Source organism: Stegostoma tigrinum, chromosome 12 (assembly GCF_030684315.1).
Source record: "Stegostoma tigrinum isolate sSteTig4 chromosome 12, sSteTig4.hap1, whole genome shotgun sequence".
Classification (NCBI taxonomy): Eukaryota; Metazoa; Chordata; class Chondrichthyes; order Orectolobiformes; family Stegostomatidae; genus Stegostoma; species Stegostoma tigrinum.
Window position 1 is genome coordinate 40,823,243 of NC_081365.1, and position 52,813 is coordinate 40,876,055.

At 40.1% G+C, this 52,813-nt stretch overlaps 1 protein-coding gene across 3 annotated transcripts; it reads right to left on the bottom strand.

Annotated features, from left to right (window-relative positions):
- Positions 1-461: 461 nt before the first annotated feature.
- Positions 462-37,873, bottom strand: LOC125456728 (calsequestrin-2). 3 transcript variants are annotated; one of them, XM_059650302.1, is made up of 13 exons: positions 37,191-37,310; positions 36,994-37,107; positions 36,535-36,724; positions 36,241-36,325; positions 27,296-27,396; positions 22,958-23,069; positions 17,358-17,431; positions 10,838-10,968; positions 9,869-9,914; positions 9,070-9,124; positions 5,629-5,729; positions 5,469-5,543; positions 462-896 (listed from the first exon to the last, which is right to left on the bottom strand). In XM_059650302.1, the coding sequence occupies exons 3-13, from the start codon at positions 36,655-36,657 to the stop codon at positions 642-644; spliced, it is 1,158 nt and encodes a 385-aa protein (XP_059506285.1). In that variant the 5' UTR covers positions 36,658-36,724; positions 36,994-37,107; positions 37,191-37,310; the 3' UTR covers positions 462-641. The 3 variants fall into 3 exon arrangements, with proteins under 3 accessions (XP_059506285.1, XP_048396051.2, XP_048396050.2); XM_048540094.2 differs by lacking the exon at positions 37,191-37,310 and adding an exon at positions 37,713-37,873 and having other exon boundaries at positions 36,535-37,107; XM_048540093.2 differs by having other exon boundaries at positions 36,535-37,107.
- Positions 37,874-52,813: the final 14,940 nt, after the last annotated feature.

A 52,813-nucleotide genomic window follows, 5' to 3' on the forward strand; every position in this document is an offset into this window, starting at 1 on the left:
TCCTTTTTCAGCTGAAGGAGATTATTTGAAGAATAATTTAAGGTGGTAGCACCATTTACTCTGGGATTGAATGTTCAATTTCTACTTCAGACAGATGAGCATCTAATTTCAAAGCAGTATTGAGGGAGTGCTACATTGCTGGAAGAGATGTTAAATCCAAAACCCATTTGCTGTTTCAAGTGGATAGAAATGAATGTCAAGAAATAGATTATCTGTCAATTTGTCATTGCTGTTTTGGGAACTTTTCTGCGTCAAAATTATTGCTACATTTTCTCACTTTAAAACAGGGACTACACTTAAAAGGTATTTCATTCACTGTAAGATGTTTTCAGTTGTTGAGGCAGTGAAGGGCTCTGTATGAATGCAAGCTCTTTTCTCATAAATACAGAAATGTGGAAACGTGAATGAGGAAAATATAGGTTAATGAAATAAACAGACAGGAAGTTATATATATCAGGTACTTTTCATTTCAAGTATCTGGGATTTTATCCCAGGGCTTTATTTTCACACTGTGGGAATTAGTATTCATTTTCAAATAAACATCTTAAATTACAAATATATCAATTTCAGAATACCTTTAAACATGTAGAATTCGCAGATTTGTTGTTCACAGTATAGATAATTAATCTTAAACTGAACAGTTAATCATCATCATCGTTATCATTGTCATCGTCATCATCATTATCATCATCGTCATCGTCATCATCACTGTCATCATCATTATCATTGTCATCATCATCGTTATTGTCGTCGTCGTCGTCGTCGTCATCATCATCATCATCATCATCGTCTTCTGTATTGACTTTTCCTGAGAGAACATCATGGAGCCATTCTTCTAGTTCATCAGTTGATGGTAGATCATCATCATCTTTTATATCCATCCAGACGCTGTCAGCCTGTAAGATATTAGATGTGAAAATCAGTGCTAAAGCACAATCAATTATACATCAATCAGGAAAATTGTTAACCTCAGGAATATGCATATAAATACAAATATTGTCTTATATGTACGTGAAAATGCTACATGAAATCCTACAATCATACCTACATTGATTATGACTGGAAATGAAATAAATCCATCAGGAAATCTCATTAGCAGAAAATAGAATAATCTTCAAATAAATCAGAAAAAGTTATTCATCAGAAAGAGATCGGTTCCAATTAGGAAAACAGAATTCTAAAATTTACAGGAAATATTGAGGCTTTGGGCCAGATTTTCCAGAGAGTGGCAATTCCACACAGATTAGCCCTCCAGTTAATTTTTTTTACAAAAGAAGAGAGCTCTGTAGTTCAGAGAGGAGATTCTGCACAGGGTTCTTAATTCCATTCTGGCAGTCCTTTTGTAATGCAGAACTATAAGAGGAAGGCAAACCATGTCACCTTTCACAGCAGTCAGACACTGTAATTTGAAATTTAAAAGCCTTGGCAGACACTTTGACAAATGTTATGGCGCTAAGAGGGCTGGATGCCAGATTGGTGGTGAATACGGTGCCTGGCAAGTGCAGTGCTAAGGGGGTTGGTGCCAAGAAAGTAAGGTGTCTGCTAGGCACGGGTAGGGTACTGGGTGATAGGATGCCAGACGGAGTGCAGGGAAGGTGTCAGGGTGCCTGGTGATAAAGGGGCTAATAAATATTCAGGATAGGTCAGGTTGGGCTGGTCCCATGGGGCATGGAGAGGGTAGGTGTTATGTCTGGGTGTGAGTGGTCTGAGGGTTGTAGATGGTGTAAGTATGGAATCAGTTTAATATTTACTTAGGGATTAGCCTGTGTATTTAATAATATATACTTTCCCAATTAAATATTTCACTTAATTTCATCTGAACCATCCAAATTCTCCAATTTTAATGGAAACTTTTGTACGGTTCCAAATGTAGTGGAATTGTCCAGTGGAAGGTTTAATTTCTTGGACGATTCCTTCACAGAGTACTCCAATGGCATTCTACAGAGTTCCCATCCTCAACTCCATCTACGTCCATATAACAACTGACTGGCCTACAGTAAATGTGCCCCCATGTTCTATTGATGTATTAGGTGCAAGTCCTTTTCTGACCTGCAGGGCACTGGCTGGAGCTTTTGATGATGTAACTATATGGTGTGGTTGTCTATCCGACAACAACTCAATGGATTTCACTACTGGTACCCAATTGTTTTGCTTCCTTTCACTGCATTGGACTTTTACGCAGGGATTAGAAAAGTGGGGATTATTCGAGAGCACGTTCACCTGAAGAGAAATTAGGTTTTTTTCAGTTATTCATGGAACATGGATTTTGCTGGCAAGACCAACATTTATTGCTATCCCTAAGTGCTCTTGTGAAGGTGGTCAAATAGCACCTTTTTAAGGCATTTAATCCATGGGGTGAAAGTACTCCCACATGACAGTTAGATAAGGTGGCCCAGTAATTTGATGAGGCAATGCTAAAGGAATTGCAATATAATTCCACATCAAGACTCCATGCGACTAGAAGGGGACTTGGAAGTGGTGATATTCCCTTTTGCTTTTGCTCTTGTTCCTTTGGCCAGTGGAGATATGCATTTGGGAAATGGTTTTGTGAACTGCAGTGAGTAAAGAGATATACATTACAGCTACATTGCAGCAATGTTGGAGACAAGAAATGTTTCTAAGATAATGGAGAGGTGCCAGTCAAGTGGCCTTCTTTGTCCTAACTGGGATTGAGATTTTTGAGTGCTATAGCAGCTGCACTCATCCAGCTAAGTGAAGTCTATCACATCACACTCCTGATTTGTGCTTTACACATGAAACAGCTTTGGGGAGTCAGGAGGTGAGCCAATCCCCACAGAATACCAAACTGTCATTGTAGAATTGATGTAGCTGATCCAGTTAAGTTTGTGGTCAATGTTGAGCCCTAAGTGCTAACGTGTGTTGATGATGGGGATTTGGCAATGGTATTGCCGATGAATATCATGGGAAAGTGGTTAGACTCTTTTAGAAGCAGTCATTGCCTGACACTTATGTGACATGATTTTTACTTGTCGTTTATCAGTCCAAAATGTAATCCTTGCCTTCTATGGACACAGACTGCTTCTTTACATGAGGAATTGTGAACAGAACTGAACAAAGTGAAAACATCAGCAAATATCTCCACTTTTGATTTTATGATGGACTGAAAGTCATTAATGAATCAGTTTAACATGGTTGATCCAAAGACACTGCCCTAAGGAATTCCTGCAGTATTGACATAGAGCAGATGTGATTAGGCTCCAACTGCCAAAACCATCTTCCTTTCTGTTAGGTATGTCTCAAGCTTGTGTAGAGGTCTTGTCTTTAACTCTGACTGACTTCAACTCTACCAGGGTTCCTTGATGCCACATTTGGTCAAATACTGCTTGTTATTAGTATAAGGCAGTCATTCTTACCTTACCCATGCAGATCACCTCTTCCATTCATGTTTGGACCAAGGCTGTCATAAGACCAGGTACTGAAAGGTCTTCGTGAAGCCCAACTTCAGCATCAGGTTTTTAGTGAATAAGAGAAGGATGATATAATAATAATGTCCATGGTCTCGTAATTTAGGATTCCTGGGCACAAGGGTTCACATCCCACTATGGCAGATGATGAATATTAAATGCCATTTTTACAAAAGATAGAATTAAGAACAGAGTCTAGCCCAAAAGTGAGCATTTAATTGCCATTAATTGTAAAAGAACACAATTGGTTCACTAAGATAACAAGGTGTAGAGCTGGATGAACACAGCAGGCCAAGCAGCAGCAGAGGAGCAGGAAAGCTGGCGTTTTGGGCCTAGACCCTTCTTCAGAAATTAATTATGAATTAATTTAAAAATTTGCCATTTGATAGCACTGTCAATGTCCCTCACATCATTTTTCTGATAATTGAGATAAGACAAATTGCTGTAATTAACCAGAATGGATTTGGCCTGATTCTTGTGGGCAAGTTTCCAGTTTGGTGGCTATGTGTCAGTGTATAGCTTTACTGGAAGTAAAGCTAGTTGTACAGCTAGTTACAAAGTTTTCAGCACGGCATCTAGGATGTTATTCTCTTCATTATATCCAGTGTACTTAAGTGCTTCTTCATATCACTTAAAATGAGGTGAATTGGCTGAAGACTGGTTTCTGTGCTGAAGACCTCAGGAGCAGGATCCACTGTTGATCATCAACGCTACACCCTGGCTGGTTGAAAATGCTTCAGCGTTATCTTTGCCCACAAATGCTAGTCTCAACCATCTATCCGCATGGAACCTCCTCTTTTCATTGTTTAATCATATATCATTATTCATGACCAGATAGCTCAGGATTTGATCTGTTGGTTGTAAGTGTAGTCTATAGAAAGCTACTCTGCAGGTTACTGGGCATGTGCTGTACCTTAATGTGGTTGCCACCAGGTACATCTGGTATAGTTCTTGACATGTTTTACAATGCTCCTCACTCATCAGGTAACGAATGAGTGAAGGAGTTTCTGGATCAAGAGATTACAGATTGTGGCGAGATACAATTTTGCTGCAGTGATTGACCCTCGGCACATCACGGGTACGCAGTTTTGAGATTTCTTCTAAATTGAACCCTTTTATCAAGATGGTAGTGCCACACAAAATGCGTTCAATGTAAAGATGATTTCACTTTCACAAGGCCGTGTAGTGGCCAATTCCACAAGTACTATTATGGTTAGGTGCAGCTGTGAAAAGAAAACTGCTAAGGATCGGGTCAAGAAGGCATCTCCCTTGTTGTGCTTCTCAGCACCTACCACAGGCCAAGACCAGGAGCTATTCCTTCAAGACCCAGCCAATCTGATTAGTCCCGATTCAGTATACATAATAGGCTGAATGGTCAATCTCCTTTTGAGCGATATTCTTCCAGTAGTAGCTTTAGGAAGTGATCAACAAATAAAAATGAATCCTGGTCTTTTTTTTGCATTCATCGTCAAAAGTCACCAATGCCTTTCCTCCAAAATATCTCCCACTACTAATACAGTGATTTTATAACGTGTTTAATTGGCTATAACATGATTGATGAATAGTGGACACTGTTGGGATAATGCAAACTTTCTGCTGTACAGGTATAGTCATTTCCCTATAATGTTATTTTCTATAGCACAAGGTCACTCAAGAACACAATTATTGCATTATACAAGAAATACCTGCAGCTGTACTTTCATTTAAAACACATAACTTGCATTCATCTAAAGGTTTAAGTATGTACACACATTTTCTTGCAAATCTATATGTTGCACAGTATCTAATCCCAGCAGTTCACACACAAGTTTACGTGAATAGTGAAATTGAAAAACACTATCACTCTCTTACATAAAGTTGTAAAGAAATAGATGTTGAGTAAGTATGTTGTGATATCCATCTACAGTCACAAATGGTATACAAAATCACAATTAAAACAGAACATGCACTCTGACAGTATTGTAGATCATGGTAAAATATATTCACATGGAGAAGAATATAAGAACACCAGACCAATGACTGGATTTTGTTGATACTACTTACATCAGTGACATTAACTATTCCAATCTGAGGCTTGTGAAGGTCAATCTTGAAAGTTTTTTCCCAGTAAGTAAACAGCTGAAATAGACACAAAAGGAATGTAAGATTAAATTACTGCAATATAATTCCTACCTACTTGTTACTTTGTAATATGTGCACTCACCAGTGGGAAGTCATCTGGGTCAATCCACACAATGCTTAGATCTGGATTATTAGTGTTTTCTTTTGCTACCTCTTTTAAAATTGACAAAAATTCATAACCATCTGTAGAGAAATAGAAATTCCTTAGTTACCTCCATGCATGGGACCCAGATGAACAAATATTCCAGAGATATCAATGCACTTCTAGCCACCTATGAAATACATTTTTGGTGGATTCAGCATCAACTTTGTGGGATAGATACTATACCTTGAAATAACACCACTAATATTAGTGAATAGACATTTAATACATTTACATGGTCTTCTGCAATTTGAATCCCAAAGTACATGAATGAGCACTCAAAATGTCATACCATTCAAGGCTAATGGCCAAGTGTGAAATGGAGGATTAGTCAGACTTGATGGGCTGAAGGTCTTCTTCTATGCTGCATGACTCTAACACAGGAACAGCAGAAATCTATCCAATCTCTTGAGCCCGTTCAGTCATTCAATTTAATCAAGGCTGATCTATTTAGCCGCATTTCATCTATACTCCTTGATACTCTTCTCCAATAAATATCTGATATTTTTTGTCTTAAAAGTTTCAAATTCCACAAAATTCACTTGAAGTAGATGCTTTTCAATGCCATTATTAAGTACATTATCAATATTATTCCATTGCTGAATATATTCAAGGCTACAACAAAAATTTTTATAGGATGATTATGCTAAGCCTGCTATCTACATTCTGTTGTTACAGACAGCAATTTCTAGTCTAATTTGAATAAAAGCTCCAGATTTGCTAGAGAAACACAGGTATATCTGGGTGAAAAGCTTGCAATGCTTAAACGAAAGGGATCTGCTGCAGTGTAGGGAATACTTGGCAACATATCTCTCAGTTATACCTTTTCTCATCTCATGTTAGTATTATTTGTGCAATTTAAGCTTCCCCCTTTTTTGTTAAAGCACTTACTTGTCAGTTCACATCTGCGAATGTGTTTTTCCTAATTTGTTTTTAAATGTTGTATATTTTTTGACAAAAGGTCTGTGGTCAACTTTCCTGTACTCTTTCACAGATGCTGTCTGACCCAATGAATGGTCCAGCACTTTTTCTCACGATTTCAGTCTTTCAGAATCAACATTTTTATTTTATGTCTACATTAGTGTCAGCTGTCCCACAAAAAAGTTTTAATAATAACTGAGTGTTTATTCAACAACATGGAGGACTTCCTTTGAAAAGTGAGGTTGGAAAATTGTAAGCTGATCCTTTGCAAAAATGTTTATATTTTCAAGTTTCAAATGTAAGGTAATTGCCATATAAAGTTTCACTCACGTTCCTCAATAATGAAACATAACTCAGAGATATGAACAGAAAAAGAAATCTTTCTACAAGAATTGGTCAGAGCAAAGCAACATTGCCAAAAAAAATACATAGCGATGCATATAAAAAATTAGAAAACGATATTCAATTGGCAAAATACAAGAAAAACAAACACTCAAGTATCACATTTCGCCATTAGTTTTCAGGAATCTCATAGATGGAGTTTATTTGCTTGTGAGAATGCTTGCCACAACATTTGCAGGGTGTGACCTCTGCCAGCCTCTGGAGCTCATCACTTTTCAGCTTTGGATTTCAAATATCTGCAGGCAGGGCAGGGCACAGCAGCTGAAGAATACATTCTATTTTTAAATTTACTGCGTAAAGGGAAATTAATTGATTGCCCTTCGTTCAAGAGGTGAGGTAATAAAATTTCCAAACTTCCCGCAAAGCTGTACGTCATTAACTCATTTGTGTTCCTTGTGTCTGGTGTTGCTATAGCACTGATGGCAGAAAATAGATGGGATTACATAATGTCATCATCAGTGCATCATCTGAATGTACATTCTCTCCTTGGCTTTCATGTCTGGCAGAAAATCCCACAAGTAGGATGATGCTGCAAGAAGACAGCTGAAGAGCCAGAAATCCTGCTTCCTGCCTAGCCTACATCTTCTCAAAATCACGTAAATGTGACGAATGATTTAAAAAGAATGGAATTATTTTTAAAATGTATCAACTATTGTTCTTTAAACAGATATCTTAAATTTGAACCTTGAAAATATAAACCCTTATAATTTTCCAACCTCACTGCTCAAAGGAAGTCCTCATGTTATTGAATAAACACTCAGTTGTTATTAAAACCTTTTTTCTTGTTGGACAGCTGCACTAATGTAGACATAAAATAAAAATGTTGATTCTGAAAGTCTGAAACTGCAAGAAAAAGTGCTGGATGATTCATTGAGTCAGACAGCATCAGTGAAAGAGTACAGGAAAGTTAACCAGCAGACCTTACGTCAAAAAAATCATCAGTTCTTTCAAATATACAACATTTAACAAGTTCAACTGTATTTAGATATTCACTTGGACTGAGGGAGTCTGTTCCCATGCTATATGACTCTATCGCTCTATGACTTGCATTGCCACAGCTTCCAGGGCTATGGGTCAAAATGGGAAACAGATTAGTGTTGTCACATCTTTGCTGACTGGTGTGGACACACAATGGGCCTCCTTTTGAGCTGTAAACAATTATGAGTCTCAGTCAGCATGGTAATGTCAAATAACCACAGTCAACATGACAAGTCATTGGACTTCAAAGTGATTCACTAGGCTGAATTTTACCATAAATTGGTTAAGGGTCAATCTTGGGCAGTTTCATGCAAGGTCTTACCACAAAAGCCTAACAAATTTCTCACATTATCTTCCCAACTCCATCTCTTTAGTAGTTATCCTCCATGACCTTAGGGCACCTTGCCTTTCACATTCTCTCACTTGCCACTGTAGAGTATCCCTGAATTCCTGGCACCAATGTCAGATTTACAAGGTAGTTGTAAGCTGGGTGAATTGCTGACAGTCTGGAGCTGCGCTGCACAGTTTGAGTCATCTGCCCTGGACATGTTAGATAAAAGAGAATCAGTGCCCTGCTTTGAGGAGAGGGACCAGAAGGCCCTGGTGAATGAGGTGGTGCACAGAAGGGCCATTCTCTTCCTGCAGGACCAACAAAGGAGACCACACCACCGGGCCTGGGCTTGCATGGTCCAAGGCTACCACTCAAGTCAGTGAAGTGTTGACAGTTTAGAGAAACACCTAGTAGTGCAGGAAGATTAATATTAAATAAATCTTAATCAAAAGAAGGTCAATGACTTTCTCTGCTCCTTGATGGTAAATGCCATGATCATCTATCTTCTACCTCACAGTTGCTCTGTCTTTGCTACTGTACCCACCTCCAACATACTTTATCATTCTTCTCCAACCCACTCTCATCCCCCAAACCCCATTGTTTCTTAATCCTGCAACCCCTCTGCATTGCCTACACACCCACACAGGTTTGTGAAGTTAAATTAATAGTTTAGATATGTGAGAAAAATAAGTGATATGCCAAATGGCTTTTTTCTGTGTTATAACAGGATCAGCTTTAATATAATTTACCAGGGTCTTCTTCTTCAGCAAAAGCAACAATCTGGATCCCATCCATATCATCCTCCTATGTAAAAGAATTACAAATTTGTTACTTTGTGAGGGATTTGTGAATGTTCCTGAATGTTAAAAGAAAGAACTTGCATATACATAGTTGCTTTTATATCTTTAGTACATCTCAAAATGACTTACATGCAACATATTTTTCTAAAGTGGAGTCTTTGTTGCTAGATTGATAACTGCAACACCAATTTGCATACAAGATCCCATAAACAACACAGAGATAAATGACTAGTTAATCTGCTTTTGTGGAGGAATAAGTTTTCACTTTGCTTTTTGCATTGTGTAGTATGGTGGGATCTTTTGAATCAGCATAGGGAGTCAGGACTTTATGTTAAATTTCAGATACAAGATGGTAATTGCAAAAAGGCAGTACTCCCTCAATACTGAAATGGTGTCAGCAAGGATTAAACACCCAAGTTATACAGAATGGCATGAACACTTCTAACATGATTTAGAGACAACTATGCCACTACTGATCCATGTTAAAATTATATTTTCTGATACCTTTGAGTACATGTTGAGCCTGAATCTTTCCAAGAAAGGGACCACACTCTTGAGTATCTAGTTCTTCTAATCTGTGGCTTCTAATGTGTTCAGCCTAGTCACCCTCCTCCTTTGCTGTCTTACGTATTAATGACACCTCTTTATTTACCACCTTTCTCATTGAGAAAATAAGCAAAATTTATTTAAATTTAACAGTTTCTCATCCCTGCTAATTACACGAAATGTGATTTCAGGTTTGTCTTACCCAGGTCTCAAACACATCCTCTGGACGCAGTTTCCTGAGGGTTGATCTAAAAACAGAACAAAAAGCAGCTTTAGACAACAAGGTGTGAAGCTGGATGAATACAGCAGGCCAAGAAGCATCAGAGGAGTAGGAAAGCTTGACGTTTTGGGTTGGGACCCTTCTTCAGAAATACAGCCTTAACTTAGTTACTACGTTCCACTGTTAAAGATTTTCCAACCTGCCCCTCTTTGCTTGTATTCGTAAAAGACTGACCTTACTGTGGATCATATCTTGTACATTGTTTTGATACTGATTTGATGACTTTTTTTTTCGAAAAATCAGAAATTGACCCTTATGCCCACCCAGAACCTTGCAATAATGGCCTAGCCTGGAAGAGATGGAATAGATGACCATCTGCATGATATTTCCTTGGAGTGCCAGTGCTCCTGTCACTTAAACAGATTTGAAGCTCACACAGATAATGACAACAGCAAATGTGCATGCTCATTTAATCCAGATTATTTACAAACATATGAAATTTGAGGAGAAGTTGGCTATTCAACTCCTCAAGTTTGTCTGCCATTCCATAAGATGCTGGCTGAGCCTGATAACCTACACCTGATAATCTTTGATTCACTGCCTAACAAAAATCTATCTACCTCTTCCTTAAAAATATTTTATGACCCCGCTTCCTCCCTCTCCAGAGGCAGAAATTTAATAAGTCACGTAATGCTCTGAGACAAAAAGTTCTCCTCATGCCAGCACTGAAAGGTGACTTGACTTTTAGAACAGTGACTCCTAGTTCACAAGACGATACATCCTTCTCGCGTTCACTTTAGAGTCTTATCCACTTGAATTGAATCACCTCTCACTCCTTTTAAACTCTCGTGGAAGCAAGGCCAATCTATATAACCTATCCTCATAAGACAACCCACATATTCCAGATATCCTAGGTAATGAAATCAAATCATAACAGCTATCGTTACATACCTTTTATGTTCTTGAATAAATTCTACGATTTCTTCTTCTGAGTGTGGTTTATCAGGAATAGTGACCGAATCATCCATGAAAGGCTCATAAAAATCCACCTCATTCATCTTCAGTGAGAGTTTCTTTGCGACCTGCCCAGGGAATGAATCAATGAAGAAAACGTTGAACATAGAATGATAAACTTAAACAGACGCCACATAATACTGTAAAGGGAATTCTGCCACAATTAGCACATCAATCCAAATGATAAAAAAGGGCTTGTAATTTAAAAACAACACCAAATAAAACAAGTTTACATGTTTAAGTAGAGACTAGAATTTCTGACAGAGCTATATGATGCAAATTAAGCACATTGAGAAAGCAATCATAATTATTTGGTTTTCACTTATAACCAAGCTGCATTTCTGTTTTAAATGTTTCCCTTTGGAAGTGCACAACTTTATTAAATTAATTAACATTCATAATGAAATGCTGAATGGATAGACTTTATTTCTCAACATCATTACTACAGGCAGTACCCAGGTTGCAAAAGGGTTGTGTTCTGGAGTCCTTTCCCAAATCAATTTTCACACAAATCAAAGTACAATGTAGGACAATGGAAAGCAGGCATTTCTAAGTACAGGAAACGGTCATTCCTAAATTGGGCCCCACTGCAGTTGCTTGCATCACTGCATTGGAGGGCCCATACCCTTCATGGAAGTTAGTTTTAAAAATTCGAGAAAACATCACATAGCAGATCCAGCAGAATTCTAATAAAGAAGTTAAATACTGTAGATGCCAGAAATCTGACATTATCAAACCTACAGAGGTTTAAGTCTGAACCCTGTGTTGCTCATTTTTGCTTTTGGACCGCAACAGTTCATTATTCTGCTATTCACACTTCTCTGGCCCCACCTTTTGTCTCTTGTCTCTTTATCACTTCCTTAGGCTATTCCCATCAATTTGTAATTGTCATACAAGGTTTCCCATCCTCTGCTCTAACAAACACCTAATTATTTTTGCATTGTTTTGATCTTCCCACTTCTTCTCCTTAAAAATGATTGCATTTCCAATTTAAAGGTCATGACCCGAAATATTAATTTTGTTTTTCTCTCCACCAGTATTGGCAGTTGAATGTTTTCCCAATTTTCACAAATCGACATGGTTTTACTAAAGAAAATTTGCGTTTGGCAAATCTATTGGAATGGTCTGAGGATATAGGGAAGATAAAGGGAAAACCTGTAATAAATGCAACAAAATAAAACATTTTGATGAAGTGCCAAAGAATAGGCAAGGTAAGAGATCATAGATTTGATTTAATATGTGAGCGCAGTTGGAGGATTAGATAACAGACAGGAGACATAAATGGGGCATTTTTAAAATGGCAAGAATGGTGACATATCACATGGATTAGTGCTGGGGCCTTTGCTATTTCCAATCTGTGTTCATGACTTAAATGAAGAGACAGAGACTACTGTGTTTAAATTTGCTGATGATATAGAACTTGTGCGAAGTGAAACTATGAGGAGGACACAGAAAAGCTACAAAGAGACAGAAAGAAGTGAACTGAGTATAAACAAGATGGCAGATGGATTGTAATAAAGGGACCTGTGAATTATTTCTTTTGGTCATTCAGCTGGAAAGGCAGAATATTTGTAAGTGTGAAACTTGTAAGTAAACATAAAATACTGCAGATGGCAGAAATACAAAATAAAAACAGCAATTGTCAGAGAAACTCAGTAGGTCTGGCAGCATTTATCTAGTTCTGAAGAATCATAACAAACTTGAAATGTTAACTCTGCTTTTATTTTCACAGATGCTGCCAGGCCTGCTGAGTTTCTCCAGCATCTTCTGTTTTTATTTGAAACTTTTAGGTGTTGTTCAAAGATTGGCGTGCTTGTAAAAGATTGCAGAAAGTTGGCAATCAGGTACAGTAAGAAAATAGGAAGCTAAATGGTACCTTAGTCTTTGTTACAAGGGAAACAAACAACGGATATAAAGAAAGTTTGTTAAATTTGAGTGGGTTTGGTGATACCACATCTGGAGGACTGTGCATAGCTTCCATCTCCAGATTTAAGAAAATACATTTTTTTTAGGATCCTATAAGGAAGGCCAATTGATTTTCCTCTTTTTAACGCCCTCTCCATTGCTATCACATTCTAAGTGTACTTGAGCATAGTATGCTAGAAAACAGCAAATGATCAAGGTTTTCTTCAGTAAAGAGGAATTCCCTAAGAAAATATAATAACCCATGTCATCAAACATAATAAGGGTAATAAGTATAAAACAGTGAGTAACTGGTTCAGGCATGGAGAAAAATGCATTCAGAAGTCCTAGAGTCCTTGAGCTGTTATAACCTGAGGCCACTGTTATTTGCTATCTGTTATTCTCATGAAGTTTGAAGTTTGTAGGTATCTTTAAGGTCTTAATGAAGGCTGTTTCCCCAGATAGTTTTTAGACCGGGTACTGTTTCCTGAGATGATGAGAGAACTGCCAGTAAGACAGCGGGAGAGGGATACAGCCTTCCACCTCTTGCTACAAATCCATGTTTCTTTCTCTCTGCTATTCCACACAAAAGCACCTGTTCAAATGATATTTCAATGTGTATTATTGAGTCTGGCTCAATTTACTTTCCAAGCGGGCTAACTGGTAGGCGAGACTTTCATTTCTCAACACATGAAAATTATCTTTAAAATGTGAATTAAAACATGAAATGCAAATTTCTTGGCATTGACTCAATTGCCTGCATTGAGTTTCAATAAAATCGTAATTTCAGTTCCAATGGATTAATTAACTGTACAAGATGCTGGTGAGATCACAACTGGAATATTGTGATCAGTTTTGGTCCCTTCATTCAAGGTAAGTTTTGATTTCATTGGAGGCACTTCAGAGAAGGTACATTACAATGTTCCCCGGAAGACAGGAATTGTCTTATGAGCAAAGGTTAGACAGGTTGGGACTATACTCATTGAAATTTGGAAGCGTGCGAAGTTATCTCAATGAAACATATAAGATTCTGATGGAGAGAGATAGTAGGAAGAAGTTTCTGAAGAAGGGTCTAACCCCGAAACGTCAGCCTTCCTGCTCCTCTGATGCTGCTTGGCCTGCTCTGTTCATCCAGCTCTACACCTTGTTATCTCAGATTCTGATGGAGCTTGACTGGTAAAATGTTGACAGGATAAGTCCCATCATGGTATAATCTTAGAACAAAGAGGTGCCAACTAAAGACTGAGATAATAACAAATTTCTTCTCTTAGAGCGCTGTGAGTCTTTGGAACTCCTTGCCACAGAGAACTGTCAGGGGAGTGTCTTTGTTCATATTTAAGGCTAAGATAATAGATTCTTGATCAGCAAGGGAATCAAGGGTTACAGAGGAAGGGCAAGAAAATGGACATGAGGAATGCTGGATCAACGGTGATCCCACTGAATGGCGCCAAGTGGCTCACTGCTGTTCCCATTTCTTGTGGAATTGAGAACTTCTATTGTTGACAATGCAGTGAAGGTTCATTGAATTAGACCTTGGGAAGAGGGGACTGACTTGTGATGAGAAGGTGAGCAAAATGGACTGATATTCTATGGAATTTAGAAGAACGAGAGACAATCTCACCGAAATATACAATATGGGGTGGCTGGTGGAAGATTGATCAGGGAATCTAAAATGCATGGGGACAGTTTCATTACTCTGCTCCTAATTCAATTAGTGGCATTACTATTTCATCAGACTTAAGTTTGTATTTTATAACTGGATCTAATCAGGGTGATAAGTCAAAGTGTTGATCATTTATGACTGAGGTGAGGAGAAATTAATTCACTCAAGGCGTTGTGAATCTTTGAAGTGCTCTGTACCAGAGCTTATGAATGCCCCATTGTTGAGTACAATTAGGGCTGGAATGGATAGGTTCTAGATCTCTCAGGGAACCAAGGGATATGGGAAATAGACAGAAACGTGAACCCTGACCCCATGAAGTTCAGTGCCTTTTTTTTATAAAACCTTTAGGACAAGGCACCACATGAACTTTGGAGTCTTTTTCAAGTAGCTTTTATCATAAATAGGTTTTCCAGGTAGTCCTTATTTTCTGACAGAGAAACATGCGGGTTGACATTTACATTAAATAATAGAAATTGAGGTAGATATTAAGGGAGAGATTAAGAAAAAACTACAGAAACAGATAGTTAGAAATAGAGATTTAGTCAAACAAAATGATTGAATGAATGGAACAATAATATAAAGCCAAACAATATGACACAACATTGAACCTCCTGCAAATAGGGCATTGAAGTTGAGAAGGATTCATTGTTTTAATATTCAAAACAATTTAACTGTTACTAATTAGACGGGTGGTCCGAGGTGGAATGCTCTGAGAGTTGAGTGGATTTGTTGGGCCGAAGGGCCTGTTTCCACACTGTCAGGATGCTATTTTATGATACTTTAATTAGTGACAATGGGCTATATGTTAGACTGAAATTTACATTTTTAATTGGATCCAATCAGAGTAATGAGTTTAAAATTGCATGTTGTTCAATATTTAGCTACAAACTGTTTTGTCATTTGGCTTTGCTTTGCGCTGAAACAATGGTTGGCACAACAAACTGCGATGGCATGACAATGTTTTGTTAATTATTTCCTAAAAGCACACACTAAACCAAGCCATCCCGGCAGCCCATGGAGCAGTGAAATAATTAGAGGCAGAAGAATTAGGAATTTAAATACAGAAATAGGTCATTCAGCCTCTTGAGCCTGATCTGTCATTCAATCAATTTCTGGATCAATTTCTTAATTTCATCCACCCACCTTAACTCTATATCCCTTTATACCCTTGGCTAGCAAAAATCTCTAATTGTGTTATCATCCAAGTTTTCTTTGTGGGAGAGTGTCACGCTTCTACAAGCATTTCTTTAATCAATGTTTTGAAATATCTCTCCCAAGTGGTTCGATTCTGATTTTACCTCCTTGTTTATGACTCCCGAGCCAGCAGGAAACATTTGTCTCTATCTCTCATATCAACTGCTTTCAAAATCTGAAAAATCTCAATCAAATCACTCTCAATTATCTCTATTCAAGAAAATACAAGTCTCATTTCTGAATTGTGAAATCTCTTAGTGCCCTCGTAACATTCTGGTGAATCTGTGCCCTTCCAAGACTGGTATATCCTTATAAAGGTGCACAGGACACTCCATACTACTCCAGATGAAGTGCTGCCACAATTTTGAATGACCAGAAAAACCTTTTTCCAATTATTTTCTAATCCTCCTGTTATAAAGGTTAATATTTCAGCAGTCTTTTTGATTATTTAACCTTTTTAACCTGACTGCTACATTTTAATAATTGAATTCATAATCTTAAACCTCATTGGAACTCAACTGATCCTAGTTTTTCACCATTTAGAATGCAATAGATATGTCTTTTTTTGGTTCAAAAAGTGGCAAATTTGGCATTATGGCTAAAAAAAACTGGATGACTCAGCAGGTCTGTTAACATCTGCGGATCATTTCTTGGAACTTCTGAAGAATTACAGTGGACTTGAAACGTTTAACTCTGTTTCTCTCTCCCCAGATGCTGCAAGACCTTCTGAGCTTCTTCAATAGTTTCTTACAGCACTGCTGGCTGTTCTTCTGGATTGTAGATATAGCACTGACCCAGATGGTGACCTCAAGCCAAGCTGCCAAGTTCTGGTGGTGTGGCTTCTTCTGACAGTCCCCGGGACTGGTACTTTGCTCTTCTGAGACACCCTGTTCACCAGGACCTTCAGGGGACCATCAGGGAATTACAGCACCATCACCCTTTTCACTGCCGTCTTTAGGATGAATATCCTTCGACAAGCAGGGCATCTTTGGAATGCCAATGCTACCTGGGTGCACACCAGTTTTTTAAAGGTGGCAAAGGTGCCAGAGATACCGGTCTTTTGGTGGATATCCACTAAGTGACAAATTCTCTGGGAACAGCAGAGTGGTAGAATGGGGTTACAACTGGGAGAGATGGCTACTACATGGTAGGTAGTTAATGAGGCGAGTTTGGCAAGACATAGTGAGAGATCACACTAGACCTCATGGAGAGAAATCCCCATGAAATTCACTGCAACTGACACACAGCCATAAATAACAGAAGATTCAGCCCCATGAGTCATTTCCTTGACCTTCCAGTACATACACAGAACCTGCATATGTGCATGAAGTGTTGTGGCGCGAATAAAATAATATATTTATTTTATTCAACCTGTTCAGATATCTTATGGCATGCCTCTTCAGCAGATGAGACTTTAGCTTGAACCTCTGGGCAGAGATAGGGAAATTGCCATCGTGCCACAAGATGCTTGAAGTTTTAAAATTCACGAACTACCACAGTGCCATTTGAATCCACACGCATTGGTAATTAAGTGGATCTCATGATTACATGTCCAGTGACAGTGCCACTACACTAGCATCTTCCTTAATAAATTCAGTTTACCCCATTCTCTTCCTTTTATTGACAAAGCAATCTCCCAACTAGGTTGATAATTTGTTTTCAATTTCATGAGTCTTAATTCTAGCTTTATTTACTCACCCCTTTGTTAAAAGTTGCAAAGAACTTGATATAAGGGTGGAAGTGCTCTGCTGCATCTTCAAAAGCTTTGTAATCTGCATTAGAAAAAGAAGACAAAATAGAGAAAAGAAGAAACAAGGGGAAAAATGTAAATGCAATACTTAGTGTGTTTTGAAAAGGTGTGATTTCGTAAGAATATTATAGATCAGCTTCAAAGTTGCATGTTTGTGTTCTGAATCTCGCAACAGCAAAGGGTACATTTTGACAGAAGTGGTAAGATTCTGAATGGTGTTGACTAAGATGGATGTGAAAAGGATGTTTCCCCTCAAGGGTCAGTCCAGAACTTGGGGGCAATCTTTTAAAATTAAGTATTTCCCTTTGAGACAGAGGCAAATGGAAATGTTTTCTCTCAGAAGCTTGTGTTACTTTTATACCCTCTGCCTGAGAAGGTGGTGGAAAAGACAGAATAATTTTTAAGACAGAGGTAGATATAGTTGTTGGGTGACAAAATCAGAGGTTATCAGAGGAAACAACAGTATGAAATCATATGTTCTGATACTTTTGCAGAACATATCAGCCATGATATTATTGAAGATTTATTTGGAAAGGCAAGGACTGATTAGGGACAGTCAAAATGGCTTTGTGTATGGGAAATTGTGTCTCACCAACTTGATTGAGTTTTTTGAAGACATAACGATGAGGATTGATGAGGGCAGAGCTATGGACATGACCTACGTGGACTTCAGTGAGGCATTCAACAACATTCCTCATGATAGACTGGCTAAAGGTTAGATCACACAGAATACAGGGAGAACTAGTCATTTGGATACAGAACTGGCTCAAAAGTACGAGACTGATGGTGGCGCACGGTTGCTTTTCAGACTGGAGGCCTGTGACCCGTGATGTGCCACAAGGATCAAGGCTGGGTCCACTGCTTTTTGTCATTTCGATAGATGATTTGGAGATGAAAATAGGACGTATGGTTAGTAAGTTTGCAGATGACACCAAAATTAGAGATGTAGTGAACAGCAAAGAAGGTTACCCCAGAGTAGAGGTGGATCCTGATCAGATGGACCAATGGGTTGAGGAGTGGCAGTTAGAGTTTAATTTAGAAAAATGTGAGGTGCTGCATTTTGGAAAGGCAAATCAGGGCCGGGCTTTTACACTTAATGATGAGGTCCTGGGGAGTGTTGCTGAATAAAGAAATGTTGGAGTGCAGGTTCATAGTTCCTTGAAAGTGGAGCTGCAGGTAGAAAGGATACTGAAGAAAGTATTTGTTATGCTTGCATTTATTGGTCAGTGCACTGAGTATAGGAGTTGGGAGGTCATGTTGCAGCTGTACAGGACATCGGTTAGGTCACTTTTGGAATAATATGTGCAATTCTGATACAGGAAGAATGTTGTGAAACTTGAAAAGTTTCAGAATAGCTTTACAAGGATGTTACCAGGGTTGGAGGATTTGTGCTATAGGGAGAGGCTGAACAGACAGAGGTTATTTTCCCTGGAGTGTCAGAGGCTGAGGGGTAACCATATAGAGGCTCATAAAATCCTGATAGGCATGGACAGGGTGAATAGACAAGGTTTTTTCCTCGGAGTGGGTTATCCAAAACTAGATGACACAGGTTTGAAGTGAGAGGAGAAAGATTGAAACGAGACCTAAAGGTCAACTTTTTCATGCAAAGGTTGGTGCGTGTATAGAACAAGATACTAGAAGCTGGTACAATTACAATATTTAAAAGGCATCTGGATGGGTATATGAATAGGAAGAGATATAGAGAGATATGGGCCTACTGCTGGGAAGTGTGACTTGATCAATTTAGGATATCTGGTTGGTATGGATGAATTGGACTGGACTCTTATTTCCATTCTGTACAACTCTATGACTCTACGAATCTACATCAGGGAATGGTGGAGCTAGCTTGCAGAGACAAATAGCCAAATTCATATGTTTTCACATAACTTGGTGCATAAAACTGATCATTATTCTAGATTTATTTGAGGAAATCTATTCTTTAATTGAATTTAAGATATCAAGAGTTACATTTTATAAACCACTTTTAAAAGAAATAATAGCAATCTTCAATTAGCCAATGAAAAGTTAACTTTGGTATCCTAAGATGGTTATGAAATGTTGTTTTCTTCCTACTGGTGTCATTAGAGAATCATCTAAGCCATTAATGGTAAAATTGCTCCCTCAGTCAATGTGGGCCTGCCTGTGTAGTCCAGACTTAATAGATGAAATGTGTGCAGTAAAAGAAGCATGCTATCGTATAACCTGCAGCTGCCTGACATGTTACCAGTGAATATTTCTTCCATTTCAAGTATCCACACAATTGGATTTTGTTTCTCGCTATTTCAAACTCAGACAGCCTGTTACACCAGAATCCAACATTTGTCACCATCTCTAATTCCCCTTGAGACGGTAATGGTTATCCGCTTCCTTGAAATTTTGCAGTCCATAAGATATCAATACACTCACAGTGCTGTTAGGAAGGGAGTTTTAGAATTTTTGAAATGGCAGCATTGAAGGACTGGCAATACACTTCCAAGCCAGGATGGTTTATGGCTTGGAAGAGAACGTGCAGGTTGGGATATTTCTATTCCTCAGCTGTCCTTGTCATTCCAGGCAGTTAAACTTACAGGATTGGGAAGTCCTATGAAAGGAGACTTGGAAGTAACAGTTGAGCACCTTCTAAACGGTGCATACAATGACCACTGTGTGACAGCAATGGAGTTATAAATGCTTAAGGTGATGGATTTTAGGCTGCCTTGTCCCTGGCGGTATTGAACTTTTGAAGTATTGTTGCACTTGCTCTCATCCAGACAAGTGCAGAGTATGCACCACATTCCACACTGTGCCTTGTAGATGGTGGATGGCTTCAAGAGTTAGGGAATAATTTACAAGCTGCAGGTTGTAGCTTCTGACCTGTTCTTGAGGCAATTTGATGATAAGGCTAGTCAATGATAATCTGAAAGATGTTGATAGTAGTGATTCAGCAATGGCAATGCCAGCAAACTTCAAAGGGAGATAATTAGACTCACCCTGGCTATAGGCAGTTATTACGTTGTAGGTGTGTGGCTCAAATCTTATTTGCCACTTATCAGCTCAAATCTGAATGTGGTCCAGATCTTGCTACCTGTGAGCACTAATCAGTTCTACGGAATCATAAATGATACGGAAGTCTTTAGGTCATCAGCAAACATTCCAGGGTCTAGGCCCGAAACGTCAGCTTTTGTGCTCCTGAGATGCTGCTTGGCCTGCTGTGTTCATCCAGCCTCACATTTTATTATCTTGGAATTCTCCAGCATCTGCAGTTCCCATTATCTCTCAGCAAACATTCCCATGTCTGGTTTCATGATGGAGGGAAGGTCACAATGAGGCAACTGAAGATGTTTGGGTCTTGAACCACCCTGAGAAGCCCCTCCAGTAATATCCTAAAGGGCTGTCAACAACCACACGAATTTCCTTCATGGTAGGTATATTTTCAACCAGTGGAGTGCTTTTTCCACTCAAATTCACTGACTTTAATTTTTTTTAATCTCCTTGACATCAACCTTCATCAAAAGCCACTTGGTTGGTCACCCTCATCTCATGTCTGGAATTTGACTCTTTTGTTCATATTTGGACCAGGTCTGCCATGAGATCTGCAGATGAATGTCCTTGACTTTAATGCCTCAACTAAAGAAATATACAGGCATATAAATTATTGCTGCAGCAAATTGACTAATTATTGACTGAGTGCACTGAATGCAACGTTTAAGACATCTGATCATTCTGCAGAACAGATCATTATGACCGAATTAATTATTCCAACGTTTATACCTGACAATTATTTCCAGCCACAAATTCTCTTTTTAAATTGTCATTTTAAACCACCCCAAGTTTAAAGATGATTTATATCTACAACTTAACAGGCAGAGTTAGTTTATGTACAAACTTGTGTTTAGATATATTAAGAATACCTTATCAATTGCTATAATGTAGGCACAACTAAATAAGAATTTTTTTTTACATATCAATACTTTTGTTGTTTGAAAATGGAGAATTGGGTTACTGAGTAATTACAGGCCAGTCAGTCTAACCTCATGGTGGGCAAAATATTTGAAAAAAATTCAGAGTATTAATTGTTATTTAGAAAGTCATGGATGATTCAAGGACAGTCCAAATGGATACATCAAGGTAAAGTCATATCACACTATGGTGATTACATTTTTTGAAAAGATAACGAGGAAGCAATAGTGTACTTCATCCGATCTTCATGGATCATCGAACAGCTTTTTATCAAGGTGTCATATACAGACTGATCAGAAGAATAAAAGCCCATGTGATCTAAGAAAAATCGGCAAATTGGATCCAAAATGCTTCCAGGACAGGAAGAAAAGGGTAACTGTCAATGGGTCTTTTTGAGATTAGAAGGCTTTATCCTGTGGTTCTTCACAGGGGTCAGTACTGCGTCCTTGCTTTTTGTTTGTTATCTATCATTTAGATGTGAAATCATGAAGTTTTCAAAGGATTAAAAAATTGGACATGTGGCTTATTATGAAGAAGAAAATGATAGACTGCAGGAGGTATCAATAGACTGGTCAAGTGGGTTAATAAATGTCAAAATGAATTCAATCCAGAAAAGTGCAAAGTACTGCATTAGGGGAGGACAAACAAGACAGGAAAATACACAATAAACTGGAAAATACTGAGAAGTGCAAACTTTGAATGTGAGACTTTGAATGTAAGCCAAAAAGGCAGAAGGACAGGTAGACAAGGTGGTAAAAAAGTATCAGGGATACTTTCCTTTATTCGACAAGGAGGTTGTCGTGGGAAGGTCTAAAACAATAATTATTCTAAAGCTAGGGTATTATACTCAATCCTCATCACAGAAGGATTACAGAAGAAATGTGTTTGCATTAGACAGAATAAAAAGAGATTTGTGTGAATATGGCAGAGACCCAAAAATGTTAACTAAGAGAAAAGATTGGATTGACTATGGTTGTCTTCTTTGCAACAGGGGATGGTAATGGAAAAATTAATTGAGATGTTTAAAATTTTGAGGGGTTCATTTGAAGGGAATTCACGTTTCTGTTAAGAGACAGCCATAGATTTAAAATAACTAGTAGAAGAATGGAGCGGGAAATTTTCACCCAGAAGGTGGGTGACTTGGACTGGACTTTTAAAATACCTTGACATGTAGTTGAAATGTCTTAACCCACAAATTTACGGGCCAAGAGCTAGAACATGGGATTAGGTTGCATGGTATGTTTTTTGTTGTCTAGAATACATGAACTTTGCTTCTTCTGTGCTGTAAGCCTCTCTGATTCTTTCTGTGGTTTTATTGAAGATTTCCATTATTTATATAAAATTGTTCACACTTACAGTTAAGCTTCCAAACCAATGCCTTTCCATCTAAACCATTATATGACAGAATGAAGGTTATCTCTGGCACTGATCAATATTACACCTACATTTCGTTTGCTGTATACTTGTCTCGAAGTGCAGTATCTTTACATTTATTTCTATGGTCGGGCATGCACAGCATCTTAAAAGTGGCAGCTTGTAAACCTTGTGCAGGACCTTCAAGCTCGATATACACCTGCACAGTTTAGAGAGAACACTGATGGTGACTCACGTTCAGAAGCTTCACTTTTAAAGTATCCAATCAATTTTATCACTTCATCAGTTCTTTCAAAAGACCGAACTTCTGCCCGAGATTCAATTATTTCCACTGGATCTTCCATCACCTGTTGATGAAAGAAAAGTTCCAACATTGATTTCATTCTTAAACATTAGTGTATTTTCAGCATGAAAAGATGACCTTCAATACTTTTCCCTGAACCAAGGGCAGCAGTGTTGGATATTGTATATTCATAATACGGGCTTCTACTACTTTAATGCAGCATCAGGTTTCCTTCTGAGGAGGAATTACCGTTGGTTTGTATCTTCATAGCCTTCCACTTGGTGGATGTTGTGAAGTAATGTAAGGATTTTCAGTCTGACTATCAGACAGTCTACAACTTGAAAGCTACCTCCAAGGCAGTAACCATCGGTCAATAGGGTAATTAGCACTATCTTCCAGGAGGATTTTAGTCAATCATACAACCCATACAATTGGGAGAATAGGTAATATCCGCCAGTCACAAGTCTCCTGCTGATGGTGATCCAGAATTCACAAAAACAGCTCCACTCTCTATGACTAAGTATAATTGTTTTTTGCAATACAAAGTCTCTTACTTTGCCAAAAATGGCAGTGCAATTTTTTTTATCAGTCACACTGATAAAGTAATAGAGTCATAGAGATATACAGCATGGAAACAGGCCCTTCAGCCCACTTTGTCCAAGCCGACCAAGTTGCCTAAACTGAACTAGTCCCATTTGCCTGCATTTGGCCCATATCCTCTCAACCTTTCCTATCCATGTACTTGTCCAAATGTTTTTTTAAATGCTACAATTGTACTTGCCTATATCACTTGCCCCGGCAGCTTGTTCTTTATATGCAGCATTCTCTGTGTGAGAAAGTTGCTCCTTACATCCCTTTTAAATCTTTCCCCTCTCACTGTAAATCTATGCCCTCTAGTTTGAGGAAACACAAATTGGAGATACTTCTCTGATAAAATGGAAAATTATATTTTGCTCTGCAAGCAAGCGGCACCAACTGGGGGAAGAGCTGAAGCAATTAAGGGGAACTATCAAGAATTATGGGGAGAGCAGCAGTTGGGGACGGGGGGAGACTGGGGTAAATTTAGGGGAGAGGACTTGTGAGAAGCAATTCAAGGAAGGGTATCATCTATCAGGCTACACATACAACTGAATAGTCTTGGCTGCTTCATAGCACACCAAGTTGCTGTAAAGGCTTCAAAGGTGCCTTGAGACCTCTATTTCTAGGATAACATAATTAAGTTTACCCATTTATGTGTAACTGTTATTGTAAACAGCGTAGTCTTGACCATTTCCATGTGCAATAGTATCATGTTCCACTTCTTTCAGTCAGTTTTAATTTTCAATGTATTTTGAAACCCTACACACTTCAAACTTATATTGAAAGTGTTCACAGAATTAGCTACATTTTTCCAGAGTCTACTTCATATAACAACATGCAGAGATGTTCCTGGAAGTTCTAAACAGGTATGAAAGGTTCAGTACCCTGGTTGACATTCCCGAGATAAATTCATTTAAAATGCTTATGAATAATCTCACAAGTGCTTTCTCTCTCTTTGCAACAAGACAAAGCAGAGCAGAAAGGACAACGGTCTTTAACTCCATTGATTTTGTTGAAGGATTTGGAGTATAGGAGCAAGAATAGGTCATTCAGCCCCTTAAAACTGCTCTGCTCTTCCAAGTCATAACTGATCTTCTATCTCAATGCTATATCTCTTGATATCAATCATTTCCAGAAATTTAATGATCTCTGTGTTGAATATACTCACTGAACTTGCGCAGCTCTCTGAGGTACGGAAATCCTAAGATTCACTATCCACTGAGTGAAGAAATTCCTTCTCACCTCAGTCCTAAATTGTTTGTTCATTATTTTGTGACTGTGTCTCCTACTTATAGAACCCTCCCTCAAGCCAGTGTAACATCCTTTTTGCATCCACCATCTCAAACCCTGCAACAATGTTATAAATGTCAACGAGATCATCTGTCATTCCTCTAAACATCACAGAATACATGTCATAGAGAATACAGAATAAATACATTGATTGTAGACAATAATAAATACATTTATGTACTCTACACAAGACATTAGAGTTCTTTCAGTAACGCTGGCCTAGCAGTGGCAGTAAAAATCCCCCCAAAGTGTCACAGTTCCAAATTCAAGATTTTCCTAACCGCATTTTAAAATTTAGAACTTTAATATATAAGTTCATTTATTTAGCATTTGAAAGCAAGCTCCCATCTTCAGAGATGGCCTCTTCACTATAAGTTAAGGTTATTTGTTGATAATATACATACAATTCCTCTAATGATGAAGAGGCCCAGGTCAGCCCACAACAGGACTTAGATAACATCTATATTTGAGCTAGCAAGTATCAGTGAATGCTCATGATAGTTAAGTGCTAATATTAACTACATTGAACAAGAGCAGGGCCAGTTTTCTCCAACTAACCTTTAGTTCTTCATTCACACCAACAACCTCATCATCAACGCATTTGAGGCCACTAACCAGATTGTGAACTGAACCCACCACAGCACTACGTCTATAAAAGTAAAGCAAAGTTGAATATTCTATGCTGTTGCTCACTTTCTTAACCCTCAACTCCTCTCTTCCATATAAAAGACTCAAACCAAGGGATTGATAGAATACTCACCACTCCCTCGGATGGGTGCAGATATAACAATGTTCACTAAGCTCAATGCCAACTAGAATAGAACGGCTTGCTGGAACATTGCCCTGCGTCACTGAACTCAATGGCCCAGAAATTCCAATCAGTTGTCAGAAACCCAATTTCCACCCTGATCAGACAAAACAAATGTAGATACCTTAGATTACTTCTTCACTGGTAATCCCTGAACAGGAGCTTCCTGTCACAAAACAGGGAATATCTGTCGAAGAATCCATGTATCCAGCAAGGGAGAGGATTGTCATTGAAAGAACATCCTCTCTTATAGTAGTTCTTGTGAATGTTCTGTGATTTTTATGGCCAACGGTAAAGTCAGCTGCTCTGACAACTACTGTGATGTAAAATCAGTGTATGGGTAGTGTGACAGTTGGGGAGCGTAGGCTGAGTTTGTCCAATGGGCGAGCAGAGTAGGGTAACAAATGCGTGAGGGGTTAAGGTGGCAGCTCAGTGAGGGAATAGAATGGTAAAGTTCCTGGAGGATGAGGGGATAGTGGGAGGCGACAGCATGCCTGATGGCTTAGGGAGTATATTGCAATAAGTGGTGAAATATTTAGAACTGGACAAGGGTCAGGTTGGGAGGGCAGTTGGCAAGGTGCCATCCCAAGAACAGGGATGTTCGTATCAGGCTGGACAGCGTGGCAGGGCGGGTGAAGGGGAACAGGTCTGTGGGAAGAGTGTCCATTCTGATGGCTTGGGTACAGGATACAGGGATTCAATGGTAGGGATGGGGGTGAGGTAAGGTGGGAGTGTGGTCAGTCCAGCAGAGGCCTAATGCTGAGCTGGGTTGAGATGGACTGGGCTGAGGTGGTGTCAGATCAGGGGGAAAGGCTATCAGGTCAGGGCGGAGGATGTGGGACTACCAGTAGAGATGGTGTTAATTCCCAGGGGAATTTGGTGGGGTAGCCTCAGGAGGAGGAGGTGTCAGGCTGGCAGGGGGAGGCTCAGGAGGAGAAGGGGTTCCTGAAAGGAGAGAAATATCAGGGTCAAAAGTGAGGGTATCATTGTTGGTCAGCCATGAGTCAGGGGTTCACTTTGACAACCACTCAGGACTTGGGGTAGGCTTTAAACACCTAATGCTTCCTGGATATTACCAAACTTATTCAGGCTGGAACTCTCTGAAATCCCCAACATTGAAGGGCTTTATTAGAAGGTTCCACACTCAAGCGATTTATCTGCTGGAATTACAGTTTCCCAGGCACTCCCCTTGGGAGTCATTTGCAGGAATTTCTGCTTGGTCCTAACACACAACTTCAGACAATGATCCTCTAAAGGGTATCTGGCCATCAGAATATCTGACCCAATCCTCACTCCACTCCACCACCAGTATAGAGGGGTGGGAATATGTACAATATGCACAATCCATAGATAACAGTGGTCCTAATCACTAGCCTATGTCTTCCCTTGATGGGTGTATGGATGGATTCCTTCAGAGGAAGGCAACTTGGACTCAGCTGCACTGTTGAGTAGCTGCTAATACATGAAACATGACTACTTGGGCAAATTATTTGTGACCATGCCACAACATACAGCACCACTTATGCCACTGGAAAACTGGCAAAACAAACTGCATTTAATTACTTGAGAAGAAGACCCTGAAAGGTACTAGTGACACGGCTGGTTTTACTCACGTCCAGAAGGAATGCGACAAGGACTTCAGGAGAGAGCTCGCCATCATATTCAATAAGATGATCATCTTTAAAAATATACACACTCCCAATTTCGATCAAACCTGTGAAAAATGGAGGCATTAAGTGAAAGAGAACATATTCTGGAAGCTGGATGTTATTCCAAAGCGCTTTAAAATCTAACACAACTACATTGCCATGAATATTTATCGCTCAGCTCTGAGTAGCTCTGATGCTTCAACAAGTAGCTCTACTATCGATGTGGGTTGCTGTTTGAATTCAGCACTAGTTACGATAATCTTGCAGCTCATACAACAAAATTTAATCATGAAACTGGGCTCTGCAGCATGAAACCTGTAAAAAGTGAGTACCGGGCTTTGCAGCCAGTTCTATGGAGTCAGTACAGTGCCACATACTGGGAAAGATGCTGGCTTGGGCATGACATGCATGTACTGGAAGAATCTGAAATGTTTGGAATGTGAAGACTCCTCTCCAAGGTGGTCTTTAGTTGGTCCCCAAACCAAACAGGCACAGATGGCCTGCAGACCTGCCTGGTGGGCTGACCCCCCAACCTGCCACTGACCAGCTGGCCTCCTTATTCCCTATTGACAAGGCAAAGGTACCTTCACAGGCCTTAAACCAGACAACTCTGCAACTTTCGTCCTCTCCCATTCCAGGCCTGAAAATTCAGATGCTGTAGACACATTGTCATTATATTTCCTACCTGTAGACAGTAGCAGGATGATAGGGCATATGGATTTGCCACACAAATAGAGCTTGCACTGATGCAGGGACTTTTATCGATCCACATGCAACTCTGTTGGTATTCTATTCTGGGCAGTTACTGGCTCCAGTCAGAACTAAGAACATACAAACTCATTGCGTGCTGCACGTTTTTTATTCTGAAGTGTGCACCTTGGAAAAGCTCAAACAACTCTAAGAAGGCACATGAGCATCGGCTGAACACTCACGAGTGTCACTTGACTCACCTCTTCAAGAGACACTATCCCAATATTACATAACACAGAACACCCCTCCCCCTTTACTTTCTAACTTCTCCTTAAACAAAACCCAAGTATTTATACAGTTCTAAACTCAACATATATAAGCTGCAAAACATTCACAAGGACATGGCACAAGGTACAACAAACAGGAAGGTCATTTAATCAGAGATTCTGTTCAGCGGGTGCCTATTTTTCACTGGCTGTCTTTTTACTCTTAGAGCCAGTCTCACCTTAGGGATTCATGGAGCTCTCACATAAAGGGGGCTTGACTCTAGGGGGCATAGACACAGTATCTTCCACAGGAGCAGTATCCATGCTGGCGATGGTGGGTTGCTTCAGAGACAGTGTACTGCCTTCAGGAAGTAAGGCGGAAGTCCCCTCTTGAGGGACTGTGGTGGTGGGAGTTTCCAAAACTAGGGGTGTGCTGTTAACAGCTGGTCAGTGTGCCTTCACCACACAATCTCATCATGGGTCTGACTACGTAGAATATGAGACCTGTCTGGGTCAAAACTGGGACCCACATTGAAGCAACTCCATAGAGGCCAGTATCCCATCACCAAGTCACACTTTATTTACATGTGGAGAATCCTTGACTTGAAAGGTACCTGACTTTCAGAAACTAATCCAGCTCTCATCTAAAAGGCAAACCGTACACTTCCTGCAAACTCCGTTTTGTCCAGCAATATTTTATTCCCATTGCCTTACCCCCTTCCTTCAGTTTGGTTGTAGTTCTCAGACAGCTGAAATTAATTCTGAAGCTTTATAATGTCTGATATTTTTCTTCATACCTTCAATTTTATTTAGTATGTAACAGATGGTAAGAAATTTGGCTTCCACCACTAAACTTGGTTCATGCACAATAGCTCTGTTGCATTTGCTGCTATGGTTAATGTCTCAAATGAATTGAAAAAGAAAACAAACTATGGATAAAGTTGTACCAAGAGCGTACATTCATAAGTAGACCTCCTGTTTCCCCAGTATGAATTGCTTACCTAAATCCAGAAAGAGCAGAGCTACAGGTTAACAACAGTGAAGTTAACTTATGATACAAGTACTACACTTAATGGGAGCAACAGATGTTGTTCTTTTGAAGCAAGATAACAATGTACGACTACCACTTAATCCATATTGAAGGGTATTTTTCATATCACATGAAAACTACTTTTATTGTTATCACTTTTTCCACACTTCTATTCAAGTTCTGCTACATGGCAGTATGTTCTGACCGCAATCTGATCACACTTGCAGTTGGAATTTTATTTAATAAGAGCTATGAATTTTCAGCGCAGGCTGAACACTCAACACTGTCGGCCATTGAGATGTGAGATCCATTCCTATCACAACGCAACTTCAAAGGGTTCTTTTTACTTCTTAAGAGGATTCTTTTTACTTCCCAAAATCTTAGTTTTCCATTGTGTTTCAGCAAATCTGCTCTTATGCATCTTTTTTTAAAGAGGTAATAACGATGAAGCAGACTTGTGAAGCAAAGCACAACCCTATTTCAAAAATATCTGAGTTTTAAAAGTAGAGGTAAATAAGTACAACACTTCAAATGAATTATCATAAAGGGTAATGTCATATAAAACCACAGTTTATCAAGTTTCTAAATTAAACACAGAGACATTGGAGAACCTCAGCAGCTCCGGAAGCATCTGTGGAGATTAGCATTTATTTAACCACTGTCTCTACTTCTATTCTTCGACAGAACCATTTTCTATTAAAGTTTAATTGTAACAGAGTACTGCAGGACTGGATGCAATAACTAGCAATTTTGGACTCCTTCAGGATTCTTCATGTATGGAATTTATTGATGATTCCAAAGAGTATAAGCACCACAAACACAAATATTACCATATCACAGCTTTTGAAGTTAAACTAATATTCCTTCGGAGGAGTCACATTGAAACAGTGAACATAATGTCCTCTGGCAGAGATACTAGCCCCTTCCATGCAATTGCATTGATATTTCAGGATGGAAATTCTTGAAAGCACAAGCTGCTATAGTTGTAGTGAGGAAAACCTGCGATCTGAGTGAACAGGGCCAGCAACAATATATAGCCTCAACCAAACTGAAAGAATTAACAGTGCAGGAGAGGGAAGTGTAAATTACTGTTAAATTATGGTAACACTGCTATATCAGGCATATATTAGGGTATGTGTGAGAAGAAAAATAAGTGGCAGAAAGTAAGATCAAGATTAAAAGGAAGAGAAAGTGAAAATAATAAGAAAAGAAAGATTGGATTAAAAGGTTCTGATGAATATCACTGATCTGAAATATTAAATCTGCTTCTGTTCCTACAACTGTTGTCTAACCACTTTTTTGTATTCTTGTTTTTATACTGGATTTCTGAGAAATACTGAGAGGGAAAGAAAGATTGACTTTTAAATAATTTTTTTTAAATTTTAAAAAATTAAAAATTTTAAAGGAACATGAAGGAACAGATTAAAAAATAAATGTTACTTTTAAAAAAAGTCTTTTAGAGTGACTTAAATTTTAAGGAATGAGACTCCACACATGCAGTAGTACTTTTTCAGTGGCAGAGAGATTAGTAAGCTTTAGTCAGCATTTACAATGTCACTAATGGGCACCTAGACTGAAATGGACAGGATTTAATTTTCTGTGGTGAAATTAGTTCAACTCTGCTGCATAAGTACAGAACTATCAGTTATAGAACAGTATGGCACAGAATGGAGTTATTTGATTCATTGAATCTATGCCAATTCTTTTAAAGATCAATTCAGTTTGTCTCATTCCCTGGATTTTATCCAATATCCCTGCTTTTTTTCTTTCTCCTCCAAATATTTGTTAAATTCCCTTTCTGAAGTCAGTCACTGAATCTGTACTCTTCAAATCCCAATGACTTGCAACACTAAAATGATCCTCCCAAGGTCATGGGATAACACGGTGTGAAGCTGGATGAACACAGCAGTCCAAGCAGCGTGAGGGGAGCAGGAAAGCTTGACGTTTCAGGTCGGGAGCCTTCTTCAGAAATGGGGGAGGGGAAGGGGATTCTGAAATAAATAGGGAGACGGGGGAGGCGGATAGAAGATGGATAAAGGAGAAGATAGGGTGAGAGGAGACAGTGAAGGTGAATGTAGGTGGGGAGTTAGGGGGAGATAGGTCAGTCCAAGGAGGACGGACAGGTCGGGGGGTGGAGGTGGGATGAGGTTAGTGGGTAGGGGATGGGGGTGGGGCTTGAGGTGGGAGGAATTGTTAGGGAGGCGGGGACTAGCTGGGCTGGTTTTGGCATGTGGTCGGGGGAGGGGAGATTTTGAAGCTTCTGAAGTCAAAACAGAATTCCCCTCGTCCTCACATACCACCCGACCAACCTCCAAATCCAACGCATCATCCTCCAACATTTCCACCATCTGCAATCCGACCCTACCACCAAAGGCATTTTTCCCTCCCCACCCTTATCTGCTTTACAGAGGGACCACTCTCTCTGTGACTCACTTGTCCAGTCCACACCCCCCCTCAAACCCCACCACCCCCGGCAATTTTCCCTGCAACCAAAGCAAGTGCTACACCTGCCCCTATACCACCCCCCTCACCCCCATCCCAGGCCCTAGGAAGACTTTTCACATCAAACAGACGTTCACCTGCACATCTGTCAATGTTATATACTGTATCCGCTGTTCCTGCTGTAGCCTCCTCTACATCGAGGAAACCAAACGGAGGTTTGGGGACCGCTTTGCGGAACACCTATGCTCTGTTCGCAACAAACAACTACACCTCCCAGTCACGAACCATTTCAATTCCACAACCCCCCCACCCCAATCCTTGGATGACATGTCCATCCTGGGCATCCTGCATTGCCACAATGCCGCCACCCAAAAGCTGCAGGAACAGCATGTCATATTTCGCTTGGGAACTCTGCAGCCCAAGGGTATCAATGTGGATTTCACAAGCTTCCCATCAAGATTTCCCATCATCAACATCTTGGGGGTTATCACTGGCCAGAAACTGAACTGGAAAAGTATTACTCTGGCTAGAGTAGAAAGCCAGAGGCTAGGAACTCTCCAACAAGTAATTCACAACCTGACTTTCCAATACCAAACATCATATACAAGGCACAAGTCAACAGTGTGATGGAATACTTTCCACTGGTCTGGCTGACAGTAGGTCCAACAACACTCAAAAAGCTAAAATGATCCAGAAAAAAGCAGCCTACAGAATTGGCACCCCATGAACTATCAACATTCTACCCCCCACACTATTGACACACAATAGTAGCACACAAGATACAATAATTCACCAAGGTTTCAGTGACAGCACTTCCCAAACATATGAATTCTCCACCTAAAAGGGTAAGAGCACAAGATGCATGAGAATACTATCACCTGCAAGTTTCTCTCTAAGCCACAAATTAACTTGTCGTGGAAGTCTATCATGGTTCCTTTCGTGTCGCTGGGTCAAAATCTTGGAACTTCATTTTTATAAGCATAATGGTATCCCTACACCCAAAGGACTGAAGCATTTCAAAAAGGTAGCTCACCAACACTTTCTCGAGGATAATTAGGGATGGGCAACAAATGCTAGCCCACATCCTACCTATGAATTCAAAAAGCCTCTGAAGATGTGGAATAAAATTATCATGTTAATTTAAGAGTCTAAAAAATGGTAAATGCTGGCATTATCCCTTATAAATTTCTTAAATGGGCAATAAAGAACTTGTCGTCAGTGCTAATGGAGATCGCCAAATTAGAAATGAGTACGAAAAACTAGTGTTAAGAACGGTCACTACTCCAGTATTAAAGACATGGTAGAGTTGGCTATCAGTAAAGTCTGAACAGTGCCAGGCATTGTTGTGCTGCTTATCTGAATGCTGGCTGCCAAGAAGAATTAGATTCAGAGTATAGATTACATTTGGGATTTGATTGCAACACATTTCCAAGTTTGCTGAAACCCATCCCAGCCTGTCACAATAAATTTTGCAGCCCTGATCTATAACCTTATAAGGGAAAGTAAACCATTGGTTCACATTTAGACATTTTTCCAAATGCTTGAATTTTCCAAAAGGCACTAATGACATGATAACGCCATGGCTCCATTTTCCATCAATTCCACTACAGTTATACGTTTTCTTTTTCATTTTCAAACACATGTTGCTGTCTCTCCAGTCCTAAACTCTTTATGTCACCAACCAACATAGATCACTATTTACATTCTTCAATAGTTAAAATACTCCTAATTTCGGCCACCTGCGGAGAGACCTCATCCAATATGGAAGTCAGCACATTCTAACATGAAATGAGAACATGCATCCTGACTGCCACAATGGAAACTCAGACCTATTTTAATTCCTTGAATTACTGAAAAACTGATGATATCATAAGCCTCCAAACGAACTGGTCACATGAAAAACATATACTGATCCATATAAAGTCAATTAGATAGGATTGACGGTGGTCAGGCAAATGTAAAGAGGCTTCAAGATAATTAAGACAAATTGCATGAGTCAGCAAATGCATGGCAGATGCAATACAGCATGCATAATTTAGTAACAGAAAAAGAACAGAGCAGGGTATTCACAACATCCCCACAGTATGGAAACAGGTTTTTCAGCCCAACAAGTCCACACCGATCTCAGAGCATCCCACCCATTCCCCTTGTAACCTACCTAATCTACACATCCCTAAACACTAAGGGCAATTTAGCACGGTCAATCCACCTAACCTGCATGCCTTTGGACAGGGGGAGGAAACCAAAGCAAACCCACACAGAGAATGTGCAAACTCCACACAGATAGTCGCTTGAGGATAGAACGGAACCCGGGTCCCTGGTACTGTGAGGCAGCAGTGCTAACCACTGAGCCACTATGCCACCGAGTAGTGATAGGTTGGGAAACGTTGATGTACAATGGGATCCGGGTGCCCTCATACACTGGTCACTGAAAGCAAGCATGTAGTTGCAGCAAACAGTTAGGAAGGTAAATGGTATGCCAATTTCACAGCAAGATAGTTTGAGCACAGGAGTAAGGAATTCATATTGCTAATGTGCAGGGCCTTGGTAACAGCACACATATAGTACAGTGTATAGTTCTGGTCTCCTTACCCAAGAAAAGATATTCTGACAAGGCTGGACAGATAGGATGCAGGATGCTGTTTCCTTTGTCCAGTGAGGCTCAGAACTACACGTTTATTGTGACAGCCTGGGATGGGTTTCAGCAGATTTGAAAATGTGACACAATCAAATCCTGAATGTAATCTATGCTCTGAATCTAATTCTTCTTGGCAGTCAGCATTCGATAAGCATAGGCCATTTCAAACTGAGATGAAGAGAAATTTCTTCACTCAGATTTCAGTGAAGCTGCAGAACTAGCTACTACAGAAGGCAGTGGAGGCCAAGTCACAGAATATATTTACAAAAGAAATAGATTTCACGAGGCTAAAGACATTAAAGGGTATGGGGAGAGGGTGCGATTAGGCCATTGAGGCAAAAGATCAGCCATGTTCAAGGAGACACAATAGGCCAATTGGCCTATTCATGTCCCCATTTTCTACGCTTCTATGTTTTTGTATCAGTAATTTATAATGCACCAGTTCATTAAAAATAATAAAACTTCTTTATGCAACATCAAGTGTTTCACTTAAATTAGGTCCAGAATCATTGTAATACCCTGCACTAGGGAGTTGGTTAGTTCAATTGGCTGAATGGCTGGTTTACAATATGGAGTAACATCAACAGTACAAGTTCGATTCCTGTACCTGAGGTAAACATGAAGGTCTGACCTTCTTAACTTCAGTCCTCACCTGAGGCACGGAAACCCGCAGGTTAAACTCCCTAACAGTCATCTCTCAGATAAGAAAGTGGGGCTATGGTGACTTGACTTTTCAACTTTACATTCCAACATAAACATAAAATGTTACATTGTATGAACAAAAATATATAGGGCAAGTCCAAGGAAGTCTCACCAGCAATGCACAAAACAAATTAGATTAATTCTAAGCATAAGACAGGCATTAAATTTTCAACTTATTTGCTATAACAGTGCTTAAAGCAGCAAGTTTTGTTTTTGTCGGCAGAGATAAAGGCAAGTAAATGATCTCTATATTTAAAAGCATGAAAAGAAAAACTGTGGGAGTGGTGATGGAAAAGTTCTCTGCCAGGAACAAGGTGAAGGGAGTTTGGCAAGGTCACAAATTGAGATTGCAATACACCACCTAGCTCAGGAAGCTTATTCTAAACAAGCTTGTTGGATTTGATTAAGTGTATAAGATCCTGTGGGGGTTGGTTTAGCTCATTTGGTTGGCTGGTTGGCTTTTGTAAGAGAATGGGTTCAATCCTTAAACTGGCAGAGATCACCACAAAGACTTTATTTCTCAGCCTTTCCACTTACCCAAGCTATGGTGGTCCTCAGGTCAAATCATCACCAGTCATCTCTCTCTAATAAGGTAGCAACCCTAAGATCTCATAAAACTATAGTGACTTGATAAGATCGTGAATGGTCTTGATAAGGTGGACACAGAAAGGATGTTCACACTTATGGATGAGTGTAGAAGCTGTGGGCAGTGTTTGGAAATTAGGGATCACCCTTTCAGGATAGAGATGAGGAGGATTTTGTTTTCTCTCAGAGGCTTGTGCAACTTTGGAACACTGCCTCAGAAGGCAGCAGTCACAAAGTACTTCTAAGACAGAGGTAGATAAATTCCTGCTAGGCAAAGAAATCAAGCGTTGTCGGGGGCCGATGGGAGTGTGATTCCAAACACAAACAGATCAGTCATGATCTTATTGAATGGTGGAATAGGCTCAAAATGGGCCGAATGGTCTATTTTGTAGATTTGCATGAAAGAATTTGCCTCTTTTCATAAACGTTTCTTTAAATGATGTCCCCATCTTCTCTGGTTGTTAATATATTCAGCAATGTCAGCAATAGTAATTAGAAGTCTGAGGAGTTTTCAGTAGTTAATTTCAAGTCAATTAGTTTCAAAACTAATTCTCACCCAGTTTCTTAGCCAGCTTTGCATCTTTCTTCTCATCCACAAGCCCAAATCCAATATTCTTGTCTTGTAAGACCTGAGCTGCCAGCTGCCTCCAAAACAGAAACAAATAGAAACTATTAGTTTTGATCTCTTGCAATTTTCAAATATAATAAACTTTACATGTGTCTTTACTACCATGCAAAAGCGCGGTGTTTATCAAAGTCAGTCCTCAGCATAAACATGTCGCTGGGAGTGTTTTATGTGCTTTGTCCAAGTTTAAAGAGTCCCCACCAGTCAACTCGAATCAAGTCTTACCTCGAGAACCAATTCCACGCGGTCAAACCGCTTCTGAGCAACTTTGTCTCCTGCAGGAACCGACGCGTGATACAAGAGGCACAGAATATCGTACTTTTCCAAAATCTTTTGGTAGTTTTTCATATCGACATCGGCAACTCTGTCTTTTCCATCATATCGGGGGAATTCAAGTCCATCTTCTGCTCTGCAGCTGATGCAGGCGACAAAGAAAGTCGCCAAACAGAGCCAGATTGTATTCATTGTAAAAGTTATATTATTTACACAACACCACACAATAAAACAAAAGAGGAAGTAAAATTGCTTCACTGGAAAGATTATGCCTTCCTCCTGTAGTACATGTTACAACTCCTGACCAGAGAAACAGACAGAGGGAGAGGGAACAAATAGAACAGTCCCTGGAGAAAGAATAGATGGAGGCAGAGCCCAGATACTTCACATACCAACCTCCTGCACCCTTACCACTTCAAACTCCATTTTAAGAAGCCAGTTGTTTCCAGCTAAAAATACACTGCACTGAAACAGCAAAGGCACGAGTCGAAGGGGGATTCGCCATCGTCATTTTGAAGAGCTTTTCTGTGGAGGGGAGAGAGAAATTGACCTTTCAGATAGACACTGCAAACTGTAAAAAAAAACTATCAGCCTTACATTAATGTTACCTTCTATCTCTCAAAGCAACTAACGCTGAATGCAGATAACGTTTCCATCTTGGCACGTTGACGCTGTTTGGAAAGGTTACGGGATTGAGAGAATGCTTCAAACGCAGGCGGAGTGAATGATTGTACCGTTCTGCTTTATATAGACCATAAGAGCCATAGCCGGGAGGCCAGCCAGATAGTTTATTGTAGGATCTGTGACACTGGCAAACCAATCTGACTGTATCATGGTGCACTTTTCAATGCATTCAAAAATACATTAAAGAACAATTGAACTTCTTTCTCTACAGAAAATCAAAATGATACAACGTAAAATTATCTAATTTAAATCCGTCATTCGAGCTGTACAGTGTTATTCAACGCATTATGTTCTCAACAAAATATATTTCATGTATGTATTTTAAAACGCGCTGCTCGAAAAATTCTGTGGCGACAAAACAAATGCAAAACTAAATCGTAGTTTATCATTTACAAGAAGTCGGCTATCAGTTAATTTAATGATTATTAATAGTTCATTGGCTATACCTTTTCACATACTCAGGGTACAATAGTTCACAGTGCGGATCACATTCAGGGCTTCAGCATTATAAAAGAGGTGCAATAAGTGAAATGTTGGGGCTGATGATTGACAGGTCGACAAAAGAATCCACCTCATGTCTCCCTCCGAGGAACCTCAACCATCAGTTTGAAACCTCCAACACAACTGAAGAACAGCGCCCTCCACTGAACTGTGAAGCAATGAGAGTCAAAATGTCATCTGGATGAAATGTGTGCACATTTTTATCCGGATTCAGAAATGCACTGTACGTACATTTCGTATCTGTGAATATGTTATTGCCAATAGTTTGTAAACGTTTCCTATGGCTCTGTTAAAGACCCTGACCAAAATATTTGTGTTCGCTAAAGTATTATAATCTATATTTCATACAAGCTGGGTGTATGTTAAATGTTTCTCACCAGAATAATGATGATTTTCCCTCACAGTGGAAATCTGGGGGAGTGAAAAAATAATTTTGAGTGCTGCTGAAGCTGATTATATTATAGTTTGTTGCTGTTCCTTAGAGAAGCCTGTTCATGGCATCTTTTCCAGTCTAAAGGCTGGGGGTGTGCAAGATTTGACTGAATGCACTACCCTGATTTTCTTGCTTAACCTTTTGGAATGCCACGACTACAGCCTAGAAGAAAGTAGCTGCAAACATTTCTGCCATCAAGACATGGCCTGATTTATCATGTTTATAATTCTTTGTATGTTGTGTGGTACTTTCCAAGATGACCACTGGTAGCACTTTGTGGTATTTGTCACCCCTCCTGGATAAGGGATGCTTGAGACAGTTCACTGCCACCAGCCCTCCTTTGTTTTTGCTTCGTCCTGGGCCTAACTAGTGATTAGTAGCAGAGGGTACAGTACTGTAGAGTATCTACAGAAGAGGCACTGTTCTTAGATAACAAGAAGGTTTATTGCATTGACGAGAAGACTATACGCACGAGAGAAATAGCCCATTCATCCCACCAATTCTGCTCAGCCATTCAATGAGATCATAGATTGCCTGATAATCCTCAACTCTACGCTTCTGCTTTTCCCTCATAATCCTGATGCCCTTACTGATTTACAACATCTGCAGTTCCTTCAGGTTTTATTTCCCTTACTGATAACTGTTTATTTCAGCCATGAATGTATTTAACAACCTAGTTTCACCAAACTTTTGCAGTAAATAATTTCACAGATTGAATCCTCTTGAGAGAAGAAATTCTTCCTCATGTTTTATTTTAAATGGGGTGACTCATTATTCTGAGATTATGGTCTCTCAAAGGGGGAAACAACCTCTCCACATCTAGCCTATCAAATCTATTAAGAATTTTACATGTTTTAATAAGTTCACCTCTCATTCTTCTTAACACCAATGAGAATGGATAACATCAATCTACCCAATCTCTCCTCATAAGACAGTCTGTCCATGGCCAGGATGAACTTGGTGAAACTTCACTAGACTGTTTCCAATGTCAGTATACCTTTCCTTAGATAAGGGATTAAAAACTGTTCACACTATTCTAGATGTAGTTTAACTAGCTTCAGAGATAGTATGAGCTGCCAATGCTGGAGAATCTGAGATAACAAGGCGTAGAGCTGGATGAACACAGCAGGCCAAGCAGCATCAGAGTAGCAGGAAGGCTGACCTTTCAGGCCTAGACCCTTTTTCAGAAATGTGGGAGGGGAACGGTTTTCTGAAGTAAATAGGGAGAGAGGGGGAGGTGGATAGAAGATGGATAGAGGAGAAGATAGGGTGAGGGGAAACAGACAGGTCAAAGTGGTGGGGATGGAGCCAGTAAAGGTGAGTGTAGGTGGGGAGGTAGGGAGGAGATAGGTCAGTCCAGGAAGGATGGACAGGTCAAGGGGGTGGGATGAGGTTAGTAGGTAGGAGATGGGGGTGGGGCTTGAGGTGGGTGGAGGTGATAGGTGGGAGGAAGGACAGATTAGGGAGGTGGGGACAAACTGGGCTGGTTTTGGGATGCAGTGGGGGGAGGGGAGATCTTGAAGCTTGTGAAGTCCACATTGATACCATTGGACTGCAGAGTTCCCAAGCAGAATATGAGTTGCTGTTCCTGCAACCTTCAGGTCGCATTGTTGTGGCACTGCAGGAGGCCCAGGCTGGACATGTCGTCTGAGGAATGGGAGGGGGAGATAAAATGGTTCGCGTCTGGGAGGTGCAGTTGTTTAGTGCGAACTGAGAGTAGGTGTTCTGCAAAGCGGTCCCCAAGCCTCCGCTTGGTTTCCCCAATGTAGAGGAGGCCACAACAGGAACAGCGGATGCAGTACAGCACATTAGCAGATGTGCAGGTGAACATCTGCTTGATGTGGAAAATCTTCTTGTGGCCTGGGGTAGGAGTGAGGGGGTAGATGTAGGGGCAGGTGTAGCAGTTCCTGCGGTTGCAGGGAAAAGTGCCGGGCGTGGTGGGGCTGGAGGGGAGTGTGGAGCGGACAAGGGAGTCATGGAGAGAGTGGTCCCTCTGGAAAGCAGATAAGGGTGGGGAGGGAAAATGTCTTTTGTGGTGGGGTCGGATTGTAGATGGCGGAAGTGTCAGAGGGTGATGTATTGGATTTGGAGGTTGGTGGGGTGGTACGTGAGGACGAGGGGAATTCTGTTTTGGTTGTTATTGCAGGGAGAGGGTGTGACGGATGAGTTGCATGAAATGTGGGAGACACAGTTGAGGGCGTTCTCGACCACTGAGAGGGGTGAGTCGTGGTCCTTGAAAAACGAGGACATCTGAGATGTACGGGAGTGGAATGCCTCATCCTAGGAGTAGATGCAGCAGAGGCGAAGGAATTGGGAATAGGGGATGGCATTTTTGCAGGAAGGTGGGTGGGAGGAAATGTATTCTAGGTGGCTGTGGGAGTTGGTGGACTTGAAATGAATATTGGTTTCTAGGTGGTTGCCAGAGATGGAGACAGAGAGGAAAGAGAGAGAGGTATTGGAGATGGCCCTGGTGAACTCAAGGTTGGGGTGAAAGGTGTTGGTGAAGTAGATGCACTGTTTGAGCTCCTAGTGGGAGCACGAGACGGCGCCGATACAGTCATCAATGTAACGGAGCAAGACTTGGGGTTTAGGGCCAGTGTAGGGACGGAAGAAGGATTGTTCCACGTAACCTACAAAGAGGCAGGCATAGCCTGGGCTCACGCGGGTACCCATGACCACCCCCTTTGTCTGCAGGAAGTGGGAGGAATTGAAAGAGAAGTTATTGAGGGTGAGGATGAGTTTGGCTAAGCTTAACTAGTGCCTTGTATAGTTTTACCAAGACTTATTATTGTATTTAATAGCCTAACATGCAGCATCACTGGCCATCACAATGCTACCGTGTTAAATCTTTACTGCAGTCAAATCATTACCCACAAGCAAGTAAACTCCATTTATATGTAATTTCCTAACAACTCCTAACAACCTCCTACAACACGTCAAAGTCTAATTGCACTTTGGACAAACAAGCTGAGATATAATCTACATTTATTCTGTTTCCTAAAGCTTTTGCTTTCATTTCACTCTCAGGCGAAAACTAGGTCTTCCTTCAGCAAAACAGTTTGAATAGCGACTGTGTTCCTTAATACAGGTATGGATTTAGCTGTATCATTTGAAGGAAAAGGAATTGTCTTCTCTCTCCACAAAACCCTTTAGATCTCTCAAATACCTTATTCATCTCTTCTGCACTCATAGCAGTGTTTACCTCCAGTCTCAGTTAAAGCTAGAATTTTATCCCTGACATGTTCTTTTGGAGTTCCTCTTTCAGACTCAGTCTTATGAGTCCCAATAAATTCTATGGGCTTCCTTCACAACTCCCAGCATTCTGAACTTTATGACAACGGAAACACTTTGACCTTCATTTTCCGACTCCAACTTCAGCACCTTCCTTTCTGGTCAGAGGAGATAATCTTGGGCAGTCCCAGCTGTAACTCACTATGAACTGATTCTGATGTCTCACTATTTGGAGGACCTGCTTTCTGTTAAGTTCAAACACTGTGCCAGTCCTTCAATTATTTCTGCCTTCTTGGTCCAGCATGCAATTCCACTTCTAATATACTTGCAAATTAAATCACCTGGCCTTTATAATCTCTTTTTAAATTTGTAAGGGATAGGTCTTACACCTGAAGGAAGGCTTCAGTATTATCAAGAGACATAAGGCACAAAGACTATAAGAACAAGGAGCAGATTAGGCCATTTGGCCCCTCAAGCCTGCCACACCTTTCAGTAGGACCATGGCTGATACAACATGCCTCATGCCCACTTTCCTGCCCTTTCCCCATGACCTTTGATCCCCCACTGATCAAGAATTTATCCATCTCAACCTTAAATATCCAAAAACATTCACCCCCACATTCTCTTCGAAAGACTCACAACCCTCTGAGAGAGGAAAAACCTGATGTCATTTATCACTTATTCTAATTCCACACTTGATTTTACATTGGTTTTGTCCCAATATCTTGGACAAGTCCATAAATGTTACAATATCTCACTGGTGCATTATGGTGGAATTCAAGCCCCACTCTTCCTGAAATACCCATTTAGTAATTTAGTAATGATTAAGTTACCAAATTGCCCAATTTATCAAACTGTCTAATTCAGGTTAAATAAATATGCAAACCAGATTTTTATCATCGACATGACAATCACTGTTTGTTGTAATCAAATTGTCTTGAACCAAGGCAAGAAAAAAATGAGCTGTTAATTTTTAATTCTATACCTTAATCACTAACCCCTTTTAAAATTTTCGTTCGCATATAAACAGACACAAAGAGACAAGACACAATATTATGACAGATGAAGGAAACAAAAAATGTCAAAGTTTCAGATTCTTGAACCAATTTGGATTAAAGATGTCAATTAATTGCTTTCTTTCAGCTGCCTTCAAACTCCTTCCAATTCTTTATAAATGACACAAGCTTGCAGATACACTAATTCTCAACTTTTCATTCACCGAAGCCTCTCCCATCCGGTGTCTTTTAAGGCGATTTCCTCCGTTTCCTGTCAACAAGGGAATTTGTGGAGAGAGTACTTTATCAGGAAATGATGAGTGAGAACATGTACCAATATTTTTCCACACAGGAGGGATAGAGAGATTGAAATAAAACCAAATTTAATGTTTCGAGTCCAGTGACTCCACTTTAGAACTTCATCAGAGCAGGTCACACTGTTTTGCAGTGTCCCAGGACAACTTCATTCGATGATGGCTCTGCCCTTATTAATCTGGAAGCTATTTATATTGAGGACAAAATATTACAGCCCCTTCGTATCAACTGAGCATCCTTTTGGAACAGTTGCAATTTCTTCATATAGATGCTATCTGTCAGCCTTTAAAAGTTGCTGCTGGTCCTGCGCTTGCTAGCACATATGGTCCTCCTCAAATATTTGTGGACTTTCATTGTGCATTGGCTTAGTGACGTTAACACCCACTGTGGCTGGATTCATTGGTGATGTTTCCAATTAATCTGTGGGGGAATATCACAAACAAAGCAACTCCTTAGTAATGAGAAAACTCAGGAGTTGTAGCACACATGAATAGTAGCCCTTAATACAGTTGGACATGGAGGTGTCTGACAAGGTGGGCCTTACAATGCTTTTACATAACAAATCTTGTTCAGTTGTGATCTGTACATATCATGTTTCATAAATATACTAGGAGGTTATAATGGAGGTAGGATCACAGAAACATTGTTCCCCCACAGCCCACACATCACCATGGAAACAATGCATTGTATACAAGAGCAGATTTTGACATAATTACAGTTCAATGGGAAAAGAAAGCAATTCTGTGTTTTTGTGCATCCTCTGAGACTTTGAAATTGGTTTTGCAATTGCGGCCAGTAGGTGAGATTTTAAAGTTTTTTGTGCATCAGAGAGATTACTTGGAGTAATTTGTAATGATCAATGACAAGTTCATGCTTGCTTTTGGCCAGGATTTATAATCTACATTGTTGGTCAATGCATGAGGTTCACATACAAATTTTTGTAGTTGCAGATGTCCTTGATCTGGAATCTATGAGAGTTTGATTAATGAAATTGTCCTTTGAAGGGCCCTAAAGGGGAGTCCACTCCCACAGACATAGAAAGACAAATTTACTCTACCCAAACTGGGTGTTCTGTCAGCCATTTTTAAGTTTCATTACACAGTTGAGAATCAGATGCAAACAGAAGGCTTCACAGTTAGTGCTCCAGAGACTGAGTTCTAAAATCCACCTGTTACTATAAGGGCTCCACTCTTTATCTTCATCAGCAACGAAAACAGAAGCATGCCTGGCAGCATCTCTGCATCAAAAATCAGAGTTAACATTTTGGATCCGGTGACCCTTCCTCAGAACTCTCCTTATCTTCATGTTTCTTTCTGCATTGCACTAAGTGCCAAGTCAGACAATCATGTTTGAGAATCTTTATGTTCCCACTCCACTCTTTTTAATTGTACATCATCCCACTTTACCTCCTGAGCAACAGGCCAATGGCTCAGTAACGCTCAACATTGCGATGCACTCTCCTCATTAAAGCAAGAGTGTAGGGCAATGGTTACCATTGATGAGACACCCCATGCTCTCCATGCTCTATTTTCTGTCACCCCTATCTGTTAAACTGCTCCACATGCACAGTAAGTGTTCCCCCTGCATTCTAGCATGCAGCCTCCTATTCCCAGCATTGAATTTCCCAAAGTCCTCAGTACAGTATTTGTCCCTTATAGCCATAATGTAATGGAGTCATACTGCAGATCCTTTGTTCCAACCAGTTGACTTTTAGCAGACAAAATCCCAGGACTGACCATGGCCTGCTTCTGTGACCAGTGTGGAATGACATGTCGACTGATGGTGGACTAGGCTCCTACCTAATCTCTATACAGCTCCCTAGCTGACCTACTGCTAATTCCTAGATAGGTTGGACTTGGCTTGCAGGGCAGACCATGTAACTGGAACCATTTAACCATGTCCCAGATGGTAAACACACAGAACGCTGGGCCCCGATAGTAACAAGCAGCCAACTAACATTGGAAAGGCCACAGACTGAGATTAGATTGACGATAACTGGCAACCTGTTCTGGACTTCCCACGTAGATGCGATGGTCAAGAAGGCACAATAATGCCTCTTCTTCCTCAGGTGGCTTACGAAATTCTGTATGTCTGTAAGGACCCTCATTAACTTTTACAGATGCACCATAGAAAGCACACTATCTGGGTGCATAATGGCCTAGTATGGCAACTGCTCTACCCAGGACCATTAGAAATTGCAGAAGGTTTTGTGCAGAGCCCAGACCAACACAGAAGCCACCCTCACATCCATGGACTCCATTTAGACTTCTCGTTACCACAGAAAGGCTGCCAACATTATCAAAGACCCCTCCCACTTCGATAATGCTCTCTTCCAACTTATTCCGTCAGGCAGAAGGTACACAACCTTGAATATTTGCACCAACAGGTTCAAAAACAGCTTCTTCCCTGCTGTTGCAGAGATAATAGGAACTGCCGATGCTGGAGAATCTGAGATGACACGGTGTGAGGCTGGATGAACACAGCAGGCCAAGCAGCATCAGAGGTGCAGGAAAGCTTGACGTTTCGGGTTGGGACCTTTCTTCAGAAATGGGGGAAGGGAAGGGGATTCTGAAATAAATAGGGAGACAGGGGGAGGCAGATAGAAGATGAATAGAGGAGAAGATAGGGTGAGAGGAGACAGACAGGTCAAAGAGGCGGGGTTAGAGCCAGTGAAGGTGTATGTAGGTGGGGAGTTGGGGAGATAGGTCAGTCCAAGGAGGACGGACAGGTGGGAGGGGTGTTGCGGGATAGGGTTAGTGGGTAGAGGATGGGGGTGGGGCTTGAGGTGGGAGGAATGGTTAGGGAGGCGGGGACTAGCTGGGCTGGTTTTAGAATGTGGTTGGGGGAGGGGAAATTTTGAAGCTTGTGAAGTCCACAGTGATACCCTTGGGCTGTAGGGTTCCCAAACAAAGCAAGTGCTATACCTGCTCCTATACCTCCCCACTCATCCCAATCCCAGGCCCGAGGAAGACTTTTCACATCAAACATAAGTTCACCTGCACATCTGTCAATGTTATATACTGCATCCGCTGTTCCTGTTGTGGCCTTCTCTACATCGGGGATACCAAACGGAGGCTTGGGGACTGCTTTGCGGAACACCTACACTCTGTTCTCAGAAAACAAATGACACCTCCCAGTCACGAACCATTTCAATTCCCCCGCCCCCCCCCCCCCCCCCCAACTCCTCCAATGATATGCCTATCCTGGGCCTCCTGCAGTGCCACAATGATGTCACCTGAAAGACGCAGGAACAGCATCTCATATTTCGCTTGGGTACTCTGCAGCCCCAGGCTATCAATGTGGACTTCACAAGCTTCAAAATTTCCCCTCCCCCGACCACATTCTAAAACCAGCCCAGCTAGTCCCTGCCTCCCTAACCATTCCTCCCACCTCAAGCCCCACCCCCATCCCTACCCACTAACCTCATTCCACCCCCAACCCCCCACCTGTCCGTCCTCCGTGGACTGACTTATCCCCCGCTAACACTCCACCTACATTCACTTTCACTGGCTCTAACCCTGCCTCTTTGACCTGTCTGTCTCCTCTCACCCTGTCTTCTCTTTTATCCATCTTCGATCTGCCTCCCCCTGTCTCCCAGTTTCTTTCAGAATCCCCTTCCCCTCCCCCATTTCTGAAGAAGGGTCCTGACCCGAAACTTCAAGCTTTCCTGTTCCTCTGATGCTGCTTGGCCTGCTGTGTTCATCCAGCCTCACACCGTGTTATCTCCTCTTCCCTGCTGTTATTAGATTGCTGAATGGACCTCTCCAACTATTCGTAATGTTGATCTTGTTACTGTTGACTTTGCTTTGCGCACCTTCTGTGCTGTGTAACCGGTATGCCTCACCCTGTCTAAGCACCCTATGATCTATATGTCCTTGCTTGCTATGATCTGCCTATACTGCTCACAAACAAAGCTTTTCACTGTACTTATACACATAGGTCACATAACTACAATAAATCAAGTCAAAGTGTAGTGAAAGGTTTACAAGTCACCACTTACAATGCCTACTTAGGTACAAAGGTGCCTTGGTGCAGATTCTTAAGGAAGAATTCTTTGAAAAAGAATTAGAAAAATAAAGAAATAAAAAATCCAGCATTACAGACTGACTGACATTTTAGGTACAAAAAGTACAAAATCTTAGGAATGAATTAGAAATATTAAGCAATAAAAAGTGCAGAATGTCAGTCCTTCCAACCCAGTCTGCACCAGCACCTAGCCTCAAGACTGCACCAGGCTTCACCTTGAAGCTCTCGAGGCCAGGAGTGGTGGGAGTCCACTCGGGATTCATCTCAAGGCCAGAGTCAACTCGGAGCCAGAATGGCTTCACCGAGAGGCTCTTGAATTTGGGAATCCGCTGCCATTCCTTCAGTATTATTTGGTCAAAATCCTGTATTTCATCTCTAAGGGCATCGTGGGTCAACCTACAGCATGTGGACTTCAAGAAAGCAACTCACCACCACCTTCTCAAGGGCAACAAGCGACAGCCAGCAATACCCACATCCAATGCTGGCATTTACTGTCTCTGATGGGATACCCCAAGTGACCATTGGCCCCCTGGACTTACAAGCATGGCCATTTAGTTGAAGTATATGCAGTATACTTGTCACATAACCTGCTGGCACATGCTACAAGTGTGCCATTGGCATACTATGGTGCCAGACAACATGTCCACCTCCTTGATTGATCATTACTGGCAAACATGACAAGCACCTGACTTCCTTCTGCTAAAAGGCAATACAAGATGAAACTACTGTGAGCCTGTGAGTTCTGAATGAAGTGGCAGTGCTCAAAAATGCAAAGAAAAGCAGAGATGCTCTGAATCTCCAAGTAAGCGTAAAGTGTGTGACGGTCAAAGAAGCAAGCTCAGGTCCATGCTGTGCTCCTTGTTCTGATATACAAGGTTGATATCTGTCCATATGTACTAAGTGGCCTTGCAGCAGTATTGCAATGTAAGGTGTCAGTGAGCTCCAAAGTGCAGTATTAAAGCACTAAATGGTAATATAAGTTAACCTGAGATGTGCCATTCATGTACTTAGTGTGCAGAGAACCCCACTACCCATAAGGTTACCCTGAGATGCTGGGGAGTTCTGACGAAGATGGATGTCCAAAGAAGGGCTGCAGCCACCAGATAACCATGCTGATTTCTGAGTCTGGAATTGGTACTAACTAGTTTTTCCCCATTTTCTGGAAAAATAGCAACCTGCAGAAAAATAAAGCAAGATCAGGCAATATGAGATGTTAACATATGCAAATAGGCCCCTCACTGCATTTTGGCAAAATTCTTATCTAACTGTTAAAACCTTTTGCAGATAATCTTACTTTCTCATGTGAAGATGACCATCTTCTTTTTCTAATTCTTGCTGTATATCTCTAAATGTCTCATCAATGCCTACATCATTTGGAGGCTGACAAAATTCAGCTCCCTAAATTGGCTTCACTTTCCACATATTTGCCTGATCAAATTAACTTCTCCTGGGGAGTTGCATGTACATAACAGAGCATTGGCATTAAATATAGAAATTAGTAGATTGAGTTTGATTACCCAATTTGCTCACAACTTTATGCACTTGTATTAAAGCTCTCCTATATGCACTGCACCTGACAGTTATTTCTCTAACAAAATCATACTCGCGTGTAGGAACTTACCTAGACATTAATACAGTAAAATAAATTAATTCTAAAGATGATGTTGTAACTGCAATCTTAAACTCAAAAGATATTGTGTTTAGTTGGAACTAGATAAATTGAGATTCTGACCAAAATCTTTAAGCAATTTTTTTCAACTTTGCAGACAATAAAGTTCGATAAAAAGCAGCAATTGTGTTGAAATGCCTCTAGATGGTGGTAAATGACTTATTTTTCTGCACAAAACCTCAGAACATTTCCTTGTCATTTTGTTACTCGTGAACTATACTCCCAATATTTAAATATTTACCTTTTAATAGTGTCCTGAAGATACTACATCAGTAATATTTTTTAAGGATCTGCATTTAAAGGATTGTGGAAAGTTGATTTGAAAAGATGCAAGCGACAAGGGACCACGAAAAGAACTTCTTTTAAGGGACTTTTTTTAAAAAGACAATTTTTGGAAGTGGCATGGCTTAAGTTTATTGCTTTGAGTTACTTACTGGAAATCAAAAGTCTGGAACACCTCAAGAGTTATTCCTTAATTTGGTTATTGTTTGGCGTTAAGTGTACAGTTAAGTAAAACAGATTTAAGGATTAAGATCTATATAGAGTCTCGTGTTTTTTAAAATTTAGTAATTGACTAACTTTACTCTTAAAGCTAAGAGAAATTAAGTTTTATTTAAGCCTTAAAGCAAGATCATTCAAGCTTCTTGAGAACAGCTACAGCTAGTGAATCAAACAACTGGATAAAGCCGTTTTTCCAAAGCTAAAATTCAATCGTTTTTCAGGGAAAACATAGAGATGCTTTTCTAGGACTACTCAAGTGCAGGGGTAGTGCTGGGCTCGAGTCTACCTGCCACAGGTGGTGTGACATAACATACCAAGCAAAGTTGTGTATTGTATAACATTGAAAGGAAGGCCTATAAAATTGACAGATATAGTAATAAACTTGAGGATTGGGATAATTTTAGGTTATAGCAACAGAAGGACAAAGAAACCAATGATGATAAAAGAGAATCAAATATGATTGTAAATTAGCAAAAAAAATAAAAATAGTTTCTATGAATATTTAAAAAGGCAACATTTGGCTAAAGCATACATGCTCTATTTGTAGTGTCAGAAAAAAAATTTTGAAAATAAAGAAATGGCAGAAAAGTTAGATAATTCTTTTCTGCCTGTCTTCTCTCCAGAAGATAAAAATCCAATGAACTAAGGAGAATGAAAAATTGAAGAAAATTGGTAAGAAAGCTGTGTCAGAGAAATTATGGGATGAAAGCTTGATAAGTCCTTGGATCCTGATATTCTCCATCCTTGAATGTTGAAAGTGATGGCAATGGAGATAACAGATACACTAGGGATCATTATTCTAATTTCTGTGGATCATGTGACAATTCCTGCAAAGAAAGCAAATATTACCGAGATTTTAAGAAAGGAAGGAAAGAGAAAACAGGAAACAACAGACCCATTAACTTTTCGTCTGTCGTGGAAAATGCTATAATCCATTATAAGTGACATGTTAACTGGACAACTTGATAAAATAATGAAGTGATTAGGCATTGTCAGCATAGAATTGTGAATGGTAAATCATGTTTGACAAACTTGCATTTTTTGAGGATATTACCAACAAGTTTGTCAAAAGAAAGTTGGTAGGCATAAAACACTTAGATTTTTAGAAGGCTTTTAATCTCCCCCATCTGGCAAAATTAAGTACATGGAATAAGAATTAATGTATTGGCATGGATGAAGAATTGGTTGACAGGTATTAAGAAGAATAGGAAAAAATGGGTCATTCTCACATTAACAGGATGCGACTAATCGGGTATTGCAAGGATCAGTATTTGGACCCAGCTGTCCACAATTTTTTATCAATAATTTGGATTCTCACTAACCACAGTGTTGGTTCAATAATGTAGGTGTGCCCACCTGAGGACACTGTGGGGTCAGGTAAACAGACATCTTATATGTTATTCTGATTTCTGATATTCTGATATCAGAGGAATACCCTTGTTCTGATTAGAAGGTCAATCCTGTCAGCCTGTGATCAATCAACATCTTTCTTCTCAGCTCTTCTGTACCAGCTCTCCTGAATTTCACCTGGAATGCCTGACTTAGCCTCACATGATACTTGGCTAAACATTCAATGTTGTACTCATCTCTATCACATAGTATGCTGAGTCCAAACAGATAGTTCAAAGGAAGGGGTGGGTCTAGTCCAAGGAAGTGTGTAGGGAACACACTGTGAGCCTCTGCCTTGGTTTGACCTAATGGTCTAACTTCCTTCCATCAATTCCCAAGCATCCAATGATGCTAGAGTCATTTCAACCTCCATTGTGGACTTTAAGGTTTCGACTCCTCCACCATCAACACTATCTCAGTCAAGTGTCTTTCCATTTCATGCGCCATAATTTGATGCCTTTGCAGTTGAGTCCTACCAATTATGCTATAAATGTAATGTAAAATTTAAATACATAGACAATCCAAAGATCACGAAGCAAGAATCCATTTTTCCACTGACATCAGTTCTTTACAAACATTAAGGGAAATCAAGGTTAATCTACAAAAATATGGAATTAATTCTGCAGGTATCATTGGTTGTGGAAATCCTTTGTCTGTCCCTCTCTCCACAAGGGTTCTTTCTACCAAAGATACCTTTGCCTGTGGAGAGGATTCATTTGCCTTCTCAATCCGACATCACCATCTGGAGACCCTGTTACAATTATATGGGAATTTTTCAGCATATATATTATAAACAAAAGGCTTTCACACATACGTGTAGGCAAGAAAGCAACTAGCAGGGTTTGGGCCTAGATTTGTTATTGGTCTTCACTGGCACTATGCATACAATTATATGATCATAAATCTTGAGTGCCACCACTGTGAAATGTTAACTTTTTCAGATGGCAGCTGGTCTGATGGTAGAATTTGACACCTATAGTAATAATTTCAGAAAGAAAACTACTAAACCTGAACACTAACATGAAAAGAAGATTGTAGAAACTGCAGGGAAAATTCATGAATAACTTCTGAAAAAGGGTCATTGGGTCCGAAACATTGACAGTGCTTTCTCTTCACAGATGCTGACTGATCTGCTGAGTTTCTCTAGCTATTTCTGTTGTTGTTTCATAAAAAACTACCTACCCTTTTCCTCTTGGGTTTCTATGGATTCTGCTGAGGTCAGTAATTAGGAGAACTTCTGGCACTTGTAGTATCAGGCTGAAGCTGCATTAGAGAACAAAGGTTACGTACACCTGAGCGTTCAGATGGAGCAACTTTATTCCTGTTTTTAAAATGTCCCTATTTCTAGAGATTTTTATAGACCATATTCTGAGAGGAGAATAAAATTATAATGCGGCAAGTTTAGCTGTTCAGCCACTAATATAAACATAAACAAAGTCCTTCAGTGACTTAATTTTATAACTGGGGACAGTAAATAATAAAAAGATGCTCTTTAACTGTACTTCCCTCCAATCTGCCTGTTCCTTTCTCTTAAACCTTTCCCATGGTGTTCTGTGATGACTATGCATGGGAAACAAAAACAAAGCAATTTCTCCGTGCTTGTGTTTGAACAGCATGTTTTCAAATGTTGCCAATATAACAAAAACTGAATAAGCAAACCACACCACCATGAAGAAATGAGGATTTAAAGTTTTCAAGCTCAAGTTACGTCCAGTTTCACCACTCCAATGAATTTTTATGCTGAGGGATCTGAGACTTATGTGTAATTGCTTATTTCTCTGGATAAATTGATAACTACTATGCTTTCAGACAAGCAGTTTATAACATACTTTTATGAGAAAAACACAGAAGTCTTTAACTATTTAGTTATAATACTGCTTTCTCATCAACTTAAATGCGGCACCGTCACATAGGAATCACGTTTAAAATATGATTTCCCTGAAACCTAAAGACACAATGATGCAGTGACAAATTGCTTGTGGTTGTTGCCACTGAAATAACCACAGCCCATGGCAATCTAAACTTAAAATATTCCTACCAGGCCAATGGACAACAGCAACACTTTTAAACTTAACAGTGAATGTTTTTGAAAATAGGAGAGAGTTTCTATTTTGTTAGCTCTTTCCTCAGTTAAGGAATTAAAAGTTAAAATCAAAGAATCATGAAGTCATACAGCACAGAACATATCAGCATACAAACAAAAACATGAATTAGGAGCAGAGTAGGCCACCCTGCTCCCTGAGCCTGCTGACTGCTCATTCTGCTGACTGGTCATGGCTTATCTGATTTCCTGCCTGCCCCGATAGTCTTTCACCCACTACTTATTAAGAATCTATCTATCTCTGACTTAAATACATTCAAGGACATTGCTGCCACCTCAGCCTGTGAGAATCCATTTCCCCTTACCCCTGACTAGGGGTTAACCCTTTATTTTGAAACAGTGGCCTCTGGTTCTAGTTTCTACCACAACACCCTTTCCACATACAT

Coding starts and splice junctions, on each gene's coding strand:
- LOC125456728 (XM_048540094.2), bottom strand. CDS start 36,774: ATGAATACAATCTGGCTCTGTTTGGCGACTTTCTTTGTCGCCTGCATC. Junction 10,969..17,357: donor TTGCAACTTTTAACAAAGGG/GTGAGTAAATAA, acceptor TTCCCTGGGCAG/GTCGCAAAGAAACTCTCACT. Junction 9,915..10,837: donor TTTATTCAAGAACATAAAAG/GTATGTAACGAT, acceptor TTCTGTTTTTAG/ATCAACCCTCAGGAAACTGC.